The sequence below is a fragment of the Culex pipiens genome, chromosome 1 (genome assembly GCF_016801865.2).
Source record: "Culex pipiens pallens isolate TS chromosome 1, TS_CPP_V2, whole genome shotgun sequence".
NCBI lineage: Eukaryota > Metazoa > Arthropoda > Insecta > Diptera > Culicidae > Culex > Culex pipiens.
In genome coordinates, this window is record NC_068937.1 from 49,262,866 (window position 1) to 49,323,813 (window position 60,948).

The 60,948-nt window shown below is 36.9% G+C and overlaps 2 protein-coding genes across 2 annotated transcripts; both read right to left on the minus strand.

Moving 5' to 3' along the window:
* Positions 1–5,931: 5,931 nt before the first annotated feature.
* On the minus strand, positions 5,932–6,708 carry LOC120419689 (uncharacterized). Its single transcript, XM_039582475.1, has one exon. It carries the CDS (start codon positions 6,706–6,708, stop codon positions 5,932–5,934), a length of 777 nt encoding a protein of 258 aa, XP_039438409.1.
* A 24,561-nt stretch (positions 6,709–31,269) lies between these two features.
* Positions 31,270–60,619, minus strand: LOC120419688 (uncharacterized). The gene is made up of 3 exons (XM_039582474.1): positions 60,511–60,619; positions 49,670–52,011; positions 31,270–31,425 (listed from the first exon to the last, which is right to left on the minus strand). Exons 1-3 carry the CDS (start codon positions 60,617–60,619, stop codon positions 31,270–31,272), a joined length of 2,607 nt encoding a protein of 868 aa, XP_039438408.1.
* Between the last annotated feature and the right edge of the window lie 329 nt (positions 60,620–60,948).

Sequence of the window (60,948 nt, forward strand, 5' to 3'; positions counted from 1 at the left end):
CCGATTTCGGGGTGGGAAAATGAAACCCCGAAGAAATTATCTTTGAATCCATTCCACGATTGTCACCACAGTGGAGTGCAATTTCGAGCATTTCATTGTCACAAGAGACGTCCAAGGACGCCGGGGCAATCCTTCTTTATATCGAATAAATCCTTATTTATCCTAAAACGGTGCAGCGATCCGAGGAAAACACTCCGGGTTTCGGCTTCCGACGACTACGGGACAATAAAATTTGCTTTTGCTGCCTGCAGAAAGAAGCTGGAAGAAGCTTGCCGGGTTGCAGTTGCAATGATAATGGCTTAAGTGCTGCTTTATCGTAAAGCTGCGAGAAGCTTGCACATTGGCCCCCAGCAATGAAAATCGTTTCATTTTGGGTATGGTGCTTGGTTGAGCGATGATGCATCGAGACTTGCGATGGCTTAAACTTGAGCTTTTCCCCTAAATTGAAATGAATCGCAATAAGGATGTTGCCAAAGAATCTGTCTGAACAATAATTTTAACAGATCTTAGTATGGTTTTAATTTTGTTAAATGGTATTTTTTAAAGCATTCTTTGTTGATTTTAAAAATAATTAAGAAAGAAATAAAACATCAAAAAAAGAAAAAGTGATCTAAAAAAAGTAGTTTGAACAACAAATTGAAAAAAGAGTCGTAAATTTATCCAACGAGGTTCACCGAGTTGGATAAATACGACGAGTGATGAAGTTTTGCAACGAGTTCCATACAACATTTTTGGCAGTTCCGAAAAACACCCTTTGAACAGAAATTTAAGTCAAATGTCCATGTATTTAGTCAATTAAACGTTTAAGTCGTAGAAAAATGTTGAAAGATTTAACGTTTCCTGACAGGTGCATCAATTTTAGTGTTGAAAAAAGAAACTTTCAAGCATTTGTTCTGAAAAGTGATACTATTCGATTCTGTTATTTTTGGAAGAGAAAAGAAGGATGTTTCGTCGTTCGAGAATGACAGGAAAAGTAGGGGAAGGTGGGACTAGTGTAACAAGCTGACGAAATTCTTGTTAAAACTCATTTAAAACGTGAAAAAATCTGTCGGATTTTTTGATAATCATCTTATTCTAGATCTTGACTAAGACTTTGAAAGAAAAAGTTGCTTAAAAAAATCCAGTAAAAACTGTAAAAATATGATTTTCCATACGGTCTACTCAACTAGTGAGGCAAGACGAACAACCCGTTGGGGCAAGCGGAACAATGCATGAAGCAGCATGTTAATTTGCTAACAATCGAACTATTATCACTAAGACACATCAGATTAGAATGTATTTGAAACGTTTCTTTTATTTTTAGCTAAAATAATAATATTTTACTAAAAATTTGATCGAAAAAAATTACTAAGATGATAAAAAGTTTCATGATATCACTATATTTTGCATGGACATTTTTTCCAACAATGGTTTATCAGTTTTTAAGAACTTTTATGTATTTATTTCCCAATAAAATATGTTGCTGCAGCAATTCGTATTTTTTTCCATCCTGAACAAGATTTTTTAAAAGCTTGAAAGCACAAAAAATAATAAAAAGATAAATCAGAGCAAGTCATTGATAGGGACACTACTGATCCAGGCAAAATTGCATTTTGATAAAATAAATTAAAAAACGAATTCTATGTCTTAATTTGGACTTTCCAAATTTTATAAGAAAACAAAGGATCTGAAAAAACACAATTCAATCTTGTGTCCCGTGGCGTTTATAACGTTTTGGCGGTTATGTGGTAGTAGAATAAACTAATTCCATTGCTAGTACCAATTCTCATATTGGAAATATTGGAAATGATAAGAATAACGATCGTACGAGCGCAACTTTTTTTTCTGAATTAATGTGAGTTGGCAGAGAATTTGATCAAATGTGCTATTTGTTTGTTTGTTTTTATTATAGAGACTTTACACAGTTTGTGCATTCGCCTCTTAATTAATAAAATAATACATTCTTAATTCATATACATAAATTCGCACCATTTCATGAAGTTGTCCGTTCTGAGTTTTGCACTGTCTTCTTTGCTAATTTGTCGCAACGTTTGCTCGTCCATCTCCGTTTCACTGTCGAAATTTATTTGAGTGCGCTTCTCTTGTGGTGTTGTTTTGGAGTCGATAGAAAGCTGTCGTTTTATACTGCGTGGTGCGAGTTCTGTCGCCGTTTTCACACCAGCTCAAACTGTCAAAATTGCACCAGCGTTTCAAGGCGTTAAATAATCAAGGTGTGCCAGATTTTCGAAAAAAATTAGCAACTTTTTTTTACTTATGTTTCTTTATGCTGTTATGATTTTTATGCTAGTTTTTGTGAGATCTGTCAGTCATGTTTAACCCGTTGTTGTAAATATTACGATCTGTCAACTTTTGCGTTGAGTTCTTGTTTTGATTTCGGTAAAGTTCGGCGAGAAATTAAAGAAAATGCGTTGTTTCGCAAAATTCTGCAGCTATTCTCTGTCCCCCGTGAAAGGCGGTCCAAACCCGGGTTTGTTCCGTTTCCCCGACACCCGCGATTTGCGCGAAAAGTGGTTGATGTTCTGCGAGGTGGGACCAGCTGAAAACGTGGGTGAAAACGACCGGCTTTGTGGAAAGCATTTTAAAACCGAGGACTTGATTGTCAAATATACGAAACTCAGCGGACAGGTGGTGATGCAGCCGAAAAAAGGGGCCGTTCCGACCGTACGGACGTACGACGACGTATTTGACTACGATGAACCGATGGAGTACGCTAACGAAGATGGTTTTGAAGAGGAATGGCTGGAGCCGGAATATCTCGTTGAGGAAAATCCGCCCGTGGAGAGCTCACCACCGGAATAGTGACTTTTTAATTATTTAGTGTATAATTAAACACATTAAATAAACCTTTTGATTTTCAGCAATGCTTCTGTCGATTTAGTGCAGCTCCAAAAGACAATCTCAGAAATGCAAGAGGAAATATGTTTGTTGAAACAGCGGGACATTGAAAATTATCGGTAAGGATTGAAATTGTCAATAAATTTAAATTAGATTTTTTATGTGATTTATTCCTGCAGGAAAATTTCAAATCTGACCTATCGTTTGAAGAAATTAAATCATAAGCAGCGTAATATCCAGCGAAAGAAGAAGAATGATAAGAACAACAACGTTACGGAACTTTCAGGACTCGATCAACTTTTTAATCCAGACCAACGCCGACTACTGACGGGCAAAGTGCGTCAAATTCAAAAGTGGAGCAAAGAAACTATTGCTCAAGGAATTCGCTTACGATACGCGTGCGGAAAAGGCTACAACGAGCTTATAAAGATGGGATATCCACTTCCAAGTGTACGCACTCTGTGCGAGCATGTCCAAGGTTTCGAGTTCCTGCCAGGTATAACTTTATTCATATCTCTTCAAACAATAAATAGTTATTTATTATTTTCTTAAAGGAATTTCCCCTGAACTAGTTGATCTACTTGGTCACACAGTGTCTGATTTCAACGAAGAGGATAAGTCTTGTGGAATCGTCATCGATGCAATGGCGATCGAAGATGTTTTGCGGCACGACCATACTTCCAAAAAGGAGCTTGGCGCAATTACACTAGGCGATAAAAATAAAAAGGCGAATAACGCGCTCGTTTTTATGGTTGTTGGTTGTCGCAATCGTCGCTGGAAATATGTGGTGGGATACCATCTCGTAAGCGATTCAGTGGATGGAAAGTTGATGAAGGACGAACTTGTGAACCTTATCATGCTGCTCGAAGCACAGGGTCTAAGGGTACAGTTCATTACGAATGATTGTTCGCCGTGTAATAAAAAGATGTGGACCGAATTCGGAATCAGTTCTGCGAAGAACATGGCGATGCAGAACCCACCTGTAGCACATCCAGTGGATCCGGAACGAGTGTTGGAAATTATTCCGGACCCGGTCCATATTTTTAAGTCAGCTGTACGGGGCTTTATCAACAACAAAACAATTACCCTCGGAACAAGCTGGATGGAACGTTACGGGCTCAAAGAAGGAACGGCCAAAATTGATCACTTCACAGAACTTGTAGAATGGGAAGATTCGCAAGGTATTCAACCCCAACACACGCTCAACAGAGAGGACGTCGACTTTGAACTGTATGTTTCAAACATAGAAAAAATGAAGGTGCCGAACTCGTGGAAATATGCCTGTCCGGAAGTTACCAACGCAATGCGCTTCATGGCTGAGGAGACTGGTCGTCCTGATCTTTTGACAACGTGCTGCTTTTTGGAGCGACTTGTGATAGGTTACCATCCCTGCACGGGTTTACCAACCCTGCATAGCTAATTAGTTGCAACCCATCATTTACTGCTTCACACTTCAATTTTAATTTATTGCCCTGCCCGGCTGAGTGAGCCACACACAGCCAGGCCCAGGACTCAAATTACATAACAATCGGTTCAATATGCGCTGGCATAACTGCTGTGCTTGCGCATGGGACTGTTTCGGGTTGTACAATTTTTCGGGTTTTACGGCAAAGTGGCCATGCGCTGGATAATGCTGATCCAGCGCAAAGGACACTTCGGGCCATAAACAAAGAGAGCCAACTCCAGATGTCTCCAATGAGTAAACTCTACAAATACGATGTAAGAAATGTAACCAAACTCATATAAAAGGGCCAGGAGCCACCAAATAAAGAGATTCTTCCTAGAACACAAGACCAGAACTGTACAGTTTAGTGATCGCTCCCAAGCCAGGCTTGAGGACACCGATCTACTTCAGATGACAGCCTATGGTCCCAAATTCTAAAGACCCTTGAAGTAATCAAGGCTACAGACTCGCGAAATGGTACCTGCAGATGAATTCCAACGTGGGAAGTGGCCATGAATTAGATCCCGTCGGAAATCCCACTAATTACAAGCACACTTTAGAAGAGTTAGAAGAATTCGCTCATGATGTTCAGTCTCTAAAGGTCGGCGAAAAAGGTTCGTACAAACCGTGGCAGTCAGCTGTTGGCCTGGCAACGGTCGCTGTAATTAGACTTCAAAACGTTTTGTTCAAAGAATCATCTGAGGTACGTATTTTGGAATATTTAACATTTTTAAATCTTATATTAATACATTTGTTTTACAGCCTTTGGCAACTTCTCGTTTTGTCCAAAACTGCATCGAAAACTTATTTTCGCAGGTCAGAGCTAAGCAGCCTCGACCTAATTCAGTGCAGTTTCGGGACGCCCTTCGCTCGATAGTTCTTTCGAATTTTTCGAGCGAAATACGCGGATCGGCATACGAGAAAGACGAAGGATCGTTTGTGGTAACGTGGCTGGAAGATGTAAAGAACAAGAAAAAGTCGCAGGAAGGAATGCCAGTCACTATTGCACCCATTGAAACCACAGCGTCAGATAATTATTTGACTAATGCTGGTAAGAAAATGCTTTTCAGGGTTGGTCTCAAGATGATCACAAACCTCAAAAAGTTTTGCTGTAAACGGTGTTACAGCCAATGTGTGACCAAAAATCCACCTCATACTACTTCCTCCAAGTTTGCTCCGATTACACGAAAAGGGTCTACCGTATTTCTCCAGCTTCCACTTTGTGATTACTTTGTTGTGCTTAAAAAACTATTTGATGAGCACATCGAAACATTCAAAAAATCGAACGTAAATATCGAACAGGAAATGTTGCTGCTTTTGTCTAAAGTTCCCCTTAATATTCCACAATGCCATGACATCAAGTCTAAATTATTAAAAACGTTCATTAACCGTAGCATTAAGTGTACTCAGTTAAAAAGAGTTAAGAAGCGAAGATTTAACAGCGGGACTATGTATAAATGTTAATCAGCAGTGCTCAATAATAAATGTACTACACTCACCAAATACAGTTTTTTTTATTAAAAGCATTTCGAAGTAAAGTATTTAAAACATTTCAAACTAAAATTCATAAATATGTTGATTTTTCCACATTTATGAAATAATTAAATAATTATAATTAAAAAATATAAAGAATCCATCATACCACATTTTTCTTACTTCCTTGATTGAAACCAAAACAAACCTGACAGCTCGCACCACGCAGGTTTTATACTCTTCCCTTTCTTCTCAACAGTTCTAAACCCATCGTCGTCGGTGACCTTCGAGATGGGATCAGGTACTGTTGTTGTTGTTGCAGCTGGTACAATAGGAGTCGTCGCTGGTTTGTCTTGCTTCTTGTTGCTCACGATCGCGGTCTTCTTTTTTGGTTTCACGGATGAGCAGGTTTTCTCCGGGTGACTTTTCTGTCCACATCGTCGGCAAGTCGGGGTCTGGCCAGCATGAGTGGCCAAACTTAGTTGGCCCTTGATGCTGACATACGACGGAACCGGCTTGGAGAGTTTCATCCTCAGGACCCGCACCCCGTTTGGAATCCCGGGGAAAAAGTTCTTCCAAACGTCGTCCGTAATAGTCAGCACTTCTCCATACTGCGCCATTCCGTCAGCGATCTCGTTGTTCGGCATTCCGGGTGGAAGGTCGTGGACCCGGACGTCAACGGCATTGTCGTCAACGTAGATCGGGATACGGAAACACTTCTCACCTGAACGGATTGTGTGCTTCAAGTTGTTGTCTGCTGCTGCTTTTGTGGCTGTTGCTGGGTCAGCCATTTCGATGAGGACGCCGTTCCGGGTGTTGTGCAGTTGGAGACACTTGATCCCGGCAGGTTCGAGGCCCATGCTTTTCTTCACAAATGCTTTCACGGAGTCCAACGGTGGGCGGGCAGGGAGGACACCAAAGTCCACGAAGATCGTGTTTTTCCGATTAGAACTCATTGTTGAGCCTAGCCGAAAACAAAGGAATTTGCTGCGAATAGGTAACACGTCTGATAGGCACCGCGTATTGCTGCCGACTGTGATGTGCTATTTGGAAACATTCTTTTTTTAATTGTACTATAATGGTCAGATAAATAATTTTCCTTCAAGTGAGAAGATGAAATATTTCAAAACTGTAAGGAAGGCATCAACCACTTAGGTGGATTTAGTTAGTTTTTTTTTCAAAAAAAAAAAAAGTGTTTGATGCTCAACCCCATCAAAACATTTTTTCAGTTATTTAGAAAATTAAATCAACATTGTCTCGACTCCCAATTGCCGCCATATTCATGTTAAGGAAAAAAATTGAATCAGCTTATAGTTAACATAACAATCCTTCTGTTTATTTTTTTCAATTTATTAATTTATGCTATACAGTTTTTTTCTGATGGTTTTAGATCTATTCAATGCCATCCTTTCATTATGTTTAGCCTATTTGGTATATTTCATATTTTTCCGTTGCTATTTCTATTAGTTATCTGTTATTTCTCTATTTTTTTCGGGAAACTGTTGTGTTGTTGTTTTTAATGCTTTGCAGCGGTCATTTTTCAGTGTAACAATTAAAAAAGTTATGGTATTATAATATCTGGGAATATTCATAGATATGGTAGAAGAAAAGATATGTTACTTTACATTAGGAACTGGTGAAATTTTCAGAATCTGTTAAATTTAACATTAAATATGCCAAATTTTATGACTTTACAATGTTTTGAAAATTCGTATTTTTCATCAATTAAAGAAGTAGATTGAAAATGCTGTTGTTTTTCCTTGCTCAACTGTTTAAACCGAGGGACTAATAAGTTTATGGGATTTTTTCTAATTTGCAAATCTGACATAACTCTCCAAAGTTAAAAAAAAAAACAATTTACATTGCAATTTCTGTTAGAAATTAAATGAATATGAAAAATGAAAAAGTAGTACTCTAAATGACTGTAAAATTGAATAGAACATGAAATGACAAGTCCTACATTTTCTTACAGTTTTTAATGAAATAAAAGTTACTTTGTGATGCATTCGAATCGGGCGTCCAATTTTAAATCTCTTATAATAGGGTTTTATGTAAATTTTCATGTACAGCGGTAGAAAGCACAATTAACCCTCTACAACCCAACATCGATTTAAAAATTCGCAAATAATCAATTCATTTGCAAAGGAGAACTCTTAAAATTAAGAAAAAAAATAGGGTTGTAAGTTTAACTTATTTAATAACTCAGCCATAGTTTTGAAAAATAACGTTTTTTCAGGGGTCAACTTTGGCTGTGTTTTTCACTAACATTTCCTCTTTTTTTGTGAAAAAATGAAGCAGTATTTTTAAATGATCTTGACTATGCCTATACGCATTTTTTTACAATTTAAATAATAATGGATTCATTCTATTATCGAAAATGTGAAAAACAAAAAAAAAAAATAATAGGTAGAAAAGCCAAACCCTAGTAACATTTTAGGTTTTAAGTAGGCCATAAAAGCCTATTTAGGCCGTATGAGGGTTTTCAGAACCATGATAAAACTTGTAAGTTTAAAAATGTTACTAGGGAATAGCCCCCCCCCCCCCTACCCTTTCAAAATCGGGGGGCATACATTTTTCTGCGAAAATTTCAAAATTGTAGTGGAATTAGATGTCTAGCCAACTGAATACAATTAAAAATACCTTTTCCTGGGTTTTAATATCATATTTAGCATGTCTGGGATCGCTCATTTTTTTTTTTTTCATAATTAGTGGAATTCCAATGTACAGCCCGCAAAAAGTTTGTATTTCAGAGAAAAAAAAATTCAGTACTTGTATTTTTTGAAAACTAATAATTGCAAAACAACTGGGCAGGTGTAAAATGCATTTTAAATTATTAAAAAAAAAAACAATTCCAATGCTGAAGCCTGCATAACGGCGAAGTTGGGTGACCTTGCTTCAAGGACATGCTGTAATTATGATGACCAAGTAGAACTCGATCTGGCAGTGCGTGGCCGAATGGTTACGCTGTCCGCTTTGTAAGCGGATGATTCTGGGTTCGATTCCCATCTGCTCCAACCTTCCATCGGATGAGGAAGTAAAATGTCGGTCCCCGCCTTGGTTGTTAGGCCGTTAAGTCATTCCAGGTGTAGGAGTCGTTTCCATGCCATAAGTACAAACAACACACCAAACCAAGCCTACTCCGGTGGAATCGCTGGCGGCGGTTGGACTCGCAATCCGAAGGTCGTCAGTTCAAACACTGGGGTGGAAGGTTCCTTGGAGTAGAAAGAGGTTTAGGTGCCCTCCCCATTCAAGCCTTCGGACTCCTAGGTTCGAGCAGAAACTTGCAATAGAGACCACAAAAGACCCGGGGGTCGTTAATGTGGATGGTTTGATTTTTTTGAAGTAGAACTCGATTAAATCAATCCTATAATTATTGGGATTAAATTAGTCAAAGCAATCATTTTCGGTGGGCTCAACTTATTTTTAGTTGCCGTTTTACTTCAACTTATTTAGGTGTCCAATCATAATCCGTGTCATCACAAACATAGTCAGAACAAACAAAAGCCAATCTAAACATCATTTTTCTAAGTAGGTATTCCCATTCGTTCACATCTTCTACAAAATTTAAATAAAATTTACGCTCACTGCTAATCAAAACTGACGCTCTTTCGGTTCGTTGAGCAACAATGTCTCCAACCATTAAACATATTCCTGTTTCCAGTTGTTTATGTATCCTATCTATTTTTCCCCACGTGCCATAACTTTGCTGGAAAACCACCCATCCCATATTGCAACGCTCCTCCTAGACGCAAGGAGATATGGTGTAAATAAAAATCACAACATTTTAGTCTGGATTTATGCTCACGGCGTTTATGAGTCGTAAAAATTGCTGTCCGTGTCCGTATGTGAATGATCCTTAAGCTAGCGAGCAAAAAACCAACGAAAGAGTTGCATATATTCGCAAACCCGAACCACCCGGCAAGGAAGTGGTGCTCATTTATTTCACCACAAAAGAACCTTCTGATGGATGGATTTTGGCGGGAAAAAAAGAGGGACGCTTCAAGTACTTCCCACCAAGTTATAGGTTATGGTGCAAAATTTGAATAAATTTCATATGATTTCGTCGAATGGCGGAAGTTCGAGTGCGATTATTTCGTGTGGTATTGTCAAACAAATTGTGCGAAATTTCACTTTTTTGTACATTAAATCTCGGCCAGGGTCATTTGTGAGATGGGCAGTCCCCCGACCTGGCATCGTATTTCAACCGAAATTACCCAATAAACGTCAAAGTTGGAGCGGATAGGAAACTATTCATTTTCACTGCGGGCAAGATGCGCGCATTTTCTTTCGCAAGGATAAGATTTGTTTGGTGAAAAACACTCATAAACCTTCGCTAATGGCCTCGTGGTACTTGAAAAATGTTGGTTTTCCCTCTATTCGCCGGAACAGGGCGTGCAAATGCACTTTTCCTCAGATAAATTGTTAAGGTTGGAAAATGACTCGGTGGGTTTTGCCTTAAAATTGGCAAAATTTTACGCTTTAGGGGAGGGAGACCCATCATTTGGATACAACTTAATTAAAATGTTAACAACACCTCAAACTGTAAAGAGTTGGAGGAAATGAGTTGAGGTTGTAAAAATATTCCGCAGAAACATTTCCTAGAAAACTCAGTGCTTTTAACGAGGATCACTTGTGACGTGTGATTATTTTCCGAGCTGCACACGTGGTAAGGAAAAAGCATACAATCACCACCACCGCCCTTGTTCAGTTTTCCACCAGAATTATGTTTGTGTTTGAAGGTAGGGAGTTGTAAAGAATGTTTTAATGTGAAAAGTTTATCCTTGTACAATTTTTCCGCGTAAATTACGTTGCAATGGTGTTGTGGAACTGCTCAACTTACAGGAATGGACTGTTTTGCAAGTGGAAAGTTTTTAATTATACGTTGCTGTTTGCACTAACCAGTGTGACATTGTATGACATTGTTAGGAATGTTTGAATTTTGGCACAAAGTAATGATTCAGATGGTTTCTTTCCACACAGGGATGGTTTATTTTTAATGCTTTAAAAAATTTAATAAAGTTTTAGCAACACTTTTTTTTATCTAAAAATTGAGATAACTTTTGAGTATTACAAGCAATAATTTTGCATTATACTTATATTTTTTTCTACTTGTCTGTTCTACAAGTTTCTAGTACATTCTACCGAGTAAAGATTTGTCAACACAGTCGGATTTGCTGGACGTAATGAACGTTAGATGTCCTGCTCGTTTGGACCTAAATTTGTACTTGGGAAAATTTGTACTTTGTTGAACATTGTTACGCTGTGTAAAATTACCCCGCAAACATATAAAAGAAAAACAAAGTTTTAAAACTGAATTTTTATTCCTTGTGAAAAACTGACCTTCTGAGTCAAAGCGGAATATCCCATATAATGGCATGTCTCATGATTTATCTACGGCTATTTTTTAAAATTATTTTTTCCTGAAGGTCATTACTAGAAACATGTTTTTTTACAAAAAAAAAACACTTAAATTGTTTTATGTATTTTTTAAAATTATTTTTTGTGTTTCAATATGCTTTTATCTTGATTAATTTTAGTTTTTTTTTATAAATTTGTTTGGCCTATTCTACAAATTTCAGTCATTTTCAATTGCCAATTCGCTGTTTTTTATAATTGTCTAGTCACTTTTTAAATTTATTTATTGATTTTCACATTATATGAGCTTTAAGTCGAAACAAAGTGAGTGAATTCATAAAATATTTTTTAAATTAAATTAAATTAAATTAATTTTTAATTAAATTAAATTGGACACAATAATCTATTAGAGACATAATAATGCTTCATTTTGTGCAGATCTTGTGTAAATTTTTTTTAATATTACATCAGAAACTTGTGAATTTTCTTTACTTTTTGATAAATTTTCATCAAGATCACATTTCTAGACTATTTTTAGGTAAAGTTACTCAAAAAATAGATAATATTCAACCATCAAATTTTTCAACCTTCCAAAATTAAACTTTTTATTTGTTTTAGGGGACTAAAAAAAACATTTTCTGACATCTTCTGTTCTGTGTACATAAGTTTAATTTTTTAAGAATTAAAAATTGAAGCAATAGTTTCCGAAAAATCGTCGGTTTATAATTAGAGGCTAATTTGGTAACAATTAAAAAAAATGTAATCGATTCGAATTCTTTGTGAGGTTGTATCTCAACCACTAATTGCTGTAATTACCAATTGCACAGGTTTTCGACATTCCGTCATCAGGGGTGACATTGTGTCTGGGGGTGAGTTTTAGGTTTTCTGGTGCCTTAGGAATGCCCAAAGAGGCCATTTAGCATCATTAGTTTGTTCATATAATTTTCAATACAAATTTGGCAGCTGAGCAATTCTCTCCGAAATCGGTCTTTTTTTTATTTTTAATTTTTGTGTTTTTTAATCCGACTGAAACTTTTTTGGTGCCTTCGGTATGCCCAAAGAAGCCATTTTGCATCATTAGTTTGTCCATAAAACTTTCCATACAAATTTGGCAGCTGTCCATACAAAAATGATGTATGAAAATTCAAAAATCTGTATCTTTTGAAGGAATTTTTTGATCGATTTGGTGTCTTGGGCAAAGTTGTAGGTATGGATATGGACTACACTGAAAAAATAAGTTACACGGTAAAAAAAAATTTGGTGATTTTTTATTTAACTTTTTGTCACTAAAACTTGATTTGCAAAAAAACACTATTTTTATTTTTTTTCATTTTTTGATATGTTTTAGAGGACATCAAATGCCAACTTTTCAGAAATTTCCAGGTTGTGCAAAAAATCTTTGAACGAGTTATGATTTTTTTAATCAATACTGATTTTTTCAAAAAATCGAAATATTGGTCGCAAAAATTTTTCAACTTCATTTTTCAATGTAAAATCAAATTTGCAATCAAAATGTATTTTACTAAAATTTTGATAAAGTGCACCGTTTTCAAGTTAAAGCCATTTTTAAGTAACTTTTTTGAAAATAGTCGCAGTTTTTCATTTTTAAAAATTAGTGCACATGTCTGCCCACTTTTGAAAAAAATATTTTTGAAAAGCTGAGAAAATTCTCTATATTTTGCTTTTTTGAACTTTATTGATACGACCCTTAGTTGCTGAGATATTGCCATGCAAAGGTTTAAAAACATGAAAATTGATGTTTTCTAAGTCCCACCCAAACAACCCACCATTTTCTAACGTCGATATCTCAGCAACTAATGGTCCAATTTACAATGTCAAAATATGAAACATTCGTGAAATTTTCCGATCTTTTCGAAAACAATATTTTCAAAATTTTTAAATCAAGACTAACATTTCAAAAGGGCCAAATATTCAATATTACGCCCTTTTAAAATGTTTGTCTTGGTTTAAAAAATATAAAAATATTTTTTTCGAAAAGATCAGAAAATTTCACGAATGTTTCATGTATTAACATTGTAAATCGGACCATTAGTTGCTGAGATATCGACATTATAAAATGGTGGGTTGTTTGGGTGAGAATTAGAAAACATCAATTTTCGTGTTTTCAAACCTTTGCATGGCAATATCTCAGCAGCTAAGGGTCGTATTCACAAAGTTCAAAAAAGCAAAATATAGAGAATTTTCTCAGCTTTTCAACATTATTTATTTCATAAGTGGGCAAACATGTGCACTAATTTAAAAAAATGAAAAACTGCGACTATTTTCAAAAAAGTTACCTAAAAATGGCTTTAACTTGAAAACGGTGCACTTTATCAAAATTTTAGTACAATACTTTTTGATTGCAAATTTTATTTTACATTGAAAAATGAAGTTGAAAAATTTTGCGACAAATATTTCGATTTTTTTAAAAATCAGTATTGATTAAAATATTTATAACTCAGTCAAAGATTTTTTGCACAACCTGGAAATTTCTGAAAAGTTGGCATTTGATGTCCTCTAAAACATGTCAAAAAATGAAAAAAATTAAAAATAGATTTTTTTGCAAATCAAGTTTTAGTGACAAAAAGTTAAATAAAAAAAAAAATTTTTCCGTGTAACTTATTTTTTTCAGTGTAGTCCATATCCATACCTACAACTTTGCCGAAGACACCAAATCGATTAAAAAATTCCTTCAAAAGATACAGATTTTTGAATTTTCATACATCATTTTTGTATGGACAGCTGCCAAATTTGTATGAAAAGTTTTATGGACAAACTAATGATGCAAAATGGCTTCTTTGGGCATACCGAAGGCTTCAAAAAAGTTTCAGTCGGATTAAAAAATACAAAAAAAATCGAATGACCGAAATCTGAGAGAACTGCTCAGCTGTCCATACAAAAATGATATATGAAAATTCAAAAAGGGACCATCCACAAACTACGGGGACAATTTCCATACAAATAAAATCTTTTTTTGTATGAAGCGTGGACAATCACCTATACTCACCCCCCACCCCCCCCCCCCCCCTCTCTGTAGGTATGGATAAGGACTACACTGAAAAAAAAACTATACATGGTAAAAAAATTGTGATTTTAATTACACGTATTGCCAGTAAAACCTGATTTGCAAAAAAAAATCATTTTTTTTTTTGATTTTCTGATTTATTTTAATGGTCATCAAATGCCAACTTTTCTGAAATTTCCAGAATATGCAAAAAAAATCTTTGACCGAGTTGTAAATTTTTGAAACAATACCGATTTTTTCAAAAATTCAAATATCGGTCGCAAAAATAAATAAACATTTTCATATTGAGCTTAACAATAACTCATGCTTGCATTCAATTATCTTGAACTAACAAAACTATTCAATTATCTACATTCAATCACTCTTATTCACAACATTCCTACTGATATGATATCCCTGATGATTATGCTATTCATATCCCACAAGAGCGATTTTATTCGGTTCAACGAGTTTTCATGAACAAAAAAGCAAAAAAGTATCGTTTTCATTGCCTGCGACCGTTGATATAGAAAATGAAAATAATAAAATCAACACCATCCACACCTATAATCATAAAAGGACACACTTTGATGTGCCTATCATGCTCACACAATAACTAGGCTCCGATTTTGATGACACCTGCATTATTACCTTGACGTTTTTTTTTTCAACCCTCTACCAGTGAGAAATAAGCAACCCGAAATTACCTCTCAAGTTACAACCTAGGTTGTTTCCATAAATTCAAATATCATCTCGATTTCCACCCCATCCCTTTTGAAAAGAAGGCAAATTTTACAAACCCTCTCATTTTTACGCGAACCCGCCAAAATTTATGCTCTCGATGATAGAAATCAGCGATCAACGGCAGCACGATGACATGTGATGAAATTGCGAAACAAAATTTATGCTCGCGCCGTAAAGTAGGCTGCAGCCCGGACGGGAGAGAACTCAATTTCATTCAAATTATTTCCCTCCGTGCCCAGGGCGACCGAACCCGTATGTGGGACGAGTGGGATAAAAATTTATTAAATTCAAATAACAATAATCGTAATGAAAAAAAAAAACGGGCGAATAGTCTGTAGTAAAAATGGCGAAATTTGCTGCTGGTGCAAAAATAGGGACACAACCAGCAGCAACAGCTACAGGTGAGAGAGGAAATTTATGCTCGTCAGCGGAAACAACATGCAAACATAAAAAAAGAACGAGCTAAATTCATTCAAACTGGTTGTACATAAATTTTGTGCAAGTAATGACTCGTCGGCGCCGATGGAATTCAACGAATTTTATATGCACAAATATATTCCACCCAAATTGTGATGTGATATTTTACGCGGAAGAGGTGATGTTGCCGTTTTTGTTTGAATGGGTTAGTAAAGCACCATTTGGGAGTCGTTTTTTCTGTTGTATATCTCGATTTGATGCTGGTGGAGTGATTGATGATTTGAAGTGCCAATTTTACAGCGAGAGTGATTTGGCGCCATTAGAAATAAAATCGGAAGTTTTGAGTGTGATTGGGATGTACCGGAAATTGGTTGCTAGCTAATATAAAATGTAATTTTCGATTAGATCGTAAATTTGAAGAAAATATTTTATAGTGAAATCATATTTGAGCAACTCTCTGAGATTTCGGGCACTCGATTTTTTTGTATTAAAATATTTTGTGATTAAAAAATCCGGCTTTTTGGTGCCATCGGTATGTCCAAAGAAGCCATTTTTCATCATTAGTTTGTCCATATAATTTTCCATACAAATTTTTCAGCTTTCAATACAAATATGTTGTATGCAAATTCATAAATCTGTATCTTCTGAAGGAAAAGTTGTGGGTATGGAAAAGGACTACACTGAAAAAATTGTAACAGGGTAAAAAAAATTGGTTAATTTCACTTTTTGTCACTAAAACTTAATTTGCAAAAAAAACTATTTATTTTTTTAATTTCTGATATGTTTTAGGGAAATCTAATACAAACTTTTTAGAAATTTCCAGGAAGAGCAGAAAAACTTTGACCGAGTTATGAAGTTTTGAATCAATAATGATTTTTTTAAATCAAAATATTGGTCACAAAAATCTTTCAACTTCATTTTTCGATGTAAAATCAAATTTGCAATCAAAAATTACTTCACTGAAATTTTGATTAAGTGCACCCTTTTCAAGCTATAGCTATTTTTAGGTAACTTTTTTTGAAAATAGTCGTAGTTATTCATTTTTCAAAATAAGAGCCCATGTTTGCCCACTTTTGAAAAAAATGCCAAATTTATTTAGAAAATTATATGGACAAACTAATGATGCAAAATGGCTTTTTTGAGCATTCCAAAGGCACCAAAAAAGTTTCAGCCGAATCAAAAAATACAAAAATTTAAATTAAATAAAACCGATGACCGTAGAGAGTTGCTCATTTAACAAATGCAAATAAAAATTTCAGCAACAAAAAGTTTTAAATGTTAGTAAACGTTAATGAAAAAGCATGGATGATGATGATTGTTTCAATATTCTGGAAATGCAATTATTTTCTTAGCAAAAGTAAGTTTGACTTAAAAAACAGACTGCATTTTACATTTTTTCGGAAGCTATTCCAATTGAACATATTTTTTAGCATGTGCTGAAAATTCTACAAGATTGATAGTTTTGAAAATAAAAATGAACTTAATGAAAACAAAAAAATAATAATTTCGTCCTTTTTTGACATTTTACACTTGTATTCTAAAATTTGCTAGGTACGCAGTGACTGTCAATATTATCCCTGATTATTATTTTTATTTGTTTTATCTTTGAGGGCACTCTATAAAAACTTTTTAAAAAAGTAAATGAAAATTATGAAAAGTATGGCAAACCATTTATAAAAAATACAAATCTTGAAACAAACTATGAAACAGAATAATATTTGAAAAAATAAAATGATTCTATATAGATGTCATCTGATTTCAAAATCATCGCCATTTTAAGTTGGAAATCATCGATTTTTTTTAATGTGTTTAATGTATTTTAATGTATTGAAACAAATGTGATCGCACCGCCACACTGTAAAAAAATAGCGAAAAATTAACCCCGGATACTTTGAAATCTTGGAATATACAATGGTTAGAAACATTAAACATTTTATAACCTACATATTTTTCAATATTTTATAAATGTTAAAATATTTTTGGATACTGCATTACATTTGGTTATTTTTATCTTTTTGTAACAGCAATAGTAATATTTTTCATAACAGTCAATTGGCCAACCTAGTTCAACATTTATTACCTTCCAAAAAAATATTATTATATAAGATTAACTTTACCCGTCTTAAGTTCGAAAATCTCCATGATTAAGCAAATAACTTATTTTATCACCTAGAACTGATTGCAGTCTCCCGATAAGACCGTGAACCCCTTCTGCTTCCGTCACGCCAATTGACTTTCCCTGCCTCCCTCACCTCCAAGTTATCGCTTCATTTTCTGCGCACCGGAGATTGGTGATCTCCTGGACTGGCTTCAAATCAGCACCGAGCATATCTTGACTTTTTTTTGATAAGGTCCTATAAACAAATATAAACATTGAGTGTATCCCTTTCACACCTTATGTCAAAGTCCATCGGAGTAAGCGGGATACACTCAATGTTTACATTTGTTTATAGGACCTTATCAAAAAAAAAGTCAAGATATTTTCTTTAATTTCCGCTGTCGGTGCGCGTTCAACGGCAACTAATTATCCATTTCATTAGCACTCATTTCAAGACCCCATCCCACTGAATCACTGCTTTGAGCTAAGACTGCTATTTTGAGATCTAGAATGAAACCCTTCCTTGACCGAGAATGTCACTGTGTTTAAAATTCCAGCCTAAATGTCGGAGTTTTTGTATCATTTAAAAAACTATTAAAACAATTATCAATGTTACTTTATTCAGAGTCTGTTCTTGACTTAGATTTAATTTTAAACTGAAGTTATTGACATTTTGAAACAGACTGTAAAATTTCAGAAGATTATTACGTAACGAAGTTGGCGGGGAGGAGGGGTCAGAGGCCGTGTTACACTCCATACATTTTTTTTTAAATTGTATGGAAATTATGTTACGAGGGGATGGGAGGGTTTCTAAAAATCCAAATTTTTGCGTTACGTAAAAAAGAACGCTCCCGAACAAACAATCAATCAAAAGCAACATATTGATATCTCTTTTCTTCAAAATAAGGTTTTGAATTCCTCGCATTACATCGTGCATTTTTGCATGGAAAGACTCCTTCCTCAGCATCGAAGCCAATCAAGTGAAACCTCACGGTCCCATAAATCTACGGCGGTCTTGTCGCAGCGGTTCCCGATGACACGCCGCCGTGAAGTGGCCCCCGCCGTAAATCAAAGCGCGGACAAGGACACCCCTTTTCCTCAAGGATTTCACCCTGGAAAATCGTCCCTAATTGCGCGCATTATCTTCGCAGTCCAGAGCGTCATTATTAACTTTGCAGAGGCTTCACCTTTTGAGTGGCGCACACAATTATTGAGTGAAATTCAACAGTAACTGTTGAGCTGTCGGGCAATTGTGTGTAATTTGGTCTGTTATTATTTATTCATCGCGGATGCAACGCCGCAGTGGTGAAGCCCGAATAAAGGGATCTAATTAGAGCAAGTTAATTGCATCTTCCAGAGGGAAGTCTCCCGGGGAGGAAACGGGACTGGGATTGAAAAGAAATCTCCCCGATGTAATTAGATGTCCGAGGAATAGACACGGCTTGGATGAGTGATTTATGACCTTTCAGGTGGCGATGACAAGAATGGGGATATCTTGGCGGCTGGACAGACGGTGCATGTGATTTATTGGGAACTGGAAGGATAATATTTGCATAACATTTAAGTTGACTTTTTCCAAAGAACTTTTTAAACTTGCAGCGGAACACCAAAACCTTGTTCAACTGTGCTGATTTCCACAATTTAAACAACTAATTTTGTAAAACTGTTGGTAGAAACTTGCTTGCTCACTGCCTATTGAGTTATTTGTCACACGATTTCAGTTGAAAACGCTTTTTATGAGCTATAACTGAACGTCATAGTGCTGATATGGCAACATAAGAGGCACGATGGCTTTAGATGCTGTTCCCGGATCTTTATGTTGTTTTGAATCCTACCTGAAAAACCAACTCTTTATTCATTCCCAACTATCTCGTCGATACACTCAAGCAAACAGCAGCACAGCACGCGGCATACCTCCAGGGGCAAAACGTGTCCTGTCTAGATCAGAACAACCATTTGTCTGTTCACCACAACAGCGTATAGTGTACACCACGAGCAACAAAGTAACAATTCACCGCCGTATGCATCGCTAACAGAACCAAAGTTCCAGCTTCTGCGCCAGTAACGCTCGTGTGACTTCTGACTTGCTGGAAGCGATTATCGAGGCCAAGTGGTGCACAGCTCAAGTAGTTCAACCGACGAGATTCCCAGAATATATTGGTCACTCGGGACCGAATTTGGTTTTGTTTGCGTTTCAGCTTTCCCAGCATTCGCAGCAGCACATCCGGATTAATCTGGCCATCAAGTGGAAGTAAATTGAAATCAACAGCACCACATTCGACCAAGGACTTGGGCCAGACACTTCCCGGAGGGACTGCCCCGGCTGACCGGTTCCTTTGTTTTAGGATTCTGACAGATTTATTGGAATCTTGATTTCGAACGTGGAACGCGCTGGGAACCGTTAGTTACGGATTACACGTACTCCTCCGTGCAGTAAGATGTGTAACTCATACCAACAGAGCTGTAGAGCAGAAGCAGTCGGTGTGTGAGCGCCAAACAAATAATTAAGGATTATATTAATGCATCTTTTACGGCCAGTTACGATGTCGGACACATAATCAACACTGTACAAACAGCCATCCGTCAACACTCTGGGCATTTGGGAGGGAGGTTTTCCGGGTGTGACAACCCAATTCTGGCGATCTGGACGGGCCATAATTCATATCACACACACGACGCACACGCTCTCACATATATTAGGAAATGTTTACTTTTGCTTCACACATTATTATTGGAGGTGCGTGTGCTGTTGTTGGGAACGAAACACGGAAAAAAATCTGTTGATGTTTTGAAAAAATATTTAAAAAATATCATTATTGATAGTATTCTACACACCATTTAAACAAACCTTGAAATTTAACCCTCAACTCGACGCTGTCGTGCTATCTTGTCGCACGTCACTTTTTGACTTTTTGACGAGAAAACGCGTTTTAATGTTTGACCTTGAATAAACAAAAAATTAGAGCACGCAATGTAAACAATTACAAACACGTTTTGTTTGGTTGACCATTCTGTGCATCGTCCTTAAGTGTGTTTAACTTTGGTTGCCGGACTACCGAGTTATAATTACAAATGTTTACGGTAGTCGGGCATGCACGTGTGTCAAACGCGTTCCGACCTGAAATTCCTTTGGCAAGTTGTCGCACGTACATCAATTTTCAGGGTGTGTCAAGATAGCACGACAAGATTGAAACTTTTTTCATATGAAAAGTGACAACAATGCACGGAGTTTTCCGGTTTTTATTGAATATCTAAGGATTTAAAGCAAATTTTGGGGATCAAAGAAGGTCAAAAGTTGAGGCATGATGGCGAGCTGCACAGAATGGCGTTCTCAATTTGATCCAAAATGCACGTGCGACAAAATAGCACGACAGCGACGAAATCAAGATTGTTAACGATAAAATTATCGAGGCTCGATAACGATAAATTATCGTTATTGTCCCGACACCGTTGCAAATATTTTTTGAAGTTTATGTCCCTCGACTCTGATCAAAGTAGAGGGGGGGGGAGGGGGGGGCAAAAAAATAAAAAAAAGTTAAAAATTGAAATTACTGGCCACGGTGTCAACATTTGAATGAAAAAAGGGTTTTAAAATGCATCATACACCTGTCCAGTTGTTTTGCAATGATTGATTTCCAAAATTTCTTAGTACTGACGAAAATTTTATTTTTGCGAGAAAAAAAGTTTATGCGGTGCTGTACATTGTAAATTCATTAAAGTTTAAAATATTTTCAAACGAGTCCAAACATGTTAAATATGATTATCAATGCAGAAAAGGCATTTTAGATTGTTCTCAGTTGATTAGATTTCTAATTGCATTGAAATTTTGATATTTTTTTGGAAAAATATTTTTTTGCCCCTTCATTTTTCGGACCAATTTTGAAGGGGGGGGGGAGGGGGGCGACATAAACTTTGAAAAATATTTGCAACAGCCTTATTTCGATAACTCTATCGGTGATAATCTTATCGTTAACTCTTTTTTAAAAAATTTCTAATCGATTGAATTGAACCATATCATGTTAAATTTTCAATTCTTTCACTAAAAATATATTTATGAAAAAGTTTCAAAGCAAAATATGGCCTTAAATTGTGCACAAAATAACGTATTTTTATCGAAAGTACTCAAATTTTCATATTAGTTTGCAATAAACGAAGCGAAATTGTTTATTCTTTTGCCTTCCTCACTGAGGTAAGGCTATAATCCTGCTCTAAAAATGAACTTCGTATAAAAACGTCGTAGAGAGCAATTCTCTACCAAAACCGGAAATGGATTTTATTTGTATTTTTTGATTTGGCTCAAACTTTGTGGGGGCCTTCCCTATGACCAAAGAAGCCATTTTGCATCATTAGTTTGTCCATATAAATTTCCATACAAATTTGGCAGCTGTTCATACAAAAATGGTACGTATATATTCGAAAATCTGTAACTTTTGAAGGAATTTTTTGATCAATTTGGTGTCTTCGGCAAAGTTGTAGGTATTGTTAAGGACTATTTAGAAAAAAATAGGTACACGGAAAAAAAATTCCCGATTTTTTTATTAACTTTTTTTTCACAAAAACTCAAATTCCCAAAATACGTATTTTTTGATTTTCGAGATTTTTTGATATGTTTTAGGGGACAAAAATCCGCAACTTTTGAGCTATAGAGAAACATGGTCAAAAAATCTGCCGCCGAGTTATGATTTTTTGAAAAACTGGTGATTTTTGGAAAAAATCGAAATTTCATACATAAAATTTTTTTGACATTATTTTTTAATGCAAAATTGAATTTGCAATCGAAAATTACTTTACAGATTTTTCGATAAAGGGCCCCGTTTTCAAGATATAGCCACCGAAAGTTTGATTTCAGCGAAATATTTGCAGTTTTTCAATTTTTAAAAATAGTGACCATGAGTGACCATTTCTAAAAATATTTTTTTTGAAAAGTTCAGAAAATTTGCTATAAAATTGTCTAAGAGACATTGAAGATTGGACCTCTGGTTGCTGAGATACAGCGGCTTAAAGAAAGAGAAACACGAAAATTGAAGTTTTCTAAGCCTCACCCAAACAGCCCACAATTTTCTAATGACGATATCTCAGCAATTAATGGTCCGATTTCCAATGTTAATACATGAAACATTCGTGAAATTTTCCGATCTTTTCGAAAAAAATATTTTGAAAAAAATTAAATCAATACTAGCATTTTTAATGGGGATAATATTCAATGTTTGGCCCTTTTAAAATGTTAGTCTTGATTTAATTTTTTTCAAAATATTTTTTCGAAAAGATCGGAAAATTTCACGAATGTTTCATGTATTAACATTGAAAATCGGACCATTAATTGCTGAGATATCGTCATTAGAAAATGGTGGGCTGTTTGGGTGAGACTTAGAAAACTTCAATTTTCGTGTTTCTCTTTCTTTAAGCCGCTGTATCTCAGCAACCAGAGGTCCAATCTTCAATGTCTCTTAGACAATTTTATAGCAAATTTTCTGAACTTTTCAAAAAAAATATTTTTAGAAATGGTCACTCATGGTCACTATTTTTAAAAATTGAAAAACTGCAAATATTTCGCTGAAATCAAACTTTCGGTGGCTATATCTTGAAAACGGGGCCCTTTATCGAAAAATCTGTAAAGTAATTTTCGATTGCAAATTCAATTTTGCATAAAAAAATGAGGTCAAAAAAATTTTATGTATAAAATTTCGATTTTTCCCAAAAATCACCAGTTTTTCAAAAAATCATTACTTGGCGCCAGATTTTTTGACCATGTTTCTCTATAGCTCAAAAGTTGCGGATTTTTGTCCCCTAAAACATATCAAAAAATCTCTAAAATCAAAAAATACGTATTTTGGGAATTTGAGTTTTTGTGAAAAAAAAGTTAATAAAAAAATCGGGAAATTTTTTTTTCCGTGTACCTATTTTTTTCTAAATAGTCCTTAACAATACCTACAACTTTGCCGAAGACACCAAATTGATCAAAAAATTCCTTCAAAAGTTACAGATTTTCGAATATTTACGTACCATTTTTGTATGAACAGCTGCCAAATTTGTATGGAAATTTATATGGACAAACTAATGATGCAAAATGGCTTCTTTGGTCATAGGGAAGGCCCCCACAAAGTTTGAGCCAAATCAAAAAATACAAAAAATAAAAATGGTCGAAATCGGCCTGTTTTGTAGAGAATTGCTCTAGACCCACCTTCATGTATACATATCGACTCAGAATCGAAAACTGAACAAATGTCTGTGTGTATGTGTGTGTGTATGTGTGTGTGTATGTGTGTGTGTGTATGTGTGTGTGTATGTGTGTGTGTATGTATGTATGTGACCAACAAACTAGCTCATGTTTCTCGGCACTGACTGAACCGATTTGACCCGAACTTGTTGCATTCGACTTGGTTTAGGGTCCCATAGATCGAGTTTTATACAGATTGAAGTTTCGATAAGTAGTTCAAAAGTTATGTATAAAAATGTGTTTTCACATATATTTGGATCTCACTTAACTGTATGTAAACTATGTCCGGGTCCATCATCCGACCCATCGTTGGTTAGGTTATCAAAAGACCTTTCCAACGAGTCTAAAACATTGAAGATCTGGCAACCCTGTCTCGAGATATGGCTCCTTAAGTGATATTGATGTACTTTTTGGAAGCCGGATCTCACTTAAATGAATGTAAACTATGTCCGGATCCACCATCCGACCCATTGTTGGTTAGGTTATCAAAAGACCTTTCCAACGAGTGCAAAACATTGAAGATCTGGCAATCCTGTCTCGAGATATGGCCACTTAAGTGATATTGATGTACTTTTTTGAAGCCGGATCTCACTTAAATGTATGTAAACTATGTCCGGATCCACCATCCGACCTATTGTTGGTTAGGTTATCAAAAGACCTTTCCAACGAGTCTAAAACATTGAAGATCTGGCAACCCTGTCTCGAGATATGGCCTCTTAAGTGATATTGATGTACTTTTTTGAAGCCGAATCTCACTTAAATGTATGTAAACTATGTCCGGATCCACCATCCGACCTATTGTTGGTTAGGTTATCAAAAGACCTTTCCAACGAGTCCAAAACATTGAAGATCTGGCAACCCTGTCTCGAGATATGGCCTCTTAAGTGATATTGATGTACTTTTTTGAGCCGGATCTCACTTAAATGTATGTAAACTATGTCCGGATCCACCATCCGACCTATTGTTGGTTAGGTTATCAAAAGACTTTTCCAACGAGTCCAAAACATTGAAGATCTGGCAACCCTGTCTCGAGATATGGCCTCTTAAGTGATATTGATGTACTTTTTTGAAGCCGGATCTCACTTAAATGTATGTAAACTATGTCCGGATCCACCATCCGACCTATTGTTGGTTAGGTTATCAAAAGACCTTTCCAACGAGTCCAAAACATTGAAGATCTGACAACCCTGTCTCGAGATATGGCCTCTTAAGTGATATTGATGTACTTTTTTGAAGCCGGATCTCACTTAAATGTATGTAAACTATGTCCGGATCCACCATCCGACCTATTGTTGGTTAGGTTATCAAAAGACCTTTCCAACGAGTCTAAAACATTGAAGATCTGGCAACCCTGTCTCGAGATATGGCCTCTTAAGTGATATTGATGTACTTTTTGGAAGCCGGATCTCACTTAAATGTATGTAAACTATGTCCGGATCCACCATCCGACCTATTGTTGGTTAGGTTATCAAAAGACCTTTCCAACGAGTCCAAAACATTGAAGATCTGGCAACCCTGTCTCGAGATATGGCCTCTTAAGTGATATTGATGTACTTTTTTGAAGCCGGATCTCACTTAAATGTATGTAAACTATGTCCGGATCCACCATCCGACCCATCGTTGGTTAGGTTATCAAAAGACCTTTCCAACGAGCCCAAAACTTTGAAGATCTGGCAACCCTGTCTCGAGATATGGCCACTTAAGTGATATCGATGTACTTTTTGGAAGCCAGATCTAAAAAATAGATGAAACTTGTGTACAGCCATTGTTGTGAGGAAGGCTCCAACCACATAGGTGGATTAAGTTAGTTTTTTCACTTTATTGGGGTTTTTCATTTGTTATTTTTTTCACAAAATAGCGTATTTTTTTTGAAAACACTAAGATTTTAAAAAATTTCAATATGTGTATCAAATGTAGCGAAATTTGGTATGCTTTTGCCTTCCTCACTGAGGTAAGGCTATAATCCTGCTCTAAAAATGAACTTTGTATAAAAACGTCGTAGACCCACCTTCATGTATACATATCGACTCAGAATCGAAAACTAAACAAATGTCTGTGTTTTTTTTTTTTTTTTTTTTACAAGGTCGGAATCTGCTATCAGACACCTGAGAATTCATTTCTCAGGTAGTGTGGGGTTGGGAAAACAAAAAGAGTTTTCCCGACCCACTAAACCAGTCCTTGAACGCCGTGCCCTTTTCCCCCCGGGACCACCTTTCGGTATAACTTGTGTATGTGTGTGTGTATGTGTGTGTGTATGTATGTATGTGACCAACAAACTAGCTCATGTTTCTCGGCACTGGCTGAACCGATTTGACCCGAACCTGTTGCATTTGACTTGGTTTAGGGTCCCATAGATCGAGTTTTATACAGATTGAAGTTTCGATTAGTAGTTCAAAAGTTATGTATAAAAATGTGTTTTCACATATTTCCGGATCTCGCTTAAATGTATGTAAACTATGTCCGGGTCCACCATCCGACCCATCGTTGGGTAGGTTATCAAAAGACCTTTCCAACGAGTCCAAAACATTGAAGATCTGGCAACCCTGTCTCGAGATATGGTCACTTAAGTGATATTGATGTACTTTTTGAAAGCCGGATCTCACTTAAATGTATGTAAACTATGTCCGGATCCACCATCCGACCCATCGTTGGTTAGGTTATCAAAAGACCTTTCCAACGAGTCCAAAACATTGAAGATCTGGCAACCCTGTCTCGAGATATGGTCACTTAAGTGATATTGATGTACTTTTTGAAAGCCGGATCTCACTTAAATGTATGTAAACTATGTCCGGATCCACCATCCGACCCATCGTTGGTTAGGTTATCAAAAGACCTTTCCAACGGGTCCAAACACATTGAAGATCTGGCAACCCGTTCTCGAGATAGGGCCTCTTAAGTTATATTTATGTACTTTTTTTTATTCCGGATGTAAAAAATAGATGAAATTTGTGTAAAACCCCATCATATCAACCATTGTTGGTAATGAGTGAGGAAGGCTCCAACCACATAGGTGGATTAAGTTAGTTTTTCACGTTAAAATAGTTTTTTTTTTGTAAAATGGTACCATTTTCACAAAATACCGGATTTTTCGAAAATACTTTTTTTTATTTGTAATATGGGTATCAAACGACGCAAATTTTTGTATGAAGCATACACAATTTGAAGTATGTATAAAGCATGTAAAATTTCGATTCATTTGATACCCATATTGCATATTTTAAAAATTTGAGTATTTTCGAAAAGATACGTCAAATTGTGAAAAATTTACTATTTAAAAAAAAACTCTAATGAATTGAAAAAGCATACACAATTTCACTTCGTTTAGTACCTATATTGCAAATTTGAGTACTTTCGATAAAAATACGGTATTTTGTGCACAATTTCACAATAAATTTCAATTTATTTGATACCCATATTGCATGTTTTGAAATTTTTTGTTTTTTCGAAAAAATATGGTAATTTGTGAAAAGTTTAGTATTTTCAAAAATAAATTCTAATAAATTGAAAAAGCATACAAAATTTTAATTTGTTCTGGTACCCACATTGCAAATTTTGAAAATTTGAGTATTTTCGAAAAAAATAAGTCAATTTGTGAAAATTTTAGTATTTAAAAAAACTAATAAATTGGAAAAGCATACAAAATATCATTTTGTTCTGATACCCTAGTAACAAATTATGAAAATTTTAGTATTTTCGCAAAAATACGGTATTTTGTGAACAATTTTGAAACCTTCTATATTTTCGAAAAATATAGTCTTAGCGAAAGCATAGAAAATTTAACATTTTAGAAAAAAATACAATTTTAGAAAAAAATAATAATAAAATGGGTTATCGTCCATCATAGACGATAAGATTATCGCCGATAGAATTATCGAAATAACGATAACCATTATCGTTATCGTCAGATGATAATTTTATCAACGATAATTTTATCGATTCACAACCTTGGTGACGAAATGCTAAACTTTACCTTATTTTTATTCATTATTTTATTTTTTGTTGGATGGAACATACGGATCTTTTAATCATTAAAAAAAATATCAGCAAACTTCACAATTCTCTCCGTGCTTCACACTTTACACCCAGAAAACTGCGTGAAATTTTCCCATTTACCTAGTTTTATTACCTTTTTACAGTCTACTACCCCGAACCCGATTGCTTCCGAATGAAAAAAAAAACCTTCATACAAAAGCAAAAATCTCCCACATTTAATCTGCGAAATCAAGATCGAAAAATAAGACATTATCCACAGCGTCACGGCACGTCACGTATAGAGAAAAAAAAGCCCAAAATTACTTTTCGAATCACGACATCGCGTGCGCTCGTAAAATTTCCAAACCCATATGGGTGTCACATGCGAGAAAATGAAAAACACACACAACATTTATTCGTTTTTCTTTTCACAAAACCGGGAATCAAGGTAATAAACACACAATTTCCGGGGACGAAATGTGATTGTCGGGTTCGGGCCAGTTGACCAGTTTTATGACCGACGCACTTGGCGCTCTGGCGTCCGAAAAGGGAAAATTGGAGTTTTTTTTCCGGGTAGAGTTGGACATACGTGTTGGAAATTGAATGAAAAAGAAGGATAATTAAATTGATTTCTGGGCGGAAAATGTGTGACCTAGTTTTATGACCTGGGCAGGTTGGTTTTTCCTTGATTTAATAAAAGACTGATGAAATTTATGGGATGTTGCATACCTTGAGGCGTTAGCATTTTCCCGGTAGATGACAGAACTAGTCAGCTCTTCAGTTGAATACCTTCAGGCGTTTGAAAAATTCTCTCAATAGATGGCAGCATCCCCACCTCAATCCAATTCTGTCCATCAACCCCTTAGACACTCAATTTTATCAGATGCATCAAACTGCCAGCATGATTCCGGGGATCGGATAGCCGAAAAGTGATAAATTAACTGATATTTAATCACAATAAAAAGCCATTAAGCCTTTGTCCCTCAATGGTGACACCCCGTCGCCTCCGGTCAGGCCGGTGTTTTTGAAAAAATGAGACACCCTCCTACAAAATAAAAAAAAATCATCGTCCCTAACAAGCACTTGGGCCGTGCTGTGTTGTCACCCCACAAAACTATGAGGACAACAGAGAAAAAAAATCGCCATCCTAAAAACCATATCTTAATTACAGCCAGTTTAGAGTCCAGCTGAAAATAAAATCCCTTCTTGTTAAATTCAGACAACAACAAAAAACCTAGGATAGTTAACATTAGCCGATTCGATTCTCCCTGCACTTCCTCCGTCCAACAAAATAAAAATATATTTTTATAATGACCCAAATATGTTCCGAACTTGGGCCACTCGCTGTGAACGGCACCCCATTTGAAATCAAATAGACAAAAACTAAAAAAAAATCGACCATCGAATGTCCCTCAACGCAAGATTCCTGCGTGTGTTTACATTGCAATTCAACATCCCTCGATAGAGAAAAAAAACAACCGGAGTAAAAACCAACGCCAGGTGTTCGTCATTACTTCCTCGTCAGGGTTCGAAAATGGACTTGACTTGTTTTTTTGGTGGTGAGCTCCGCACAGTGACACTCTATTGCGAGCAGTCCTGATGATGACTTTTAGTTTTGTTTTGCTGCTAAAATTTTGGGGGACGCTTTTTTGTTGTTTGTTGTGGAGAGGGTCTAAAGTTGTATTATTTGTTTTAAGAATGTAGCTGGTTTGAGGCAGAACATGTGTAAAAGTACACCTGAAGTGTCAAAACTGTTGCTTTATATTATTTTATGTGGCATATTTGTTGTAAATATTTGTAATTTTTGTTGCCAACATTATTGAACCATGCTGAAACTCTTTATAAAACAAGAACTATGTTAAAATGGAAACAGTTATTTTCAGTGAAAATTTTTTATACGATAGTAGTGGAGCTTGTTAAAAAGTATTTTTATTATGATTCAACATATTTATCATTTTTCAAAACTATAAGAAATCTACAGAAACACTGTTTCTTTTTTAGCCAAGAAAATCATCTGTTCAATCAGAAGAAATGAAATCAAAGTCAAAGACTTTATGAAATAGTAAAAAAAGAATAAATCGAAACACCAATTACAATATTTGAAACAATAATCGATTTAGAAGTGAAAAAATTACTTAAATATCAGAAAAAATTGTTTGAAATGATTTTGTTTGCATAAAAAAATATATTTATATATTGAATTCAAATTTAACATAACAGTCCCTTTGAAACCAAATTTCCAAAGAACCAGGTATTTCACAAAGTATTTCACGATTTTTTAATTGTGTGTTTCACTTTGTTAAAACTATGTCCACACATTCCCTATGTCGATTTCGTGTCTGCGGCAAAGTAGTAGGTTATGACAAGAACTTTTCAAAAAGAAAAAGGTACCTAGAAAAAAAATCTGTGTTTTTATTTTACTTTGTATATGTTAAATTTCAAAAAAACAATTAGTAAATATGTTTTTTAAATACGTATCTTTTAATTTTTGATTTTTTTTAAATATGTTTTTGTGAACTAAAAAGGCATACTTTGGCGAAAAAAACTATTTCAAAAATATTGTTATTTAATAAATCGAATCAAATATGCAATCGAAAAGTACTTTATAGTTTGTTTGGTAAACTACATATTTTTTTATTTATATTTATTCAGATTTTTTTCTTCCATGTACATTCATTCAGTTAAAATATTATTGAGTGTCCAATCACAATTGATGACTTTTACCTCAATTTTAAATACTAGCATCATTCATTTACTCATGAAATATTGTAGCTTTCGCTATTCAGTGATTTCAAATGTAGGAGGTCCTACATGTACAAAAGGGAAAAGGGATACCTTAAAACTAACTTATAAACTATATAAAGAGCGGAACAATGCAGCTGAATTATCTTATTGGACATAACATCCAAAGTGTTAACTTCGGCTATTTGATGAAGTTCACTGGTGCTAAACCAGGGAGGAAGTTTCAGAATCATTTTCAGAATTTTGTTCTGAATCCTCTGAAGTTTTTTCTTCCTGGTTAAGCAACAGCTTGTCCAGATCGGCACAGCATAAAGCATGGCAGGTCTGAAAATTTGTTTATAAATTAACAGTTTATTCTTGAGACAAAGTCTAGAATTCCTGTTTATAAGTGGATACAAACATTTAATATATTTGTTACATTTAACCTGGATACTTTCAATGTGATCCTTGTAAGTAAGGTTTTTGTCAAAAGCAAGTCCAAGATATTTCACTTGATCCTCCCACTTGTTACTACGGGCTTTCCCCATGCTTGGGTCTGAAGGACCCTGACAACGCCCCAGCCGGTTGGTCTTAGAGCCACGGCCGGACTGGGGTGGGCTCAGGGCCTCTTTTCGCGCTGGCGGGGCTAGTCAAGCAAGAGCTCTTTCTTTCAAGGGTCGGCTCGAAGCTCAAGGAATCAAGGCACTATTTTAGTTAAATTAAGCACTGTATTTCTTGGACTCACGCTGTGTATGTGTGTGTGTTAGTGCGGGGCAGGTTGGCTACTGCATCTGCTTCTGCTGGTCACCTCCGATGACACTCTCGTGGCTGGCTTGCTCCGGAGGTCCGCGATCGCCTCGACCGCGTCCGGAACTTGTTTCTGGAGCATCTGGCATGCTGTTTGCCGGTACGCCCACGCCACGCACGAGGGGGGGGGAGGCGGCGGCGCTGGTATCTCCGGCCTTGCAGGCCGACATCTTGGGTGTGGGTTAGACCGGGGCCACGTGGTCACGTGCCGGGTCTTCAGGCGGTTCTTGGATGGACATTCGCCGGATAGCCTTCGGCATCGAGTCCGTCACTTCGGCGTGCTGGTGGCGATCGTTCGCGGTCGCCGTGATCTGGTTCTTGAGCGGAAACCTTGGGTCCTTCGGTAGAGAACACAGGGGGGAGGAGGGGGGGGGGGGATTAGAGTACTACTGGGTCAGCTTTGAGGGTTCACTATCGATTTCACTCGAGTTATACCTGATTCGCCGTTACTTGCGCAACTCCTCTAATTTTCCACTTACTACATGTACAATGACAAACTTGTTAAGTCTTGACGATCACTTCTTGTTCTTCAGCTCGATGTTGCTTGCTGGGAAGGTCAAGTGGAAAAGGTCTTCCAAGTCGATGCTGACCTTCAGTAGAGTACTCTCTCGCTTCTTTTTAGCCCCTTTATTCCCTTTTTCCTCTAGTCCTCTCCTTACAGTACTACTTCGTACTTTTCTGGTAGCAATCCCGCAAGGTTGGTTTGTACAGTGTGTTAACAAAGTTTATTCCTGCGGTTTGCAATAACAGTGTGTTTTATGGTTATTTGCCCTAGCTGTGCTCTGATTTTATATTGTTTGTGATATTAAATTTACTTTTATTTACTTGACGACATTTACTTTTAAGACTACACAAACTCTCTAATCTGTGATACCCTAATTTTAATGTAAAGCTTGCAAAATCCTCCTATTTGCCCATGACTGATTAAGGGGCAAAGTAGAGCATGTAGCCGCAACGGTAACACACTTTAAATTTACCTCATTCATCTTTATAATGTGATGACTTTTTGGTTTAAGAAAATCAGCCCTTAGTTTGTGAGGGAAAATAATAAGTTGAGTTTTCGCAGCATTTGGAGTAATTTTTCATTCTTTCAAATAAGAATTGAAAATATCCAAGCTTTTTTGTAATCTTCTTGTGATGACACGAAGGCTTCTACCTTTGGCGGAGATGCTTGTATCATCAGCAAATATAAACTACATATATCGTTCCCAAGCCACGTTTGGGTAAATATTTTGATTTCTTTTCGTGCAGGAAACAATATCCTGCAGTTGTCTCTCTGAGGCTTTGAAATTGAGTTTCTGATATACACAGCCTCATAAAGAATTCAAATTGATGAAAATGAGATTTCCTAAGTTTCACCTTATTAGTCTGTTATTTGCAATAGACCATATCACGAAAACTAAAAAATAAATAAACTGTTGTGAAATAAAGATATTTTTTTTAAATTTTAAAAATAACTATTTCAAAATTTGAAATCCGGCATAACTTTTGAAAAGGTCTTTTTTGGCAATCTCAATAAAATCTTTGTTGTACAATAGCCAACACCCCCCCCCCCCCCCCCCTTCTAGGTGTCCACGTGGTTTATGGATGGTCCCAAGACATAATTTTACTCATAACTATCATTTTTTGGACCAAATTTGTATGAATTGATTGATCAGAAAATTAAACAAAGGATTCGTATTTTAGCATTGAATTTCCAACCAATGATTTTCGAAATATTGTCAGTTGAAAATTACATACTAATTAATCGACACTTCGTCAGCTGTGTGCTATCTTGTGACATAGACCATTTTGGTTGAAAATGAGTTAATGATGACGTTTTGCTATACTAAACAAACACTACAAGATTTTTTTTTCTGTTTGAGTATTAAGACACGGAATCCTGATTACAAGGACTATTGTATCGTGTTACCCATTTTTACTGTTATTAAGCATTTCCAGATCTATAACACAGTTCCTATTGAGAGGAAAAGTGCTGTTCCATCCAGATGCTGTAAACTCCATTCCTTGTGCCTTGTGCGCTATGTATCGCTAGAATCGCGGTGACAATTTTTTCGTGTCATTTTTCAAGCTCTTCCCAGCAGCTATTATTTGCCGCGCGGAGTCTTGTAAAGACAATTGTCTTTTTGCGGTGCTACTTTTGCGATGTTCCCTTTGCTCTGATCTGGACAATGCGACTGGACTGCAGTGCAATACCGATCGGCTGGGCATTATTTACATGCGAAGACACGAGGAAAGTATTTTGGGAAGAGGCGCAAAGGAATATCCCAAGATTGATCACATGCTAGAAGAGCACGTGAAGCAACCGTTTTATACTCATACGGTTGCTGCTACCTCTGAACTTAAACCTAAGGCTGCCACCCTGAGAAGAACCCATGACTTTCCGCTTATGAGGCGAAACCCGTAACCATTCGGCCACAGGAGGTTGGCAACACTACAAGATGCTTTAACCCGATTTTGGAAACACGCTTTCGTTTCCCGGATATCCCAATACACACTTGTGACATAGACCAATTTATCATCAAAATGATCGTGCACACTTGTGACACGTCATACATGTTGTTGGAAAATGTGGATTTTTTTCTTTTTTCACAAATTTATGTACACACATACTTTCTAAAGGCAATGAAACCTTTTGTTTTTGAAAATATACTGGTTAAGTCGGTTAAACTATTGATTTAAGCCTATTTTAGTTTGTATGGGAATTCTGTGCACACTTGTGACACGTAGTACAATTTAACTTTCGAAACACACTTGTGACACGTGCTTTTCAGATTTTCGTTTACATAATTTACTGTATCTTTTAACTGGTGTAACCAAATTAGTTGAAACTTGGAGCGTTTGTTAAGCGATAGTATACAAACCAATTGCTTCAAAAAGTTTGGCTCTATCATTCATAATTTTGAAATTATTTACCTACAAACTTTAAAAATCGATTTTCTCGAAAAGTACTAAATGGTCGTTGTCACAAGATAGCACACAACTGACGACTTGTTGAGAAAAACTCATTTTCATCTATTCAAATTTTCTGTAAGGCTGTATGTCAAGGACTAACTGTTCGATTTTCGAAGTTTCAGAGATAAAATTGTAGAAAATTTTCTCTGATTTTCAAAAATATTTTTTTGCAATTCCGTCGTGGATTTACTTACTTTTTCATTCTCGAGCGACGAAACGGCCTACTTTTCTCTACCAAAAATAATAGAATGGGAAATTAATACCTTTCAATACCAGTGCAAATGGGTGATGAAAAGTTGAACTTCTTAGCACTTGTATCGAAAAGTAACATTTTTCAATATTGTTTTGCTTTGAAGGGTGAATTAACTTAACACATGAATGTTTGACATAAAATTTCGTTCAAAAAGCGTTTTTCGGAATTGCATTTTTTTTTTCGATAATTATAACCCAAGCTTGACTTTTACTCCAAAATGATGCACTTTATCAAAAAATACATTTACATTTAGATACCCATTTTGTATGATTAGTCCGCAAAATTGTATGGAGACATACATAAACATAAACAAGAACATGTATGACATTCCAGTTAAATTGATTTTTGTAAAACTGAAATTCAATAGAAATATTTTTTCAAACCTTCAAGATAGTTTTCGCAACTTATATGGAACATTTATGCAAACATGGGCAGTTTAGCTTTTTAAAACAGACAATTTTCCTTTGAAAAATTCCGCAACCTTTCATTTAATATGTAAAGGTGATAAAAATTGTAAATAAATCGCTGAAAGAACCTCCAACACTCGATCATGCTTAAAAGTTAAACAAGTTGTAAATTGATGATTTACATACACGGAGAAAATAGAGTTCCCAAAAACAAAGTGTTCAAATCCCATGGTACGATTTTGAAAAACGTACCATGAAATTTGAACACTTTGTTCGTGGTTCTCATTTTCATGAACGCTTGTTCACGATTTTGGGAACTCTTTTTTCTCCGTGTATAATCAAATAAATTGAATTAGAGTGAACCCATACAAAAATTTAAAATAAAATTCAAGAAAGCAACATAATCGTACATCTGGCGAAAAAAAATTAAAACTCTTCTTCCAAACAGGATTCCTCAATTCTCACGCTCGAATCACCGCCGACAATAATCCATCAAAAATCTCCGATCAACCGTAAAATTAGATTTGCGCGATCGCCAAACCATTTCACTCCTTTCCGAAACCAAAAGTGTTTGATTTGTACCCCCCAAATCAAATACATTTCGAAAATGAAAATTTCCTCCTCTCAAGAGTTGTTACCAGGTTCTTTTTTTCTCTGTTTGAACAAAAGAACCTGACATCTTTAGGGATTCAACGTCCCTTTTTTTTCGTTCTAGACGGATTACGAGATTTTGCTACCGGGCCTTAACACCCCTTGAAATTGAAAAATACAAGAAAGAAAAACACATTTTAAGCTTGGAATGGTGTGATAGGCCGATTATGAGGTAATGAGTGCGAAGTTAATGCATTTTATGGGTGGTGTTTTTTTTCTGTTTTCTACACCAAAAATTACATCGTTAATCACACGCACCGTTGGCGAAATTAGTATTCGTCTTACGGCGCGACTTAAAACGTGTCATTTTGAGGAGTGAAAAGGAAGTCTTATTCTAATTATACGAACGGGAATCCCTGGAGAGTGTGGAAAAAATGACCACCCTCGACGAGATCGGAAGAAGAGCAGTTTTTTCTTGGCTTCTTTTTTTTTTTGTTAAAATTGCTAATCTCGCTCCGTTGTCAAATTGTAAATTGAATGTGATTAATTACCAAGTTGAAAAGGGCAGAGATGTTTTTTGTTGCACTCATCTTATTTTTTTTAAGAATAAAAGTGAGATGGATTCAATCTTGTTTTTTTTTCTTATTCATGACGAATGTTCGCACCATGAATGATGGCATTAATTATTCAAAAAATAATTTGTAATTGAAAACAGCTTCTGTCGGCAGGCGGTCATTTTTCAAACATTGTCCTGAAGGAAAAGAAAAAAGGGACCACGTAAATCCTTCAAATATGGCAACAATAACCATAAGGGGGCAGGATGTCCTGCCCGGGGTGACCTTTTCCGTTGATGATGATGTTCAATCCCATGTATTTACAACAAATCAAAATCCCATTATCTGGTCCCTTGACCAAATAAAGAGGAAGCAAAGCCCATTAAAGTGAAAGTGAAAAGCGAAGGTCCGAGGTAATCCCGGGGACACAAAAACAAATACCGGTCGAAATCCTTTGGACCGAAAAGGACACGCGCCTCAAGCCTACGCGTGACATACCAGGGATGTGCTCCAGGGTGAAAACTCAATTTCTCACGCGAAACTTCGGTGGTGGGGCCCTTGGATGGGACAGAATCTCGATTAATGGCCTCACTTCCGAAAACAATTTGTAGTCTTTTGGGCGTGTGTGAAACCGACTGACCAAACATCGATAATGGGTGTTTAGATTGTAATCGGATTCGGAAAGGTTCAATTTGCACTTTTGTTCGGGGTTTTCTGGAAGGTATACGGTTCACATGAAATATTTTATTCTTTTAAAATAAAACTAGTTCTACAGCCAGAACAAATTTTTTAACCAACAAAAAGACGTCTCATAAGTGAAGTAGCTAATTGACATTCCATCCCCCTCTGCAATGCAGTTGAAGCTCAAAGACAGTAATAAAGTCCTGCTCAGCGGTTCATTGCAATTTCCCCTGAGGTCATCCGATTGACACTTGTTTGACATCCCCCCGTTCTGCAATCCTTCCGAAACTCCGACTGCCCAGGACATCCGTCCATCCAAAACGGACACATAACCGGACGCATACGGGATAACTCAAGTGCTTCTTTCTTTTGAAGTCGGCCCACACATTCAGAGTCATATCCAATTACGCGTGGAGCCTTCTGTCTCATTATTACCTATTATTACCTTAGCAGTCGTTGGTTGGTTTGGAGTTTGGGGACAATTTCCCGAAGAATTCATCGTCAGTCAAGCAGGCAGCGACGAAAGAGTTGTCGGGCGTCCTTGGCAACAGTGTTGACGCAGATCAAAGGATGTCAGGACGATGATGCACCTAAAAGCCTGCTGCGATGTGTCACTGGTGACCAAATGGGACAAGAGAGTTATGATGATGATGTCCGAATCGTCAAGCTGCTGCGATTAGGAAATATGAAAGATCAAATGATTTTCTCATTGATAGAGTTGCTTGTTTTATCTTTGCAATAAGTTCAAAGGTGACGTTTTGATTGGCAAGAAAGGCCAATTATGGCGTTACTCGAATGCAAGTGTACCGATGAAAATTGGTTCAATTAGCAGCACAAAGAAAGTGTTAAGATTGTAAAAGGCTTCGTATTTGTTAAGTCTCAATCCCATTCGTGAATGCAACAATCAATTATTTATTTAAAAAAAAAAAAAAGTTTTTCCTTGGTTTTTTTTTATTTTGATCATAACAAAAAAAATAAAAAGGTTCCCCTCCCATTCTTTTATAAAAAAAAAAACATCAAACATAAATTTACAAAATTTACCATGATACATCATTCAAATATAAATTATTGAAACAATCAGGTGACTCTTCAATAATCCACGTGGGCTTTTGAGGGGTAAGGGGGTTTTAAAAAATTTCAATATTCCTAAATCCTCTTTGCCAAATAGTAGTTATGTCGAGCGATATGATTTGGTCAAAAAATACCCCTACAAATAAAATGTTACTGAAATGTCCACAACACAAAATTCGAATTCATTACCGTGAATGTAATTACTTTTTTACTTTTTTTCATTTACGATTTTTAACAATTCAAAATAATCTTAAATAATATTATCTTTTTTTATGTAAGGTGGCTAGAGCAACCATTTTGCGTCACCTTAAATCGGATCACAAAATAACAGTGCAGTGCTTTAATGGCCCCATGTGGCTGTAATTTAGAAAACTAATTTTTTTTTTCATATGGGTAAGTGTTATTTAACAAACGTTTTGCATAACTGTTAAAAATTTTCCAGAAAAATCTAGGTAAATACAATAAAAAAAATCCTAAAATCCAAAACCATTAAAAAAACGTTACTTAATCCACCTTTAGGTGGTTGGTGCCTTCCTCGCATTCATAAAGTGAATACACTACACAGCCTCCAAAAAGTGTATAAATAACACTTATTTTTATCAAAATATATGAGATCTGGCCTCAAATAAAGTGTATTGAAAACACTAAAGTACTTATAACTTTTGATAGGGTTGTCAGATCTTCAATCTTTTGGGCTCATTGCAAAGGTCTTTTAATTACCTTTCCTACACTGAAAAAAAAAAGAAGTTATCCAATTCCTAAATTTTAGGAATTTGCCAGCTTCTGCCAGAGAAGTCATCCAATTCCTAAATTTGCTGGCCCAATTTAGGAATTCTGATACTTCTTTCCATCAACGAGCTTAAACTGACAGCAAAGCTACATGAGCGCTATCTGAACGAGATTTTTCGAACTATCGTCAAGCTTTGTACAGCGAAACTTTTGCTTTCCTTTGTTCGGACAGTCAGTCTGCTGTAGAAGGAGGAGCGGTTCGCGCACGCGTCTTTACGGAGGTAATTTTTTAGAAAAAAACGGTCCCCGGAACCAATCCGGGTTGACCAAAAGTAGTGTCCGCGAGTAAAAGGAGTGTGGGGGTGGTGCGGGTATACGATGGGTCGCATGATAGATCCGGACAACTTTTTCATCAACATATTCGAGATCCGCCCTCAAAAAAGTGTATAAATAACACTTAAGTGCTCATAACTTTTGATGGGGTTGTCAGATCTTCTATCGCGTTAGAAAGAACTTTGAAATACCTTTCTAACAATATATAGCATGACGGGTTTTCTTACAAAAAAGCACTCTTTTTACAATCTTCCCAAGTTTAGCTAAAATCGTTTTTTAGGATAACTTTTGAAGTACTTTTCTAAACTTCATAATATTAACTAAGGTTTTGTGGGACCCCAAGACGGATCGAATGAGACCAAAATGGTCCAAATCGGTGCAACCAGTCCGGAGATAATCGTGTGCATATTTTTCGGTGCACGGACTTACAGACATACACATGCACAGACATTTGTTCAGAATTTGATTTTGAGTCGATAGGTATACATAAAGCTGGGTCTAGGAGGTCAAAGTAAGAAGTTCGTTTTTCGAGTGATTTTAAAGCCTTTCCTCATTTAGGTGAGGAAGGCAAAAAATACTAGCGCCTGTCATTTTTTCAAAATAGAACTATTCAATTCTTTGAAATATTTCTAAATATTTACATAATTTATCTCATAAATCTTTAAAAATAAAATACCAAATTAGAAAGACTATAAACTTACAGAAATATATTACAAACATGAAAAATGGGAAAAATATCTTGATTCCGCTTTTTTCTCTTAAATGATTTTTTTACTATTAATGTTTGAAGAAATGGAAAAGAAAACTTTCAGAAATATTACTTATTTAAACCAAAAAGTAGTTTTGAAAGAGTATGAAATTCACGAAAAAATGTTTAAAAGAATGGTAAAATTGAGTTTAATATAAATGATACAATAATATTTTCGAAACAAAATTTCGATAAACGCAAAGATAGTAAACAAAAAAAAATGTTGCAAGAATATAAAAAAAATTAAATCAGTTTTTTTTTTTATTTTTGTTATGAGCAGTAGATGTTTTTTAGTACGGAACTACTCTCAAAAATATTCTATAGACAAGAATAAATTATTTTAGAAGAATAGCAAAATTTTCAATTATATCACAAATACAAAAAAAAACTTTATTCAAAAGATTATGAAAATATGCTTGCACTTTTAAAAGTCCAAAAACTCTTATGTTTGAAATATTTATCAAAACTATGACTAAAACAGAAATAAATAACATTGAAGAAAAAATTAAGAAAAAAACTCACTGAATTGTTTACACCTGGTAAAAATATAATAAAAGAAAATATACTACTTGACTCATTCTCACCCAACTCACACAACAGTTGCCCCGACCCCTCTTTGATTTGCGTGAATCTTTGCCCTTAGGAGTAAATTTTGTCGCTGATAACGAATCCGAGTTCCGTTTTTTTATATCTCGTGACGGAGGGGTGATACGGCCCTTTCCATGATGGCGTACTAAAAATTCAGAAAAAAACGTATTTTTCATCGAAAAAGCACAAAAAAAGTTTTAAAAATCCTGTTATTTTCCGTTACTCAACTATAAAAAATTGGGAGCATGTCATTTTAGGGGAAATTTTATGTATTTTTCGAATCTGCATTCACCCAGAAAAGTCTTTCTTTTTATTTAAAACAAAAAAAATCATTTTGAAATTTTGTGTTTATTGTAACTTTGCATAGTCAGATAATAACAAATATTTTGATACATAAACATAAGGCGATTTTCCCGATTTCGTTTGAGTTAGTTGAGAATTACCCATTTTGAATTCAAATATGTTACAATGGTGACTATTTCTTATATAACTTTTTAAATCACTGCTCAATTTTGCATGTTTTTTCTCATTTTCTCACTTTTTACCTTAAATTCTCAAAAATATTTTTGTCTCATTTTTTTCAAGTTTTGCAAAAAATCTGTTTTTTTAATTTTACTATTTTTAACTGTATCTTTTTGTCCATTCAACCTATTGACAACTTTAGACCTTTTGTATTTTTGACCTTATGTGGTTTTCCCGCTTAAGAACACATTGTTCGACGATAACTTTTAAGTTTGAATTTACCGTTATTGAATCTACACAGCAAAAAATAATGTAAAAATGGAAGGTTGAAAACAGAATGTTGAAAAAAAGAATGATGAATTTTACCTCTATAATTGTTGAATAACGAAATTATTTTTTGTCAAACAGGTTTTACACAAAAAATGTGTAATATTACCTATTTTTTGATGAATATTCAACATTATTTTTGCTACTCGTATACTTGAGTAATATTCATCAAATTTAGGTACAATATTCAACCATCTTTTGACCCAGGGACTTTGACAACTGTCAAACGCAACGTTTTGAAAAGTGGTTGGCAGAAGCCTGTCGGATCGTGATTCAATCGTCGCGTGTCCGGGAGTTTTGGTCGCTCGTGCGTCAAACAATCGTTGCAGATTCTGTGCCGTCGTCGTTGTGTGTTTTGGTGAGTTTGTGTTGGTGCTTCTTCCGGATCGGTCTGGAGGAAGGTGCCAGTGTGTCCGGGTGTTTACGTCCAGGAATCGTCGCAGATTCCGCGCCGCCGTCGTAGTTTATTTTGGTGAGTTTGTGTTGGTGCTTCTTCCGGATCGGTCTGGAGGAAGGTGCCAGTGTGTCCGGGTGTTTACGTCCAGGAATCGTCGCAGATTCCGCGCCGCCGTCGTCGTTTATTTTGGTGAGTTTGTGTTGGTGCTTCTTCCGGATCGGTCTGGAGGAAGGTGCCAGTGCGTCCGGGTGTTTACGTCCAGGAATCGTCGCAGATTCCGCGCCGCCGTCGTCGTTTATTTTGGTGAGTTTGTGTTGGTGCTTCTTCCGGATCGGTCTGGAGGAAGGTGCCAGTGCGTCCGGGTGTTTACGTCCAGGAATCGTCGCAGATTCCGCGCCGCCGTCGTCGTTTATTTTGGTGAGTTTGTGTTGGTGCTTCTTCCGGATCGGTCTGGAGGAAGGTGCCAGTGTGTCCGGGTGTTTACGTCCAGGAATCGTCGCAGATTCCGCGCCGCCGTCGTCGTTTATTTTGGTGAGTTTGTGTTGGTGCTTCTTCCGGATCGGTCTGGAGGAAGGTGCCAGTGCGTCCGGGTGTTTACGTCCAGGAATCGTCGCAGATTCCGCGCCGCCGTCGTCGTTTATTTTGGTGAGTTTGTGTTGGTGCTTCTTCCGGATCGGTCTGGAGGAAGGTGCCAGTGCGTCCGGGTGTTTACGTCCAGGAATCGTCGCAGATTCCGCGCCGCCGTCGTCGTTTATTTTGGTGAGTTTGTGTTGGTGCTTCTTCCGGATCGGTCTGGAGGAAGGTGCCAGTGTGTCCGGGTGTTTACGTCCAGGAATCGTCGCAGATTCCGCGCCGCCGTCGTCGTTTATTTTGGTGAGTTTGTGTTGGTGCTTCTTCCGGATCGGTCTGGAGGAAGGTGCCAGTGCGTCCGGGTGTTTACGTCCAGGAATCGTCGCAGATTCCGCGCCGCCGTCGTCGTTTATTTTGGTGAGTTTGTGTTGGTGCTTCTTCCGGATCGGTCTGGAGGAAGGTGCCAGTGTGTCCGGGTGTTTACGTCCAGGAATCGTCGCAGATTCCGCGCCGCCGTCGTCGTTTATTTTGGTGAGTTTGTGTTGGTGCTTCTTCCGGATCGGTCTGGAGGAAGGTGCCAGTGCGTCCGGGTGTTTACGTCCAGGAATCGTCGCAGATTCCGCGCCGCCGTCGTCGTTTATTTTGGTGAGTTTGTGTTGGTGCTTCTTCCGGATCGGTCTGGAGGAAGGTGCCAGTGTGTCCGGGTGTTTACGTCCAGGAATCGTCGCAGATTCCGCGCCGCCGTCGTCGTTTATTTTGGTGAGTTTGTGTTGGTGCTTCTTCCGGATCGGTCTGGAGGATAGTGCCAGTGCGTCCGGGTGTTCCGGGTGTTTACGTCCAGGAATCGTCGCAGATTTCGTGTCACCGTCGTCGTTTGTTTTGGTGAGTTTGTGTTAGTGCTTCTTCCGGATCGGTCTGGAGGAAGGTGCCAGTGCGTTTGGGTGTTTACGTCCAGGAATCGTCGCTGATTCCGTGCCGCCGTCGACGTTTGTTTTGGTGAGTTTATGTTAGTGCTTCTTCCGGACTGGTTTGGAAGAAGAGTCCGGGTGTTTTGGCCACTTGCGCATCCAAGAATCCTTGAAAAGTGGTGCTTTTTTGGTTAAGTTTGAAGGAAGTTGCTTGTCGAGTTTTGGGGTTTGAACAGTTCACGAAGAATCTGATGTACGATCCATTTATTTCAGGATAGTTGGTTAGTCGGGATGATTTGATTATTGTACTTATTCATCCAAAATATAATGAAAAATTGAATTTTTCAACAAACGTTAAATTTGAAGTAAATTACCTCATGTTCATTTTGTAAGTAAAAACAGGACTAATAAATTCCTAATATATTGTTTTTAATTATTTCTCTGAGTGTTATCAAATTGGCTTGGTGAGAAGCATTCTTTGATGGCCCCTCTCGCGTAACACGCATCACTTTTCGGTTTCTGGATTGACACCGCAACAGTTAAGAGTCCTAATGACAATTTTAAATATCATTAAACATATTTTTTTTTCTTCACAATTAAACATAATTATCAACTTATCTTTACAGCTTCTCAGAACAAACGACTCTTGGGAAATGCCAAAGCCAACGTGGAAAAAGCAGCCGCCATAACTGTGCAGAATTTGTTTTTTCGGATCTAATCACCATTAGTCGACGTCTATTTCCACTTTTAGATAAGTTTTGTTTTCTTAAGAATATGACACTTTGTAAAAAAATGGTTTTTTTTGCAGGTGGATATTTCATGTGGGATAATATCTCAAGGATTTCAACTGGTGAAACTTCGTGTGGGAAGGTAGCTACTGCTTGCAGCATTTTTTTGTAAGTACACAGCAAAAACATCCGATGGTAAAATCGCAGGCACATCAGCATTATGAAAAAAGTAATTTATCATTACACTTTGCATGTACAATTTTTGGAAACACAAAAAAGGTGCCACCGATGGGATTCAAACCCAACATTAACAGTATGGACTGGCGCCTTAGCCCGATCGCAATCAGACAGATGAAGAATTAAAAGGATAAACGAATCTATGAGCTTGACATATCGGTCAAGTAGATTTCCCATACTGATGGGCTACATATGCCAGAGTGTAATATTACATAAAATTTCATAAAATAATGCAAAATATATTTTACAACCAGGCTTTTTACACGCAGTCAGATTAATACTTTTTTTGCTGTGTAAATTGCATGGTATCTTGTTTTCATTATTCAGGATCCTCCTCCTTTTTGGACTCAATATTGTACTGACGATGAATAACGTCTTACTCGAAGGTGCTGGGGTACCACTTCGCAGAGAATAGTGCTTCAGATTTCAAACGCTAATATTTCGGTCCAGACGAATCTAAAATGCACGTATTATGCATTCGGTTCAAAATTTGTCAGAATTTTCTATCAAACTTCCTGCAATCGCACAAATTTATGTCCAACATTGTTCCCTTCTCTCTGTTTTAAGTGTTAAAACAATTCAGTTGTAATGCATACAATTTTAAAGCGAAGTTGGCTTTAAGCAAACACATAATTTAATATCTAGTTATATCAGTGCTTTCACTTTTTGTATACTATTAAAGAAATGGCTCAATCCTAAGTCGTACAATTTATGCAAAATTATTTACTCTGGCTTAAATAATTTTCCGATTTCTGCTTCTCCAAATTTGTCGACTGCAAATCGTGAAAAAGGTTTGATTCCGCCTACGAAGGCTCTGACTTAGCAGCTCTGCTGAAATTATTTTCAATCTTGTGCAATGTTTAAAAACAAATAATTAATTGAATAATTATTGAATTCCAACGATATACCTTAAGGTAAAACGGGAAAGCAGCGCCATATTGATACCACGACTAGCATTTTTGGAAGCACCTTTAAAGAAAACACCGTAACTTAAACATGTTCTGTCTGTTGCAGACGCTAAATAGGTCGATAGCGAGCAACCTGTCGAGTTCAGACATTTATTAAAGTTGAACAAAAGTTGTCCAAGAACTGGCGTTCCGTCTAACCTTAAAGTAATATTTGCTAAAAAACTAACTCGGGTCCTTAGAGCGATCAAGCAGTTGGCCGCTAACTGATTGCCACCCACAAAGTACCCTGAAAGTCATGAAAAAAATATTCGTTTGAATCATATGTTTTATTTACGTTCTCTGAAATGGATGACAGTTCAATACCTATCCTTCCACTTTCTCAGCCACAAATTACACATTTTTTAATGCAATAATACACATTCTTTCGTAAAATTCAACATTTTTGCAGTAAATTTCATCATTTTTCTAGGTAAATTTCATCATTATTTGAGGTAAATTTCATCATTTTCTGATGAAAATTCATCATTTTCTAAGGTAAAATTTATCATTTTTTTGCCACAATATCTGTCACCATTTCCTGATGAATATTACCATCATTTTTTTTTCTGTGTAGGATAATTTGAATTTTCAACAAATTTCCCGGAAGATTTTAAATTTATTAGAAATTCTTATCTCGGTTATGATCATTATTTTGCAACAAAATTATATAGGACTGTAATTTTGATTGTCAAAATAAGAACGAGAACCAATTAATGGCTCAACTGCTTGTAACAAATATATTAAAGATCATAACTTCGATCCGTACAGTAAAGCTGAAAAGAGAAAAAATAACAACAATAGTCATGCAAGAAAGTGTGAAAGTGTGAAAGTTTTAGATTTCATTTAGCTTTTTCATTCTAACATTTTATGTTTATTGATTTTTTTAAAATAAACTACAAATAATTACAAAATTTTCGAATATATGGAGCGAGTTTTTTTTTAATGTTTTTATCTCTGTGAGACAAATACATTTAAATTTTTCAATACGATCTAATACAAATTAGTATGATAGCCACCAAAGCATATACTTTTTTTGTGCCACCCTCTCGACCTTGGCCAAAAACAAATGAAATTAGTTACCGTCATCAGGGGTGACATTGGGCCTGGGGGATAACATTAGGTCATACAAAAAAGCGGAAATTTGTATGACCCAATCTCAACCCCAGACCAAATGTCACCCATAATGACGGTAGTGTATTATAAAAAATATATGCTATTCTTTGCTTAGATTTTTGCTCATTAGTAAATCATGCAATCTACTCAAATTTAAATGTTTTGTAAAATGCATATTGCGTCATAAATTTTCAATTTTCATCTCGAAACACATTTAATGTTGTGCTTTTTATAATTTTAAATGGTTGCTTGGTTGGTTTTTTGGTGTCAACTGAGTACCATTTGCTCGCGCGCAAGATAGACTTCTTGGTCCAAACTTCTTACTCTTTGCAATGCCAACTTATCACCTTTCATTTGCGTATAAGATAGCTAAAATCGGTTGAAATGGCGGGGAGTTATGATTATTTAAAAAAAGTGGTTTTTGCGAAAATCGACGAAAATGCAATTTTTCGGACCACTCTAACACGGCGTAGGTCACCCTAATGGCCAAACAAAAAAATACGGGTCTTATTATTTCGGAGAACCCCCAGAAAAATTTTGAGCCCGATCCGAGCACTTTTGTTTTTTTTTTCATGCTGTTTTCGTGGGGAATTGCTGTATACCCGAGCAGGGGTAAATAACACGGGAAAACCATATTTTGGTATTACTTGGCATAATAACAAATACCAAAATGTGCCCTTGGTTGCCCAGTAATAGATGGTATAATACCATGAAATCATACCAAAATACTGTATGGGGAAGACCAAAGCAATACCAAAACGTGCCATTCCAAGGGCAAATGAATACCAGATAATAACAACTTTCCGGGTAAATAAAAATCTCATTGGACAAAAAACAATGAGAATTCTCTATAGGATTACAGCGAGAATTCAAATTGACTAATGGGATTGCAATGAGAAATGGGTAGAATTTTGATGCTATATTTAAATCCTTCGAACAGGCAGGAAAACGAAGTCTTGCTTGGAGAGCCAAAAAATATCAGGTAAAGAAAACTAGAGGAATTCTGGAATCGAACTCATGACAGGTAAGGTGCAGACACCATTTTAGCTACCCGTTTACCAACTAAGCTATCAACGCTTATTGAAAACGGGCTGGTGCTGCATCAACATGTTTTAGCTGCAGGCACAACTATCAGGAAATTCAAAGAAAGAGAAACAAACTAAACCAGAACGAGAAAGGCTTTAGCCCAGGCAGCGTGGCATTTTTCGTGGGATTTTCGAGGATGCATGATTTCTACTGAATAGGATTCAACACAAATCCAATATTAAAAGGATTTTAGAACGAAGTTCGAATACCACATGCATACCAACATTTTGGTATTGAAAGAGTTATTTTATCAAATTAACAAATATTGATTTTTTTTGAGTTTATCGATTATGACGAAAAAGGCACACAATTTTAAGTAAAATCCATTCTAAAATCTTAAATTTTTCAAGTAAAACCTATTGTTGTCGTAAAGTTAATCGTCTAAATATATACATGTGTGTCTTATCATTTTCAAATGTATCAGCATACTTTTAATAATGTTAAACATCATTTAAAATAGATTTTTTTATGAATCAACTTCATTTTATAATATTTTTATTTAAAATAACTTTACAATACCAATGTATGGTATTCCCTAATTTATAAAGATCATTAAATGACTTTTTTAGACCAAAATGAAGTAGTTGGCTTTAATTTGGAGTAGATTTGCGTTTTTAAGTATGTAAGTAAGTAACTTACTTACTTACTTTACTTTACTTTATCAGCAACAGGTCTATCGACCCAACGCTGAACTAATCGAAGATTTCCAGGATGCTCGATCTTGGGCCGCTCGTCTCCAGTCGCCTACAATGTTGGCCGCCCTTGCATCTTCGTCGACTGCACACAGCCAACGCGTACGAGGCCTTCCACGAAGCCGACGACCGCGTCCAGGTTCGCTGCTGAATATCGTTTTAGCCGCCCGCTCGTTCGACATTCTGGCTACATGTCCAGCCCACTTCAGCCTGTCGTGCTTGATGACTTTTACGATATCAGCATGTTTGTAGTCTTGGTACAACTCGAAATTCATGCGCCTGCGCCACCGGTCTCCTACTTGCTTGCCGCTAGTGCGTCCATCCCGGGAATTCCCGGGACAAAAATCCCGGGATTTTTCTAAAACCGGGAATTCCCGAATCCCGGGATTTTTTTGTAATTTGTCCCGGGAAATCCCGAAACCCGAACAGACGGTAATAACTAAATTCATGCCATTTCAATAACAAATACTGTTAAAATAACAGAAAGTGTTATGGAGTATTCTTGCAAAATCCAATTTTGCATAAGAGTTTACTAACAGTTTATGTTATCATAACAAAATTTGTTATTGGTATGATATTGATTGCAAGCCAAAACAACTTAGGAATAACATTTTTTGCAATGGAAGAATATCTCAAACTGTTATTGGGATGATCGGATTAGTTGTTAAAATAACAAAAAATAATAACATAGATTTGTTCGAAGAATAACTAAACATGATGTTAGTCTGTTATTACAATAACAATCCAATAACAAAAAAATCATAACGGCGAATAACAAAACTTGTTATAAATAACATAAAATGTTATTGGCCTAGTATTTTCAAACATCAAAAATTGTTATTCCCAAGTTATTTCCGTCTGCTCGGGAATTGAAAAAAAAAACAAATTTTGGTCTGAAAATTCAAATTTGGTTGTAGAAATAGATGAACAGTTGAATACATAGTAAGCGACACGAATTTCAAAGCATTAAAATCTCAAAAAAATAAAAAAAAGAGTATTATATTTACTCATTTTTAAGGATATTAAATTTAAAAAAATATCCTATTAAATTATTTTTCATCAAATACCGGCAAAATCTGGGGCAAATCAGGACAAATGTAACGAATTAAGACAGCTATTGAAGCCATTTTTTGCATAATGACTTCGGTTCAAACATGAACAGATCATTATAATTCCTAGTATTCGATTTCCAATTATATTCCTCTAAAATCTCCTGTATCTATTCAGACTGTTGTCCTGATTTTCATCAGTTAATGGTAGTAACATAAAAATAATTTGTAAAATATGTTTTATATGAAACAAGAAATTCAAAACTTATCTAAAATTTAACATAGGCTGGAATCATTTTATTTGTTGTCGCTTATTGTTTTTTAGACATTTTCAAAGAAAATTTTCGAGCTTTTGTAGTCATGTCATATAAAAAATATATAAAAGAAATATACTCATTTAAAACACTTATTTAATTTGAATCACATTTGAATTAAAAATTTAAGTTCATTTAAAATTCAAAGCACAACAGAGGATAAAAAAACAATTTTTAATTTCTTTTAATCTATTTCAAAACGGTCGTCCTTGTTTAGATTGAAGTGTAGATTGTCACTAATTAATATTGTTCTGCTTAGTCTATGATTTTAAGCTTGAAAACATATATTACTGCGGGCGTCAATAATTAGAGTTCACGCGCGGTGATACGACCGCAAGATAATGGTCGCATGACAGCCGCATGACAACCGCAGAACAAATTTTTGGCTGTTGTCAAAGGTTGCCTTGAGTTTTTCAGCTGACTTTTTGGAAAATATTCAAAACAAACCAAGTTGACAGCCAAATCAACGCAGAATTTCAGTTCAACTCGCAGATTTTTACACTGCGGTAGTAAGGCGGCAATAATCTCCTGTCACTCACAGCGAAGGAGAAAAGTGATTTTATCTCGCAATAAGCAATAAAATATTATGAAAACATAGATTTTATGACAGCTTTAAAAATTTCCCGGGATCCCGGGAATTCCCGGGATTTCAAAAATATTTTTACCGTTTCCCGGGAAATTCAAAACCCGGGAAAATTGGACGCCCTAGCTACAGGGAGTATCAAGGTCCTGTACAGCGTGATTTTCGTAGGCGTCCTTAGGCTGCGGGACCTTAGTTGGCTACGAAGACCGTAGAAGGCCCTGTTTGCAGCACTAATCCGCCGTTTCACTTCGCAGCTCACATCGTTGTCGCACGTCACAAGTGTACCAAGATATACAAACTCATCCACCACCTCATATCTTTCTCCATCTATTTCCACCTCCGAAACACCATCACCTGCACTGCCACGCGCTCTGCCAGCAACCAGATACTTGGTCTTGGCAGTGTTGATGGTCAGTCCGATCTTCGCAGCTTCCCGCTTGAAAGGGACGAACGCCTCCTCCACTGAACGACGGTCGATACCAATGATGTCGATGTCGTCAGCGTATCCAAGCAGCATGTGCGATTTAGTGATGAGTGTTCCGTTTCTTTGCACGCCTGCCCTTCGAGCAGCACCCTCCAACGCTATGATGAACAGTAAGTTCGAGAGAGCATCGCCCTGCTTCAATCCATCCAACGTAACGAAAGCTTCTGATGTCTCGTTAGCTATTCGCACGCTTGATTTTGCTCCGTCGAGCGTTGCACGAATCAGTCTTATTAGCTTCGCCGGAAAGCCGTGTTCTAGCATAATTTTCCAAAGTTCGTTTCTTTTGACTGAATCGTACGCCGCCTTGAAGTCGATGAACAAATGGTGTGTTTGCAGGTTGTACTCCCGGAACTTGTCGAGGATTTGTCGCAGAGTGAACATCTGGTCCGTCGTTGACCGACCCGCTCGAAAACCGCACTGGTATTCGCCGACAAAGGTCTCGGTCAACGGTCTCAGCTTGCTCCACAGGATTCGGGATAGTACTTTGTACGCTGAGTTGAGGATTGTGATGCCCCGATAGTTGGCACAATCGAGTCTTTGCCCTTTCTTGTAGATTGGGGTGATGAGCCCGTCTAACCAGTCGGTCGGAAGCTGTTCTTCGCACCAAATTCGCTGGACGATTTGGTGCAGAATCTCGATCATCCGCGCGCTCCCGTGTTTGAAAAGTTCGGCCGGAAGTCCGTCCTTTCCCGCGGATTTCGCGTTCTTGAGCTCCTTTACAGCTTTTTCCACGTCCTCCAACGTAGGCGGGTCCACAGCTATTCCATCATCCTCAACGTTCATCCTGTCCTCGACGACTCCCTCTCGCATCTCACCGTTCAACAGCTGTTGAAAGTGCTCCTTCCACCTGGCCGCTACCGCTGTCTTATCTGTCAACAGGTTACCTTCCCTGTCGTTGCACATAACAGGGGAAGGCGTCGCTTTCTTTCTTACACCGTTGACAGTTGCATAAAACCTCCGCTTATCGTTCGCGTTGTATTGTGCTTGAGCTTCGGCAAGTACTCTCTCGTCGTACTCCCGTTCTTTTCGGCGGTGGGTTCGTTTCTCAGCTCTTCGCAGCTCGCTGTATCGTTCACAGTTTCGGCGCGTACCCTTCACCAGCATACGCTTCCTGGCCTCGTTCTTCTCGTCCGTCACTCGCTGGCACTCCGCATCGAACCACCCTTTGGGTTTGCGTCCTCTGGTCGTGCCGATCACTTCGGTAGCCGTTGTGTTGACGATGCTCTGGAGGGCTCCCCATTGCTCGTCCAGGTTACCCGTAGGCGCGTCCTCGTTGATCCGCTCGTCGAGCTTCCGACTGTACTCTGCAGCAACGTCGCTGCTCGCGAGGCGCTGGACGTTCAACCGCGCTATCCTCGCAGTCCGCGGGGTCAACACGTTCGACAGCCTAGCTCGGATCTTGCACGCTACCAGGAAGTGATCAGAGTCGATGTTCGGTCCTCTGTACGATCGGACGTCCATCACGTCCGAGAAGTGTCGACCATCCACCAAAACGTGATCGATTTGTGTGCACGATTCGCCATTCGGGTGGCGCCAGGTGTGCTTCCGAATGTTCATGCGCGCAAAGAAGGTGCTACAGATAGCCATTCCTCTGGCTGCGGCGAAATTGACCAAACGGAGGCCGTTGTCATTCGTGCGAGGATGAAGGCTCTCCTTGCCGATGACAGGATGGAAGAAGGCTTCCCTTCCGACCTGCGCGTTTGCGTCTCCGATGACTATCTTCACGTCGTGTCTTGGGCACTCTCCATAGGTCCTGTCGAGACGCTCGTAGAAAGCGTCTTTATCGTCATCGGGCTTGTCGTTCGTCGGCGCGTAGATGTTGATCAGACTGTAGTTGAAGAATTTGCCCTTTATTCTCAACACGCAGATCCGGTCATTCACCACCTTCCACTTGATGACTCGGTTCTTCTGATCCCCAATCACTACGAAACCGACTCCGTGCATCGCCTTTTCGCCGCCACTGTAGTAGATGTGGTACTTGAAAGAGGTGTTGGCGATGGGGTCCACCGCCGTGAATTCTCGCTCTCCATGACCGGGCCATCGAACTTCCTGGATTGCGGCCACATGCACGTTCAGCTTGTGCAGCTCCCGGGCAAGAAGGCCAGCACGTGCAGGATCTTGGAGAGTTCGAACGTTCCAAGTACCGAGTTTCCAATCGTTGTCCTTTTTACATCGCCTGGTCTGATGCCGATTAATCCGTCCTGAATTTCTTATTTCGTTTTTCTGAGTTGGTGTTTCGCTTCGGTATGCCGCCTAACCAGGGCTGCGAATACCTAGTCTCGGGGTGGGGCTGCCACCTTGCAGCTTCCGGGACCCAGCTGCGGTTTTCTCTCGACACCGTAACGGGGGCTTTTGTCTCGAAGCTTAACGGTACAGCTACACCCTCCGAAGAGGGTGGAGCCCCCCTTACCCTGTCAGCATACTACCATAGTTCCCACCGGGGTTGGTTACCCGATCTCTCCAATGGTTACTAGTATCCCGGCCAGCGCCGCGGGGAGGCCAGGGTATCGGAGTTACTGAACAAGAGGCTAAAGGACCACTTGGTGGGTCTATTTTATACCTACGGTACTCGAAGTGCCTATGGTACGCGTTGTCCAGTCGTTCGCTGACCAGTAAGTAAGTAACAGTATGTCAAAATTCGACATTTTCTTAAAATTTGCCCAATAACAAAACAATACCAAAAGTTGGTATAATACCACAGATTAGTATTAACTTACACTTTAGACATTATTTCAAGGGCTCGCGAAAACCAAAATTTGGTATTGATACCATTGAATGGTATTATTTTGCATTTCCCTTGTTATTTACCCATGCTCGGGTACAGTTACTATGCATCAAGGTTGCTTTGCTTGCAAAATATTTTCGATGTTTTCTTTATAATGGTTTATTCAGATATTAACAATATTGATATCAGGTAAAAGGCACGTGTAGATGGCTATAAGACAATTTCAAAATTATTAAAAAAAAAGTGAAAAAGCAAAACAATTCATTGGAATATTACTATCAAGCATTTGTTATTCTATAAAATCTCCACCTTTTCTTTTCCCAATGATTTCCCCACCCCATTCCATCCTTTCCAAATTTGCTTACCACCACGCCACGGCTGACTGGGCCCGGTTTCGCCATTGCTGCAGCCTAGCGCCACGTGTCCACCGTGTGGTTCTGTCTGCACCCAACGACTTTCGCAAAGTGGATCAACAGCCAGCCAGCAAGCCCCCTTCCATCAATTTGTGAACATAACCTCGTACTCACTCTCTCTCTCTCTCCCTCAAACAAAAAGCGCCACGTGGCTGCCGATTCGGGCGTTCGATTTTCCGTCAAACAATCAAACACAAAAGGGAAATAGTAAGGATCTTCAACCTGGGACACGAAAAAGAAGAAAAAACCTTTTCATTAGCGTAAATTTACAAAATAAATACACTTCGAGGCTGTCGTTTTTCGAGGAGGCAAAACACAATACAATCTGACAGGACGAAGGACACACGTGTGTCAAAAATTAAATATCGATTGCCACAAACCGTGGCCATTGTTTCGGTCACGTTCAAATTGATGTTCTCAAAAGAAAAAAAATTGAAATGAAGAAAAAAGGATTTTGATCCCTTTTACTAAGTAATGATTGTGAAAATGGACTCATTTTCCCTTGATCACGGTAATAACGACTGATGGGATTTTGATTTGAGGGAATTCCACGCCCCCTTCCATAATGGGATGGAAAGGGTTGCCACTCACAGAAATTCGTCATATTTTAATTATGAAACCGGAAGAATTGTCTGGAAGCCGCGGAAAAAAATCGACGCGAAAAGTTCAAAGCTTACTTCCGCGAACGCGCTCTGGAGAGCTCATTTCCTGCCTCTCGCGAATGGATGCTCCTTTGATCTCTTGTGTGCGATTTTCCCGTGGGAGAGTGAAGGAAGAAAGAAATTGTTTTTTTGCGTTCTTAGTTTTGCAGGATTTCGCGAAAAAAACAGGACGAAGAGTATTACAACAATGTAGCAAGAGGTAAGTTGGGACTGCTGGTATGTAACCCTTAAATGCCATGACTGTTTTTTTTTTCACTTTTATATTTTGCTGTTTTTGAATTTTGTAAATTACTTTTCTTAGTTATCTTATCTGAAGAAGTTAATCAAATTGTTCGGAATGAATTTTCCATTAAAAATTTAAATTATGCTTCCATGAGTAAATTTGATTTTTAATCATTAGCACCACTACTTTGCGTTGAGAACTGGTTATAGGGGCTCATTTCTATTCGTGCACCCAAAGGAAAAATATATCTCAAAATCTGCAACAGTAGATTTGCTGCAGAAAATGTCATATTTTATAACATTTTTTGCAGCAAGCCCCTAGATCATTTTTGCCCGCGTGTAAACATTTCAGCGATCTGCAGTTCTCACCAACACATATAACGCTGGCCCGTCCCCGAAAAACTCTCCAAAGAGAAGCATATGTTGGTGCTCTTTCACTCACTTTTCATCAAGCGTCCATGGCGCGGTGGTAGCGTGTCGGATCAATAAACAAGAAGTTAGTGGTTCGATCCTCGTTCTGTTAAGGATTTTTTTGTGAAACACAACCAAAAAGCCGTCGGTAATGTCGATAATTGTCGGTAACGGGCAAAAATGTCATACCCCTATATCGCAAAAAATGCATGAGGACAGTTTTCATGCAGATTCTGATATACTTTCATGCCGCCATGCATCACAATCATGCGACCGCCGTTTGGGTGTGTGGAAATAGCTTTTTCATAAGTGTTCGTGTTTTATTTTTCTTAAAAAAAATAAACTTATCGCTTGGATAGGTTTGATGAGTTTCGGCAAATCGGCATACACAATTCTCGAGTTTTTTTTTTAAAGGACCTGGAAGACAATAGCTTGTAGGTCCTTAAAAAACTCTAGAATTCCTTTGGTTGAAGAGACTAACAGAGTGATAATCTTTGAAAAAAAATGTCTCTTTAAAGTACGTACGGCCAAAAAAATACGATGTCTTGAATAAAAAAAAATCCAGACTGGATTATCCGAAGGCTTTACACTTCTTTGGATAATCAAATTACAAAAAAAAAATTTCGCTGTCTTATTTTTAATTGTCAAGCTCAAGTATGACTCCTAAACTACGCTAAGTGGACTGGACTGGACTGTATCACCTTAATCAAAGCAAACAAGTGAATTTTGTACATGGGTAATTCTCTACCAACTCATACGAAATCGGGAAAAGTTGCCCCGACCCCTCTTCGATTTGCGTGAAACTTTGTCCTTAGGGGTAACTTTTGTCCCTGATCACGAATCCGAGGTCCGTTTTTTGATATCTCATGACGGAGGGGCGGTACGACCCCTTCCATTTTTGAACAAGCGAAAAAAGAGGTGTTTTTCAATAATTTGCAGCCTGAAACGGTGATGAGATAGAAATTTGGTGTCCAAGGGACTTTTATGTAAAATTAGCTCCCGATTTGATGGCGTACTCAGAATTCCGAATAAACGTATTTTTCATCGAAAAAAACACAAAACCAGCTTTAAAAATTCTCCCATTTTCCATTACTCGACTGTAAATTTTTTTGAACATGTCATTTTATGGGAAATTTAATGTACTTTTCGAATCTACATTGACCCAGAAGGGTAATTTTTTCATTTAGAACAAAATTTTTCATTTTAAAATTTCGTGTTTTTTCTAACTTTGCAGGGTTATTTTTTAGAGTATAACAATGTTCTACAAAGTTGTAAAGCAGACAATCACAAAAATTATGATATATAGACATAAGGGGTTTGCTTATAAACATCACGAGTTATCGCGATTTTACGAAAAAAAGTTTTGAAAAAGTTACTTTTTGCGTTTCTCTTTGTTTCGTCGTCCGTGTCTGTCGCGGGTGACGATGAACGGCCATGATCGACGACGACCAACTTTTTCAAAACTTTTTTTAGTAAAATCGCAATAACTCGTGATGTGTATAAGCAAACCCCTTATGTCTGTTTATCAAATTTTTTGTAATTGTCTGTTCTACAACTTTGTAGAAAATTGTTACACTCTAAAAGATAACCCTGCGAAGTTAGAAAAAACACGAAATTTTAAAAGGAAAAAAATTGTTCTAAATGAAAAAATGACCCTTCTGAGTCAATGTAGATTCGAAAAGTACATTAAATTTCCCATAAAATGACATTTTCCAAAAAAAATTACAGTCGAGTTACGGAAAATGGGAGAATTTTTAAAACATTTTTAGTGTTTTTTTCGATGAAAAATACGTTTTTTCGGAATTCTGAGTACGCCATCAAATCGGGCGTCTAATTTTACATAAAAGTCCCTTTGACACCAAATTTCTATCTCATCACCGTTCCAGGCTGAAAATTATTGAAAAACACCTCTTTTTTCGCATGTTCAAAAATGGAAGGGGTCATAACGCCTCTCCGTCACGAGATATCAAAAAACGGACCTCGGATTCGTGATCAGGGACAAAAGTTACCCCTTAGGACAAAGTTTCACGCAAATCGAAGAGGGGTCGGGGCAACTGCTGTGTGAGTTGGCGGAGAATTACCTACATAAAACATATTGAATTTTCGATGTATTCTTGTAGTTTGTGTTGTGTTTTGTACAGGTTTTATGATTTTTATTATTGAACAATTCAGTTTCTGGAAAGTGTTAAAACATCTTTAGACAAACCTTATTTTTTATTCATATTAGTAAATCGCAATCTTCTACAAAAATGATTCTTGTGTTGTTTTGCACATTTTGACGTGTAACAAACGCATGTTACTCAGCCTTTGAAATGTTTCGTAAACTGTCATAAAGGGTTTCCCTATGAATTTTATAAATAATATCAAACACAAAATGTTAAAATGCGATATCTCAGAAATTCTCCGATAGATTTCATACAATTTTCGAAGCACTAGAAAGCTTAGAGTTGTCCCGCCCGTGTGGATCAATCGGACCGCGCACTGGACTCACAATCCATAGGTCGCCGGTTCGAATCCCGCGGCGGGCGCTCTAAAATTATTTGTGTAAATATGGGTATTCGGCGCCGTCGCTCCGTGCCATACTTTCATACACTTAGGAGCCCAGGGCGGCGAAGTCCTTGTAGATTAAAAGGAAGACACTAGTGGTTGGTACTAGCAATGGTGGCCGACAGCTATAAAGTCAACTTCGTTAGAAAGCTTAGAAATTTCTTGTAAGACTTTTTTTATACTATCCTTGAATATTCTTTCCTCAGAATATTTTTCTAAAAACCGCGACGAGATTTAAATATCTTTTCATTAATAAAATGGATTTACAATAAAAAGGGCTTTGAAGGTGTAATTTGATTAACAAAATTGTATATTTTAATTGTTTATATTTGGAATCATTTTGATCAAACAATATAATTTACCATTTACACTCTCGTCCTACAGCTCTGACGTAAGCATACGAGTACCAAAAACTTTATTGAAAATTAATTCATTACTCCATCTTATATCGATTCCATTTAGAAAACAAACAAACTTGGTCCAAAGTAGCACATCAAATTGAAAGAAATCGTAAAATAAACAGTATAACTTAATTGATTTATTTTAAACTTTTCAACTCTTCTTCTAGAAAGTTTTCCTCAACCTAATCAAATTTTTTGTCTTAAAAATTCCTTACAGGTTTTGATCCGAGGAACAACTTTGTAGAACACCGCAAAGCGCTAGGAATTGATCAATTCCTACCGCTTTGCGATGTTTTACAAAATTGTTCTTCGGATCAAAGCCTATAACTACCTAAAAATAGGAAAATTTGATAGGGGTTTGGGAAATTTTCTCTAAAAATTTTTTAACATAGTAAAAAAAATTCTCCAGAATTACTAATTTAATTCCACTTACTTATTCTACATAACCTTGAACCTATTCACATATATGGTCAAGTAAGTTAAAATTTCGTACAGAAAATCAAAACTATAAAAGTTGAAAAATCTAAATCATTTTGATGAATGATGTTGTATCAATTTTCTCTCAAAAAAGATGAAAATTAAATACATCTGAAGTTGAAAACCCCATTTAAAAAAAGATGAAATAAATTAATGCCAAAATACGTTTTTGAAGAAAATTAAATGTTATTTGGGTTAAAATGGTTATCACAACGACTCCGAAATATAAATGAAATCAATTATGATTTTTTATTCCTAGGCAAAGAGCAACATTTTGTTTAAAAATAAGGCCGTTGCAAATATTTTTTGAAGATTATGTCCCTCGGCCTTGACCAAAGGCGAGGGGGGAGGCAAAAAAATATAAAAATTTAAATTACAATCCTAGGTTTAACATTTGGATGAAAAAGGTGTTTTAAAATTCATTTTACATGCATCCAGTTTTCAAATTATCGATTCTGCGAAAAAAAAAACTTTTTGTGGGACTGTACATTGATATTTCATGAAAATTTAAAATGTTTTCAAAAGAGTTCAAACATGCTAAATATGATTATAAACGCAGGAAAATGCATTTTAACTGGTTTTCAGTTGATAAAACTAGAATTTTCATCAAAATTTTTAAGTTTTTCTAAAAAATATTTTTTTGCTCCCTGATTATTGAGGCCGATTTTGAAGGGGGGGCGACATAAACTTTGAAAAATATTTGCAACGGCCTAATGGTGTTGCAACAAATACCACATTCAAATAAAGTGGTTTGAAAAGAGGGGAAACGTTTTTTAGTCAAGAAGGGTTTTTCTCAAGAATTGAAAAGTTAAATATAAACTGAAATATAGGTTTCCCTCATCCCTCCAAAATCAGAAGATCACTTAAATGTCTCTTAAATAGATTATTTTCTGGAAAAACTTCTGCAGTCGACTGTTCTTACTGAACCTTACAACCCTCCTCGGTAGAGTCATTGGTCTGCAGTTGGACTAACAATCCAAAGGTCTTCAGTTCGAATTCTGGGGTAAATGGAAGCTTAGGTGTGAAAAGAGGTTTGGATTGCCTCACCGCCTTCGGTCACCCAGTTTTGAGTAGGAATCCTTAGTTTACGTGGAATAAGTAATCTTAACATCGAAAGATGTAAATTTACACATGTTTGGAAGTAATATTACAATTTATCTATCAAAAAATCTGTCAACATTCCCTGTTGCACTATCTTTTATTTACTTTGCCTGAAGCCGGTTGAAAACATTTATTTTTTAGGACGCACTTAAAAATCATAAAAAAAAACACAAATATTCAAAGTATTGGCACCCAAGGGTTACCTTTCAAACCTTCCTGGGAGCAGCAGCGCACTTCGCGTGCAACAGTCAAAGAAAGAAAATCCTCTTTGAGCTGCTCCAGATACAAAAAAAAAGTTCCATCCTTCCAATCCAAATGATCCAACCTGAACCTGAACAGAGTGAATGAACACCCGGGCGCATAAGTTATTAATTTACTCCCGCAATTTCAAATTGCCCGTGGCGCACAGAAAAACAGGAATCACATTGTAGTAATGAGTGGCGAAACGTGGAAAAGCGGTGGATTTTCGCTGAGTTGGAAAATCGCTCCGGCGGCTTTGATCTTATCGGAAAACGCCGGCTGCATTCATTCATTTTCTGTTTCGAGTTTTGTTTGATTGTTTGTTTGGTGGAGGAAGTTTGTGAAGAGTAACAATGGAGTTGTTTTTATTCAGATGCTTTGATGAGTTAATGGAAATTTTCTTTAATTGACGGAAAAAAGTTGACGTTTTCAAATTCAGGTGGTTTGAAAATTCCAACTGTGACACAGTTGTAACTCACCAGAAGCACCTTTCAACCCAGGACGTCAAGTTCACTGCACCTTAAACACTCATCCCGATGCCCTACCAAGTGCAGCATAATTATCCATAAAACTCACCCTCACAATTTTCCTCCCCCTCCTTGGACGTTTGCCAGGGCACATAAATTATGAAAATGCCATATCAACCCGCATCTTTCATCGAAATGAATCGCCTTTTCAGCTGACCACCACCATAATGTGCCGTTTTCTACGACAGTTTCATTGACAAAGAACGCAATGATAAAAATAAACACACCGACCAGCGACAGCGACACACTGGCTGTTAATAATATTTATTGATTTTCCATATATTCATGGACTGTGTGAGTGTCCCCTGCTGTCCATTCAGGCGAAAGGAAAACCCCAGAAAAGAATTGCTCCATTTGTAAGTGTACACATGCGAGTGGTTTTCCCCATCAGGGTGATTCAATGTGAAAAAATGTTAATTTGTAAGTTTGTTAATTTGTAAATTTGTTAATTTGTTAATTTGTTAATTTGTCAATTGGTTAATTTGTTAATTTGTTAATTTGTTAATTTGTTAATTTGTTAATTTGTTAATTTGTTAATTTGTTAATTTGTTAATTTGTTAATTTGTTAATTTGTTAATTTGTTAATTTGTTAATTTGTTAATTTGTTAATTTGTTAATTTGTTAATTTGTTAATTTGTTAACTTGTTAATTTGTTAATTTGTTAATTTGTTAATTTGTTAATTTGTTAATTTGTTAATTTGTTAATTTGTTAATTTGTTAATTTGTTAATTTGTTAATTTGTTAATTTGTTAATTTGTTAATTGGATAATTTATCAACATTCTGGATGTTTTATTCAAACATTCTTGAGTGAACCAGCCTATCTCTAAACCCTAAACACTCCTCAATGGTTGTTTGTAGTCGATTTCTTTCAAAACAGCCGGACATTTACCCTCATCGTCCAGCAGCGCCAGTGTGTCAGTCCATTCACCCATGCCATTGACACTGGCGGCGGCGGCGTCACACACGCACTCGTATAGATTTTCCAGGTCAACGCTCATCCACGGCACATGACCCACCGGAAAATCCACCCACCCAAAATGTTGTCCGGGGAGGGAACCGAACATGCAATAATTATGATTTACTGACCCCCGAGGGGAAGTGTATTTGGGTCGTCCGGACAAGTGTTCGACGGGTCGTAATTCATTAATTTGTTGGATTTATTGATGCATTCGAAATATTCTAAAATATTACAATTAAAATCGGGATGAAATATGGTTTTTACAATTCGAGCAGTTGAGATACAGCTAAAACTCATTCAGCTGATAGTGTGAATTAAGGGGTTAAGCTGAACTAGTTCACGTGCTCATCGGTAGGAGTCACTGCGATC

Coding starts and splice junctions, on each gene's coding strand:
- LOC120419689 (XM_039582475.1), bottom strand. CDS start 6,708: ATGAGTTCTAATCGGAAAAACACGATCTTCGTGGACTTTGGTGTCCTC.
- LOC120419688 (XM_039582474.1), bottom strand. CDS start 60,619: ATGAGCGTTGACCTGGAAAATCTATACGAGTGCGTGTGTGACGCCGCC. Junction 52,012..60,510: donor GGCGCTGCTGGACGATGAGG/GTAAATGTCCGG, acceptor GAACTCTCCAAG/ATCCTGCACGTGCTGGCCTT. Junction 31,426..49,669: donor TTGTGACGTGCGACAACGAT/GTGAGCTGCGAA, acceptor TCTCTACCGAAG/GACCCAAGGTTTCCGCTCAA.